This window comes from Corythoichthys intestinalis, chromosome 11 (genome assembly GCF_030265065.1).
Source record: "Corythoichthys intestinalis isolate RoL2023-P3 chromosome 11, ASM3026506v1, whole genome shotgun sequence".
NCBI classification, from domain to species: Eukaryota; Metazoa; Chordata; class Actinopteri; order Syngnathiformes; family Syngnathidae; genus Corythoichthys; species Corythoichthys intestinalis.
In genome coordinates this window covers 43,889,540-43,961,628 of record NC_080405.1, presented here as the reverse complement: position 1 = coordinate 43,961,628, position 72,089 = coordinate 43,889,540, and positions in this window count along the sequence as shown.

Genomic DNA, 72,089 nt, shown 5'->3' with positions numbered 1-72,089 from the left:
GAGTTAAAGAACAGGAAATGACCTGGGAATCACCCAGATGAATAGGCAGTGACTCAAACTCAACAGGAAATGACCTGTAAATGCCCTAAAATGAACAGCAAGTGACCTGTAAATGCCCCGAAAATCGGACCGAATGACTGTGAATGAACAAAAGTTCCCAGTCTAAATGGATTGGGCGCCGAGCACAGTCAATGTCATGTTTTTTTTTTTTTTTGTGTAAAAAAAAAAAAAAAAACAACCCAGACACCTTCTTAAAACAATATCTCGATTCTTGGCAGGAGCATATCGATAACCTTTTGGGATACAAAGTATCACAATATATCACCCTGATGATATTTTGTCACACACCTATTTTCTTCAGTGACATTTTTGCTGATTTTCATTACATTCTTGGGAAAATGAAGTTCTCTGCTTACAACAACCTTAGTCAAGGGTGCCCAAGTCCGGTCCTCGAGAGCCCCTGTCCAGCTTGTTTTCCATGTCTCCCTCCTTGAAAACACCTGAATCAAATGATCAGCTCATCAGCAAGCTCTGCAGGAGCCTGATAATGATCCTGATTAAATGAGTCAGGTGTGTTGGAGGAGGGAGAAATGGAAAACAAGCTGGATTGGGGCTCTCGAGGACTGGACTTGAGCACCCCTGACCTAAGTTCACTTCACTGAATGATCTAGTCAACTGTATCGCACGAATTCAATTCAATTCAATAAACTTTATTAAATCTCTTGGGAGGGTTCCCTCAGGGAAATTAGTCTTCCAGCGCCCATAACACCACAGCAGCAAAAATAAAAAGTATAAAGTGCAAGATAGTCAAAAAAAAAAAAGTGCTAGATTTTGTGATTGTCACACTTGGACGGAATGGAGCGGACTCACGTGCAGAATTCAGTCTTTTATTGAACACAAATAATCAGAGGCAGTAACAAACTGAGGGCGCTCCAGAAGGAGGAAATGACGAGCTACGAAATAAAATGGTACAAATGGGAAACAAGAGAGCCAGGCAAAATGCACTGGAGTAGAATACTATAACAAAGGACTTGGCACTAGGCATAAAAGAACAAAACTGTAGAATACTATGAATTAACTCACAACGTAGAATATCTTGGACTATGAATGCGGGCTGTAGTGACGACGAGGGACGAGGACACTTTGGCACGAGACTAGGGGAGCACATGAGGAATGGGGCACAGGTGGGAACAATCGGTAATCATAATCAGAAACAGGTGAGACTGCAGGAAGGGTGAGGTGGAAACAGGAGGGTGAGGCTTCAAAATAAAAGCAGGAAGAGACAATTTTCCAAGACATGACAACCCTCACCCAGACGTGACAGTGATGAAATAAATCTAGAGAGCACTGAACAAGAATACAAGTATAAATCATGTTCTTCTCATCTGTCGGTACGTTCTGAATACTGTTTATTCCGCAGTTTTTACTTTTCTTTTTAACCAAAAATCTGTACATTCTTATTCTACTAAAAGCTCAATGTTAGGCTGTGTAGCAAGACCAATTTTGTTCTAATAGTTTCATTTTCTGTTTTACAATTGTCATCACACTACCATATCACTGACTGGTACTAAACAAGTTTTTTTTTGTTTTCTTTTTTTACATTCCGATGAACATAAATATTCACATTCACTAGCATCGATGCTTGTTCCATAGATCCAAATGCTTTTGGAAAGTGATGTTTCAAAGTTTTGACATTTATGCTTTGAAATAAAATCTGATACACCACTACAGGTCAGAACATTTTTATTTAGATCACGGTGCTTTTTTATGTTTAATCTCAGTTGCTGTTTATGTGAATTCCTTTTGTTCCTGGGAAGAATGTTCGTTTTGGCATTACTTTTTGGACGCTGGTGTTAAGTGACCTCGATCAACCTTCATTACCTGAGTCTTTCTTGCTCATTCCTATCTTTAAACTGTCTAACTGCTTTTGCTCATCAGGTCAGCAGTGGGCTAATAAGACGCATATGCAAAAGAAATGTGACCTTGTGTACAGAATAAACAGAAGTATGGCCGACAAATAGCAGAGGTTGAAAAAGTGCTCCCAAACTGTACTTCAGAGCAAATACAGATACAAGTGTAAAAAATAACAAACAAACAAAAAAAAATACATTTGATATGGAGTTATGAGCTATTGTTTGGATGATTTTTACCTTTGAAAATTGATACTGTATTACAAACAGTTTATTGTGGCAGTGAACTCTTACTTGTAAAACTTCAAAACTTCGTTTTTGTCCATGCGACTGTAATGTAATGTTACTCGGAGGCCAGATGTCACTCTTCAGGCAACGTGCAAAAAAAAAAAAAAAAATCAGCAAAAATCTATTGAAAGAAAAAAAAATGACAAAATGAAGTAAACTAGGCCTGCAAGCAGGACTGAACGAGCCCTCGCAGTTTGGCGCAACACGGGCGAACATCGCGAAAAGCGTGGAAATACGGTGAATTTTTTTTCGCTGTATTCAGGATACAGCATAAAAAAATTCGCTGTATTCCCCCGCTTTTTGTTGTGTTCGCGGTTTGAAAAACGAGGGAATACAGCATAAAAAAATTCCTTCGTTTTTCACGGAAATGCTGGGGAATACAGTGAATTCTTTTTTTGCTGTATTCCTTCGTTTTTGGCGGAAAAGCAGGGAATACAATGATTTTTTCCCCCCTGCTGTATTCCCTTGTTTTTCGCAGAAAATTGGGGAAGTATAGTAAAAAAAAAATTTTCGCTGTGTTCCTTCGTTTTTTGCATTTTTCGCGGGGAAGCAGGGGAATACAGTGATTTTTTTTTTTTCCGCTGTATTTTCGCGTTTTTCATGGTTTTTGCGGAAAAGTGGGGGAATACAGTGAAATTTTTTTCACTGAATTACTTCATTTTCGCGGAAATAGTGTTTTTTTCCCGCTGTCTTCCCTTGGTTTTCGTGGAAAGCAGGGGAATATAGTGAAGATTTTTTTCGTTGTTTTCCCTCATTTTATGTCAAAACCATGAACGCCGCGAAAAGCGGGGTAATACAATGAAGAACATTTCTCTGTATTATTCTATACCGTATTGGCCTGAATATAAGACTGTGTTTTTTTGCATTGAAATAAGACTGAAAAGCTGGGGTCGTCTTATATTCGAGGTCTAGACATTATACCCATTCACGACACTAGATGGCGCCCGATATCATTGAAGCGATGTTTGGTCATGACAGATCTTAGCTACTCTCAAGTTTAACCAGTTTGCATTTTATTGCAGTGTCAGATTTGTTTGACTTCACTTTGATGGTTAATGCAGTTATTGCAATTTTGTTGTTTTATCACAATAGATTGGTTTATTTACATTTCAAAAACAAGAAGCCATTCATTTACGAATGTGACTGCACTTTAGTTTACATATTTAAATGTTCAGATATTAAGATTTGAATGAGGCAAAATAACCAGTGTTGTTAATAACAGCGTTACAATATAACGGCGTTACTAACGACGTTATTTTTTTCAGGAGTGAGTAATCTAATTAATTACTTTTCTCATCTTGGCAACGCCGTTTCCGTTACTGAGGCGGGAAAGGCGTGCGTTACTATGCGTTACTAAGTTGGTTGAATAAAAAAAGTCAGAGACGGACTCACGGAGACGAGAGAGCACAGCAGGAGTGGGGAAGACGCCGTTGCAAACGCGATGCTAGGTGGCTCCAATAATACCTGACTGTAGCCTACAAACTACGCCCACATGATACGGTAGATATCACATATTATAGAACTAGATGCAAATGATAGACACGGCTGCATTGGCAACATGTTTTGAGGACTACATGCGTTAGTAAACAGTGGCCATCTTAAAGCAGTAGACCTCTCAGGAAGGCTCTGTTGTGAGATCCTTCCTAGCGAACCTACTTTTTTTATTTATTTATTTATTTATTTTATCTAAAATGGTCCTAAATCGGCAAAATCTTGACTTAAATCTATCTTTAAATGATCAATGAGCAATTTTAACAACTTTAACGGTTGATTCACAACTTTAAATGACTTCCACACATAGCAAAGGTTACTATCTAGTTATCGCAATACCCTTGTGTCTAGTTAAGTGGGTGGTAAAGAATTGGGCTAGGGCCAATTGTCCCAAAAACCCTTTAAACTTCACATTGTGTGACCTTTTTTTTTTTTTTTTTTGAGAAAAAAAATAAAACATGAAAATTATCACTACTTACTTTGCCAAGTAACTAATTACTCTTAAATTCAGGTAACTGAGTTACTAACGCAATTACTTTTTGGGAGAAGTAATTTGTAACTGTAATTACTTTTTTAAAGTAAAATTAACAACTCTGAAAATAACATACTTTTTCTATGAAATATATTGTTATAATAATTTGTTCCAGATGTACTACAATTATATTCTGTATAAAAATTAATTTTGTGTTCAAAAATTCTTTTTCAAACTTGAGTCTTGAAAAAGAGGGGGTCGTCTTATAATCAGGGCCGTCTTATATTCGGGCCAATACGGTATTTTTGGGCCAATTTGACCAAGTGTGCCAAATTCCGTGGCTGTATAAGATACCTAAGTCCATGAAAAAAAAATCAGCTTCCTTTTAATGGCAAACAGAGAGTCGTCATGGCAACAGACAGAGACACATGTAGTATTACAAACGGTCTTGTAACTACAGTGATCAAACTGAAAAGAGCTGGACATGTATAAGTTAAAGAGTGACTTTCTGTTGCCACTAGTTGGTGCTCCAGAGTTGACGCAAATGACCCCTACAGGACCCTTCAGTGTACGACTCTCACCAAGCACTGGAAGTCTAGCGCAGATATGTTGAATAGCTGCCAAGTTATGAAGGTTCAAAATTTGTGGCGAGACAAAATGGCAACGGTCATTTTCACTTTCCTGTTTCCTGTACTCAGCTTCAACGAAACCATAATATTTTTTAATCAGGCACTTGAACACATGTCTTAATGCTCCTGTGAGGCAGATTTTAGGTCAAATGATTTATTTCCCTTGGAGGAGGAGCCTGTCTCGTAAAAAAGGCCATTTCCCGTTTCCACTAGGGGGCGCCAGGCCTAAAGGATAAATATTTAAATGCAGTCGTGTTCAGGCTGGGATAGCTTTCATACATGGCAGATTTGAAATAGACTGCACCTTGTATCAGGGAGTTATTAGTCATTTGCTGAATTTTGCGTGTTGCCATAAATATTAGTGGTTTCAATAATAATCGATGCGGCGATGCATCCCGATGCGGGGCATGGACGATTCGATTCGATTCGATGCGGACAACAAACCGAATCGATTCAGCGCATTTTAAAATATATAAGTACGTTCAAAAATCTTCCCTGCGCAATTCCGGTGATGCAACGGATTTGGTTTCCCCATTTGTATTATTATTCTCATGTTTCATTTTTTACACACCGCATAACTCTGGTCAAGTTTCCCACCAACCTCGTAGAAGCCAAAAATGTCTCCAGATGTCTGCTTTGCATCAATAATCTTTCTCGCTCCCTTTTTCTCCGCTTCAGCCATTGTTATGTTATGTCTTATCTCTTAGAGGTTAGATCTTGTGCCCAAACTCGATTAACATTTTGGGCCCGACCCGACCCGAAAGCCCAAAATGTCAAGCATTCACGTTCGGGTCGGGTTGGGCCGCCGCGCCTGACTAATAAATTATTTAAAAAAAAAAAAAAAAAATGGGATAAAACCGAGAGCAGGCTTTCTTTATTGTGCCTTTGCTTGTGCACGCACATGAACGTCATGGCCCGCATGTTTTATTTTAACCTTTCCCAGCGTTACTTCGTTGTGTAAATGTTTTATAATGATCATAAAAATATGTAGATTATTTAAACATTAAGAAAACTTGCATTTTTTTTTTTGCCAACTGAGAATTTGTTACGAAAGACACTTTTATTTATGCACACAAAGGCAACACAAATGTGATCCTTTTGAATCTTCTCTGTGTGTCTGCAAAACCGCATGTTTTTTTTGTTTTTTTTTTAATATTAAACTTTCCCGGCGTTATTTGGTTGTGTAAATTCTTTGATGATGATCATAAGAATATGTAGACTATTTAAACATTAAGAAAACTTGCGTTTTTTTTTTTCTGCCAACTGAGAATTCGTTACGAAGGACACTTATTTATGCACACAAAGGCAACAGAAATGTGATCCTTTTGAATCTTCTCCTCTGTGTGTCTGCAAAACCAAAGGTTTCTTTTTTTTATATTAAACTTTCCCAGCGTTATTCCGTTGTGTAAATGCTTTTATAATGATCATAAAAATATGTAGACAATTTAAACATTAAGGAAACTTGCGTTTTTTCTGCCAACTCGAAGAAATGAAAACAAATTGCTGCTGCTGCGTTTTTTTTTTCCGTGCCACTCCAACAACAACAACAAAAAAGTGGGCCGTGTCGGGTCGGGCTGGATTTTTTAGGCCCGATCTAACCTCTATTGCACATATATAGTGGGGTAGGCCTACATTTTACTTTTGTAATACATTGCAATTTAGTTGATGTTTTGTTTGCAACTGAACTGATCCCTGGATTGATATTGCAATAAAGATGTTGCTGCACTAAAATATTTTCTTTGTTGTTTTCTTTAATATTTACTTGAATATTTTTATTGATGGGTCGTTGTGACTACAGTGACTGTTATTACTGATTTTGCACAGGAGTTCAGATATTGCACTGTGTGAAAGGCTGCTACTGTGTGTAAAAAAAAGAAAGCCCTGGTCTCATTCAAAGCACTAATTAAATGCTGTGATCTGTTTTTTTTTTTAATATATATATCTGAACATATTTTCATTTGACTTCAACCAGGAGTGACACAAGAGCCAATAAAAAGTTGTTTAAGGTCTGACCGCTTGTGTTGCCTCATGATTCACAAAAAATATGCTTTGCTTAAGATTTTTTATGCATCCAAGGCTTTAATGCATCGCGATGCATTGCCGAATCGAACAGAATCGAATTGAATCGAATCGAATCGAATCGTGAGGGCAGTGCCGATGCACACCTCTAATAAATATGGCCGACTTTGGCACCTCGCCCAACAAAAATTATGGCCATAAGCTGCAAAATATAGAAAAATAATTGCTTATAAAGAAATGTTTCGAATCTAAATATAAAAAATAAAATGTAAAGAAGTGTTCATCATGACACCAAATACTGCTAATGTAACGGAGGCAGTCCATTGATATGGCGGGCTGCTGAGGAGGCCGCGGTCCACACATGTTGCTCATTGTGGAGGGAAAAAGGAAAAGGAAAAAAAACTGAAATGGCTGTTTGTTTTGCTGACCCGATGACAAACGGCCAATAGATTGATCACTTCTGAGCGGAATCACCGACATTTGCTTTACATTACGAAAGACAAGAAACCAACAGCGCCTTGACGGCGACCACGTATTCGAGTGAAGAAAATGCTTTATTTGGATGAAAAAAAGGAAAATGCTTGAATGATGTCATCGCCAGAGCCGAATTTGCGTGGCAGACAAGCTCACCGCTAGACCACCGTGCCGGCGTATTTTCTGAGTTGACAAAATGTATTTTCGAATTCCAATGGCTGCCTCCGTATCCAGTTTCCTTTGCTTTTCATGTCGGAACAAGTTCATCAAAAGACAAAAAAAATAATGAACACGCAGCATGAATGATGTCATCGTCATCAGCAAAAAAGTTCCGTCCTAGTGGCTCGGGGGAAAAAGTGGGCCAACACCTCAAGTGGAAACTAAAAACGTCTGTTTTGCAGACTCAGCTGCGAGACCCCTGTTGAGCAACTCTTGTTATCTAATGAGCTCAACTGTCTTATGATCCCCCTTTGCTTTACTTCCTTTGGGTTTAGAAGGAACAACATGGAAGTCATTGAAAGGCAGCTGTAGTGAGCGCCAACTGACGACGCATTGCACATCCGACAACATTTCCCTTTTGTGTCGATTATTTGCGTACAATTCAAAACAGAGACCACCAAACTGTCGTTGGGGCCGTTGCCATGATGAAATGCTTCCTTGGTACACGTCCAACATTACTGAATGTTGGAGCATGGAACATGAATTATGCATCGATACCTTTTCTGGGCTCCCGATACCGATTCCAACCTCTGGTCAATACTGTACAAATACTGCGTTTTCTTAAAAAAAAAAAAAAAAAAAAATCTTATAATACCAAACTATTGCATACTCACTTGACTCGAAAGTAATTGTTATCATGGTTTGATCAGACACTGCTTAACTCATTATCTGCCATTAACTTCTCAAAACCACACCCTCAAATGACAAAAGTTGGATACCTAGCAGCCTTAGAGGCCGTTTACATGATGACTCTCCGAGAATACGAAAAATTTCTCCATTCAAACAATGTTGCAATTCCGCATGAAAACGATGTAGTATTCATGCCAGGCTCTAGGGGGCAGTGCAGATTTACAGAGCGACAGAGAATGATGCACTTTGACCCCACCAAGCCCCCTCAGCACGGAAAAAAATATGCCCACCCACTCGAAGCAATGGCATTTTTCTTTTGTTCAAAAAGGCAAAAAAATTGAAACATTCGACATATTTAATTTAAAAATATTATCAAAACAGTAAATTAACGCCGACATTCCGCCATATTTGTCGTTTTTAAATGTTTAGTAGCACCGCTGTGCACGCCCAATGTGACGTGTATGAGTGCTGACGTTAACGGCGCAGTCTCGAGCCGCGGGAGCCTTTGATATGCATGCCGAGGAAGCCCCCCTCAATCCTCCGCAATCGGACTCTTCCACTTTGGAGGCAGGATTCAGAATTTTTCATCTTCGCCGACACCATATGCACACGAGGCGAGTCCGCTACTCAGTCATTGCGTCTTTATGTCGCAGAGTCGTCATGTAAACTGTCCCTTAGAGTTGCATTGGAATACTGTGTGGTTGTGACCTAAAACATCTTTTTTCCAATTTCAAAAGCCAAAACCCGAGAGTTTAATGCTGTGCGTGGTGTACCTGTAATTCCGACACTATGTACGCTGAAAGATTGTGAACAGGATCAACTCGAAGATTAAGCCTTATGTCAAAAATTGTGAACTTCACTTTTGTAACCAGAGAAGGATCATCTGACCCTAATCAACATATAATTGTGAGCACCATAGTCCTCATTAGTCATTCCCATTCACACTCGCAAAACCAAAGGGTTGGATTGCTCCAATTAGCTTCTTGAGTGTTTGCAGGGCAGGGCTGCCTTGGCTTTGTCGGACAGTGGACCGCTCGGACGGGCAATCGGGCGGACAACCCTTTTACATATTCCAAAATCTGCAGTTTGTCTACACTGCTGGCCAAAAGTATTATCTACACTATTGGCCAAAAGTAAATATAATATATTTAGGGGTGTCAAACGATTAAAATTTTTAATCGAGTTGATTACAGCTTAAAAATTAATTAATCGTAATTAATCGCAATTAATTGCAATTCAAACCATCTATAAAATATCCTATATTTTTCTGTAAATTATTGTTGGAATGGAAAGATAAGACACAAGATGGATATATCATTCAACATACATACTGCATTTCTTTATGATAACAATAATCCAACAAGATGGCATTACCATTATTAACATTCTCTTAAAGCGATCCATGGACAGAAAGACTTGTAGTTCTTAAAAGATAAATGTTAGTACAAGTTATAGAAATTTTATATTAAAACCCCTCTTCATATTTTCGTTTTAATAAAATTTGTAAAAATTTCAATCAAAAAATAAACTAGTAGCTCGCCATTGTTGATGTCAATAATTACTTACACAATGCTCATGGGTGCTCAAGCCTATAAAATCAGTCGCACCCAAGCGCCAGCAGAGGGCGCCAAAACTCCGAAAAAAACAAGTACACATTTCACTGTGCTGTCATTTTAATCTGTTTGAGCGGGGCATTTGTGCATTAATTGCGTCAAATATTTTAAAGTGCTTAATTTAAAAAATGTATTACCGCCCGTTAACGCGATAATTTTGACAGCCCTAATTATATATTATATTATTATTTTTGTTTTATTTACTTTTGTTCCAAGAAGAATCCAGAAAGGGTCTTTTGATTGTGGCTTTCTGAAAAACAATACATTTTTCCATTTCAGCACTGCAATCATCACACTTTTTATGTTACGAACAGACCCGGCCCCTCATCAGAGACTGCAAAAGTTATGTGGCCCTCACAGGAAAAAGTTTGGGGACCCCTGAGTTAGACGTGCCTACGAGAAAAGGTACTATCTCCTTCAGGTGCTAGTGGAAGCATATAACCTGCCAGCTGTGGTAGTACCAATTCAGAAACTTGAACTCACGTCATCATCCATAAATTGTTTTCGTTCACTCAATCAGCTGTCACAGAGAATTTGACAGAGCTTTGCGATTAGTCCATTGGATATGTATGAGTGAAACTAATGGGTGGGAGAGTGCATCATCGGTAAGAGAAATAAAGTTTTATTTGTTAACTTATTGGCTGCCATTGACGGTGCATTTGTAGTGAAGTGTAGAAAATGCACGAAAAAGTATATATCATGTTTTTGCATCGGGAGAAGATATTTTACTTGTAATTTTTAAGCAAGTATTTTTACTTGAGTATTTTTTTTCTTAGATACTTGTACTTAAGTAGTTTCTTTTCCCCAATATACAGTATGTACTTTTACTAAAGTCAAAAAAAAAAAAAAAAAAAAAAACTTCATCCACCTCTGCGTATTAGTACCAATAATCCTATCGTGCTGGTGCAACACTTGTTGTTAATCATATTTTCTTGCTACGGAGACAGTTGTTCTTGTTATCAATGTTGACATCTGAAAGTGAAGCAAAACAAAACTGAGAGAAAAAGCCACATAATCACACTCTAAGCAGTCCAATGGTTTCTGTTTGATTTTATGAAGGGTGGCCTGAAACACTTGTGTTTTCATGTTTTGTTTTGTTTTTGTTCTTGCTGTCGGCGGTTTTGGCATAAAAAAATAATGACGATATCATAACATTGTTCAGCACTTAGAGAAATGTACTCAGGGACAAGACATTTTTCCTCTTTTTTTAATGTGCACATTTCACTCTTTTGGAGGCTTTGCATAATTTGACAGTCTGATGTGATTATGCAGGGACAAACGGACATTCCATCCGAACTTAGTAGAAGAGTTAATTCGCCCTTTTTTCACGTCCCATCTGCAATTGCCAGGTATAAATCCAAATCCGGACTTTTATATTAAAGTGTGTCACTCATATATCTCCTCACTGCAGATGCTCGAAGAGCACTTTGATAGACAGGCGACAGTCTGGGCTGCTTTTCTAAAAGCTCGCCAGGTAAAAGAAGTATATATATTTAAGGCTCAGGAGTTGACGACTTGCTAAGAATCAAGTCAAAAGTTGGACTTTTGTGGAATACTGAGTTATATAAAGCGCCTTTTACAATTCACCTCGCTTTCTCCGCTTAATACATTCCATTTATGAGAGCAAGGAAGGAGAATTGTGTGTGGGGGAGGGGGTGAGTGCGGTTAAAAAAAAAAAAAAATGTTTGGGTTTTCTTAAATATTAGCATTTCAAAATTAACAAACGGTATTTTACATGTAACTTAAAATTTAATTATCTTTTGTTGGATTTTTTTCCCACATGATTTTTAAATTTTTTAACACTTCTGATTTTTTTGTGTTTATCTTAATACTAGATTTTCCTATATTGAATATTTTCGAAAGGAAAATGAATAGTGCCACAATTGAATTCAGAAAATAAGAGAAATGTGAGGTAAAAAAATAATATGTGAACAAAAAAGGGAAAAGTGGAAAAAAGAAATGTGACACAAAAAAATACCACCAAAAATATGATAAAATAAGAATATAAAAATACAGTGTTACCTCTATATATGAATTCTATTCGTTCCAAGACCGGGTTTGTAAGTCGAAATGGTCATATTTCGAGCGAGGTTTTCCATTGAGAATACATTATAATTTGATTAAATCGTTCCACAGCCCAAAAACACAAGCTAAATAACTACTGCAAGTACAATTACTAATAGCAATTACACATACTGTAAATATATATATAAATACAAATCGGAACAACAACAATATGATATAGGTAATAATAATAAATGTAACCAATTGGCTCTAATGTGGCAGTTGTGTTTTGCATGCTGTTCCTGAACGCACCGTGTAACTGACAAGAGAGTAAGAGAGGTGTGAAAGAGTGTGAAGTTTTTACCTTCTCTTTTCATGTTCTGTTGTTGTTGGCATGGGTGGGGGGGACCGGTAAGCCGCGTTGTCGAGCCAGTTCACGCACACCATGCTCATATTTTTCTATCATTTCCTTCATAATTTCAATGGTAACCATCAATGTTTTCCTTTTTTCCACAACCTACATCAACCTTCTTGGGACCCATGTTGATTTCTCTCACAAGAAAATCCGCAGTGTGTCCAGCTTGTGGTAAAACAATGAAATTGCTATGCTGTCATAAATCGTCATATTTCGAGCATGTTGTCATATGGCGAGACAAATGACCAGTGTTGTTAATCTTACTTTCAAAAAGTAATTAATTACAGTTACAAATTACTTCTCCCAAAAAGTTATTGCGTTAGAAACTCAGTTACCTGAACGTAAGATTAATTAGGTACATGGCAAAGTAACTGGTGAAAACTTTCATGTTTTTTTTTTTCTCACAAAAAAAAAAACAAAAACAAAACAAGTCACACAATGTGTGACAAAGTTTAAAGGGTGTTTTTTGGGGACAATTAGCCCTAGCCCAATTCTTTACCCTAAACCTAACTAGACACAGAGGTATTGCGATAACTAGATAGTAACCTTTGCTATGTGTGGAAGTCATTTAATGTTGTGACTCAACCGTTAAAGTTGTTAAAATTGCTCACGTTATTGCATTACTTCCCTTCTGTCTACTTTCAACATGTGTAAGTTTTAAAACATTTTCATCTTTTAAAGATAGATTTAAGTCAAGATTTCGCCGATTTAGGAGCATTTTAGATAAAAAGTTACTCAGGGGGGGCGGCACGGTGGCTGAGTGGTTAGCACGTCTGCCTCACAGTTCTGAGATCAAGGGTTCAATCCCGGGCTTCGGCCTTCCTGTGTGGAGTTTGCATCTTCTCCCCGTGCCTGCGTGGGTTTCCTCCGGGAACTCCGGTTTCCTCCCACATCCCAAAAGCATGCATGGTAGGCTGATTGAACACTCTAAATTGTCCATAGGTGTGAGTGTGTGCGTGAATGGTTGTGTGTCTCCTTGTGCCCTGCGATTGGCTGGCAACCAATTCAGGGTGTCCCCTGCCTACTGCCCGAAGTTAGCTGGGATAGGCTCCAGCACCTCCGCGACCCTCGTGAGGAATAAGCGGCATGGAAAATGAATGAATGAATGAATGAAAGTTACTTAGGTTTGCTAGGAAAGTTCTCTACAACAGAGCCTTCTTGAAGTCTACTGCTTTAAGATGGCGGCTGTATACTAACACATCTACCGTGGGGAGAACAAGTATTTGATACACTGCCAATGGGAAAACTGTAGTTCTTTATACATGTTGCTAATGCTGCCGTGTCTGTCATTTGCACCTAGTTCTATATACATATATATATATACATATATATATACATATACATATATATACATTATATATATACATTATATATATATATATATATATATATATATATATATATATATATATATATATATATATATATATATATATATATATATATAATCTACAGTAACATCATCTGGGTGTAGTTTGTAGGCTATCGGCTACAGTCAGGTATTATTGGAGCCACCTAGCATCGGGTTTGCTACGGCGTCACAACTCCCTTGCCTCCTCCCCACTCCTGTTCTGCTCTCTCGTCTCCATGAGTCCATCTCTCTTAGACTTTTCTCGCGTCATTCAGCCAACATAGTAACACATAGTAACGCACGCCTTTCTCGCCTCAGTAACGGTAATTGCAAATGACGAGATATTTTACATCATACTGTATGTCAATGCGGTTGTATGTCAAGGTACCTCTGGATGTCAAATAGAAGGAAATAAAAGGGAAATCATTTACTCAAACAGAAAATTCACATGTATAGACTTAATTAGTGCTTTTTTTATATGCAGTACGCTTCATGCGGTACATTTTAGAATCAGGCAGGAATTGGCAACCTCCAGAAAAGCTTCTCTCGGTGTTCAGCAGTGCTGCACCGATATTGATACTAGTATCGGTACCGTTACAAGACTAAAATGATGTCATTTGTATCGGTAGGTACCAAGAAATAATATGCCATTGCTGTACAATACACTATGAATTTTTCACGATATATTGCTGGTCACCCTACCCAAGATGGCCGCCAGCCGGTGTTGTCACAGATTACTTGAAAAGGTCATTTCATTTCTGAATACATCTCAAAAAAGTAATTTAATTACTTTATGTATTACTTATTATCAAAGTAACTAAGTTACTTTAAAACCTAAGGGTTTCCTTTTACTATTTTTTCTCCTTTTGCTGCCTCAACATAAGAATGACAAAAGAAAAATCTAATTGCATGTAACTGACTTTCCGAAAATTGAATTTAAAGGGGAAGATCAGAATTTCCCACATAACGCTTAATCTTTGAGGTAGCGGGGGTTTAATTAGTCGATGGGGTTGATTTCAACCACCATTGACTTGCGCTAAATCCCCGCTAACTCTAAGATTAAGCCTAATGTCAAACATTCTGAACTTCGGGTTATGGTATCAACAGCAGATGAGTGCCAATGTAAAACAATACAAATTGACTGCAAAATAATCAAAAACACACAAATGAATTGTACAGTGCAATAAAAACAAAGGTGGGGTCGGGCGTTAATGCGTGCGTAAAACCTGGAAGTACGCCGTACACACACGCGGTCAATTCGGCCACAAAACATGGTGGTAACTAAGCACTCGAACTTCACAATAGGACTTACAACACACCCTTAAGATGCTAAACGAACACGTCACCTCATGGCATGAATGTGCAACATGAATATGGTGACGTAAACAATGCTCGCTGATGACTACCCGCCGCTACAACGGCAAAGCTACGAAATGCCTGTGCATGTAGCGGCTTTAACGTGTGCATTCATGGACACACACAGATCAACATTCCCTCGCACATCTCATCAGGTGGCTGCACTTAGCTCGGATGTGCACCCACGATCCTAACGCGCTCCAAAACGTGTGTCATTCGAGATCAAGACAGGAAGTAACTATGAGCGGTTACCATAGTAACAAACGCATAATGGGGATCTCTCTAACATTGTCTATTCAAAATGCTCTTCGTACATGACTACAATATTCTTCATTCTATATACATCATGAGGCAATAACAAAATAGTAAACCCCAGACACTAAAGAAACTAACTTGGTTACTGATTTGATTACAGATTACTGTTTTGGAAAAACGAACGCGTTAGATTGCTCGTTACTAAAAGACAGTAATAAGCATTAGTGACAACACTGCCGCGAGCTATGCACACCGCTGACAAAAAAAAAAAATGGAGCGCTTCATAATGATTGGGTTTCCAAAAGCTCATCCATTAAGAGTGCCAGCCCATTTAATAAGCCAATATAAGCTGAACCCGATTTGAGGCAGCATTTTGACTAAAGTGCAATGGGAAGATTCAGCAACACAAACCCACTCACGGCTGTTTTTTTACTTCAAGTGCGGACACAGAGATGCACTTCCTCTTCACCGGACACCGCGCCATTCATTTGAAACAGAACCGATGTCGAGTGCAATCGAACAGCCGCAAAGGGTTTTTCTCAAGAGGGGTGATTGTGTTACAACACGGGAAAGCACAATGCGGGGATTTTGGGCTTAAAATGCTGAATAAGCTCATCCAGGGTGATGATGAAACAAACAATGTTTCCGAAAGAGTTGGAAAATCATTTTGAAGGACGGAAACATATTTTTGGGAAGTGCGTTTTCGTCTTGTTCATATAGTTTTGTCGTTTTGGAGGATTTCTTGTTAGGTTTTTTTAGTGCTATGATTGTCATTTATTTTGTTTTCAAGTATTCATTTTCTGCCACCTTTTTAAACAAATTTTCTTTTCGTTTTTTTTTTTTTTTTTTTTTTAATTGTTGTGTCATTAGTAATTTTATATAGTTTTTTGGGATATTTGTTTGTTTGTTTGTCTTTATTTGTAGTTTTTGTTGTCTATTTTAGTTCTTTTTTGGTAATTTTCCCTATTTTGTTTCATATTTCTTTGTCAATTTTTGTTTTTGCCAGAACATTTTTCTATTTTGAATTTTTGTCACTATTTGAGTTGTTTTCGTATTTTTCCTTTTTGTTTCACTTATTTCTCATGTGTTTTTATCGATTTGGAATTGTTTGTTGTGCATTATTTTGTTCTTAACTGTGAATAACCTCTCCCTATTTAAAAATTTTTTTTAGCAATGTTATTTTCTCTCACATTATGGTTTTGCAGTACTTCCTACTTGCAGTACTTTATTTTGATTTTGTCAATGTTGCAATTTTTGTTACCCATTTTTGACACCCTTGCAACATTTTTTTGAAGATTTTTGTTTTTTGTTTTTTGTCAGAAGGGGGGCACACTCGGCTGGACTCAAATGTACGATACACGTGAGATTGTGAAATTGGTTGTTACCAATGAATGGTTTATTCAAAAGCAACACAAAAAAAGATTGCTTCAAAGTTTCAACAAAAAACAAGAGGCAAAAACCATCACAAGGCAAAAACTTTAAGACATTGAAATAGCTTCATACTAATCTTCAACACAGCAAACACACTGGCACAAGACAAGAAACAAGAGGGGTATATAAGGAGTTGGGCTAATGACGAACAGGTGTGGGGAATCAGGTAATTAGGGGAGGAAAGACAAAGCTGACACAAGTGAACAGAAGGTAACTTGAACCCACCAAAATAAAACGGCAGGAATGAACACCAAGTTTTCAGTTTTTTTGTTTGTTTATTTTACTGTTTTTATCAGACTGAACTATGCTTTTGTCACTTTTCACGTTTGTTTCAGAGTTTGTCAAATGTGGGGTTAAATCTTTCGGGTTGTTTTAATGGTCGAAATAAAATCCCCTCCCACCACAACTTTATTGTTAAATCTTTTTTTTCCCTTTCTACTGCATTTTTTGCCCCTTTCTTTACTCTCCATTTATTCTGCAAAAAAAATTAGATGCCAAAATTGGTGAATGTATTATAAACAAAAACATCTGTCTCTTTGTTATCAGTTACGTGAATCCTCACAAGTGTGCCGGGGGTGCTGGAGTTTATCCCAATTGAGTATGGAAAGGAAGTGGGTTACATCCTGATTTGGTTGCTAACCAAACACAGGGCACAGAAACAAACAATGAATAGCCTACTTAAAAAAAAAAAAGCAAAATAATTGTGTAATTGGAATAAGCTCAAAAAAATAATAATTGATTGAATAACTAGAAACTGCAGTTTCTGGAGAAATTACGATAGGGTTTTTCTGGGGTAAATACAGATCTAAGACCCGCCCAGGTTGATTTGGGGACATTTCGGGGACACGTCTTTTTGCATGGCTGTCAAATGCATCAACTTACTTGTGCGCCAGATGAATGTCAGTGGGGTGTAATGGTAAGTTGTTGGTGAAAAATCACAACCACACAGGTTTTTCTGCCATTGAAAATGAATGGGAAATTTGGACATACAGTGCCCTCCATAATTATTGGCACCCCTGAAAAAGAGTGCTTGTTGCCAAAAAGCTCAATCTTGGTCTCATCTGACCAAAGCACACGGTCCCACTTGAAGCCTGAAACCATGTGTATTTTTGTTTGAGACCAAGATTGAGCTTTTTGGCAACAAACACTCTAAGTGGGTCTGGCGTGCCACGAAAGATGCGCATGCTGAAAAGCACCTCATACCCACTGTGAAGTATGGGGGTGGGTCAGTGATGCTGCGGGGCTGTTTCGCTTCCAAAGGCCCTGGGACCCTTATTAGGGTACATGTCATCATGAATGCTTTGAAATACCAGGACATTTTAAATCAAAATCTGTTGCTCTCTGCCTGAAAGCTGAAGATGGGTCGTCACTGGGTCTTTCAGCAAGACAATGACCCTAAACATATGGCCAAATCTACACAGAAATGGTTCACCAGACACAAAATCAAGCTCCTCCCATGGCCATCTCACTCCCCAGACCTTGTTTTGTTGGCAAAAGGGGGTTGTACAAAGTATTAACACCAGGGGTGCTAATAATTGTGACACACATTATTTGATGTCAAATCATTTTTTATTTATGTGGGATTTTTTCCAACTGAATGAATGCACTTGTATTGAAGGTTGGATTTTTCTCTTTTTTTCCATTAAGGTCCCATATTATTTGAATTAAAAAGATATATATATGTTAGAAGCTAAAAAACACATCTTTTTCAGGGGTGCCAATAATTATGGAGGGCACTGTACATGGCCGTCAATGGCATGGACGTGCATGGCTGTCAATGACATTGACTTACTTGGGCGCCACTTTAATGTCAATGGTCTGTCATAGTAAATGGTCAAAAATCACAAGGGCTTTTCCTGCCATTGAAATTTTTGCCTTGCAAAGCCCCATCTAAAAATAAAGAAAAAAGTGGTTTAAAAATCCCCTTTGATTAAACTTGCTCAGGTCACTTGATTACAAACAGCTCTACGCATGACGTGCTGCTTTTGTTTGCAACAAATACAATACTAAACATCTTTTTAAGTGTACATCGCTACTCATAGCAGGAAACACATAGAACAGATCCTCAATTTAATGGCCAAAGAGGTGTCGTACAACCTTGGAGCCGTGACACGTATCCGACGTGTAATCAGGCGAGGATTTTCCAAACGGAAAAGATGTGCTCTTTTAATGTGATTAGTGACCAAAAAAAGGTTGCTCAACAGGTGCTTTTATTTTAAATGCAGTCATACATCAAATCCCCTAAGCTTTGCTGGCTACTGCTGCGTCTCTGAGAAAGTTACAAGAAAAGGAGAGATTTCTCAAAACTATATACATATAAAAAAAAAAAAATGCAGGTGCAAACAGCAAAAAAAGCGTGATTCAGACAAATTGACCTTTGGTACGGACGTTGAGAGCAACATCTTGTTTCTGAATCAGGATGTGTGAGCATGTGTGTGTGAAAACAGTTTATGTTAATCCCATTACGACACATCATTTAAAAGCAGACATGAGGACGTATTAATAACGTGACTGCTGCTTTTCTTTTTACAACTGCCATTTGTTCTGTTTTATAGAAACAGTGCAGATAACAGTAGATTGCCGGGAAGCCAAGAAACAAACATCTATGTGACTCACCGGCAACACTGGAGGCTAAATTTCCATACCAAGTGCATGCGGAAATCCTGATTGGGAATTTGGCAAACCGTTCAGTATGGATGTAAATTTGGTGCAAAAGTTACTTGTGGCCTTAAAAGGAAATATTGTACATTTGTAATAAGAGCAATTGTAGTTGTACACACTAAACGTAGTCGAAGTAAAAATATTTTTTTCCCAGAAAATGTAACTTGTAAGTGTAAAATGACCTGAAGTATTCACAAGTGGTGTGTATTGATTCTTCAAACAAAATTTGTGACTTTCACACCTTTTATGCTTGTAATGTGCAAAAGTGATTCATGTTTCTGAGTTTCCGGGTGACGCAGAGGTACATTTTGAACAGATAGAAGAATCAGTTTGATCTCAAACATCCACACCTTTGGTTCATTTGGATGCTGTTCATCGGGGTCATGTGATTGCGCTGCAATTAAAGCGGAAGTTCAGAATTTTTGACATTAGACTTAATCTTCAAGTTAGCAGGGGTTAAACTAGTCAGCTGAGTTGATTTCAACAAATTCAGTGCAGTTTGTTAGTTAGTTATCAATTTCAGGGCTCCGGAATGGCTAAAGCCTGAGTTATGCTCCCGCGTTGCGGTGACGGCGCAGCGACTACGGCGTCATTCGACATTCGATGGTTCTCCGGCCAAGTGACGCGTTGCTCTGTAATTCACCACCAAGCCACTAGAGGGGTGTGGCGTTATGTTTGTACAGTTTTGGGGCATGCTTGCTGTCTTCCTCTTGTCTGACGGAGAAAAAATAAACAATGCAAGATGGAACGCTTGAATGTGGATCTTCAGCTCATCAACATTGACTAAATGTTGATCATACAAATGTTGAGGCGCAGGCTACGCAGAAGACTGTTTCGAGGTGGTCTATCCAACTTTTGATGCCGAATAGAGAGTTTTAGCCTCGGGTGAAAACCAACTAGCTGTGGCGGCTAGCTTCAAACTGGCGTCGAGCACTGCGTCCAGCGTTTTGTCCGAGGTTTGCAAAGCCCTCCAGCCCGATTTGTTTGCCGTGTTCTACAACCAGTCAGTTGGAAGCCATAGCAGAATTCTGGCTTCTGTGGAACTTCCCAAACTGTGTTGGAAGCCTTTATGTTAACGTTATCATAAAAGCACCAAGGCACTCTAAGTGATGGTGTATCGTGTGTGAACTGTCTGTTGTTGAAAATGAAACATCAAAACAACTCTTTTGACACCAAACCTGTGCTTTATTCTTCATATACTTGAAGTGTGACGCGTAGATAAAAAGCTGGCAGTTTTTGGCCGACTGGGTCACCGCTTCGTGTGGCCACTCGAATCCGAACACACACGTCTAGATGGTTCTTCCATTTTTTTTATTCAATCGCTGACCTTTCCATTTGGTAATCTTAATGATGTCTTGACGAGACTTGCTCTTCGACGATACTCCCGTCGGCTTGGTCCATTTTTGCGTGTACAATTGCGGTGAGCTGAACCGGAAACAACAGTCTGAGCAGACCAATCATAGTCCATTTCCGTCACGTCATATGTGTCGACATGACGCTAGGGTTTGAAAATTCAATAAGACCGCATCAGGCTACGGCACAGGGTCGTAAATCGGGTCTTCCTTGACGGCGCAGGTCTGACGCGGAAGCATAACTCTGCCTTAAGTTAGCCCGAGTCAATGGTCCCTTCCTAGCGTGCCAATAAAAAAACAGAGCTAACATAGTCAAATAAATTAAAAATGCAGATCGTTGTTCAAAACACCCATGCGGCTGAAACAATGTGACACCATATTGCCGTAATTCATTGATTTCTGCAGGGTTTTTTTTTTTTTTTAGATGCGTAATGCAACCACAATAGAGAGGAGTGCTTCGGCCACTCGTGCTCATGCTGCATTCAAGGAATGTGGGAAGTCTGAATTATACCACTCGGATGGTACCAGTTGCGACCTCAAAGCATTCCAAGCGTTTTTTATTTTGGCCATCAAAAAACATGTTGACCTCCAGCAAACATGGCTTCTCATAAGCGATCAAATTGGGGAGGAAAACCGACGGCAAAGGTAAATAGACCACACAGCTTTTCAACAGGCACCAATTTTTGTCTTCGCATCAACTTCGCATCAACATCAACAACAACTTCGCATCTAGGGCCTCCCAGTTTAGGTGGCGTTGCAATGATATTTATCCTCGTCAGAGGTTGGAAAACTCCGAGAATGGCAACATAATGACACGTGCATTTAGAGGCTGTGGAAACTGACAGAAAAATGGGCAAATGAGAGTTTCCACAAATTCCCTATGAAGAACAAGGAACAATCAAACTGTGGATACCTTGTTGCTGGCAACGACACAAACACACCGGTGGAAAAAATATCAATCCGCTCTGCATCCTGTTATCTACAGAGCAGTTATTGCCATGCAATGGTGAGTTTTAATAACTTCATTCTGAAAACATAGCCAACACTATTGATAGCATGGGTCATCTGTGATTTTCATGCATGCATATGACGTTTTTATTGGCATGCTAGGACGGGCTCATTGACTAGCGCTAGCTTAGCCACTCTGGAGCCCTGAAACTAATAAGTAACTAACTAACTGGACGGAATTTGTTGAAATCAACTCCACCGACTAATTAATCCCACGCAAACTCGAAGATTAAGCCTAATGTCAAAAATTCTGAACATCCACTTTGAGGAGAAGAATGACAGGAGCTGCATTGATTAGCATCAAATCATTTCCAAACCCCAACGGAGGAAACGGCGCTTTTTTTAAATACATCATGCAAAATTACCAATACCGATATGCTTTATCGTAAATTTGACGAAAAAAAGCTTTGAACAGGGGCAGAATTTAGGGGGATTCTTAGGGGGGAGCGACGGCACCGGGGCCTCTAAGGGGCCCAGTTTGCAAGCGTGGCCGTTGTTGGGCAAGAGGAGGGTCGAACTCAAAGGTAAAATGATGTGCAGAGCTGTAATATAGTGTTTAAGTGTTGACTGATTGTCTGGAGGGGCCCAAAAAAATTTCCACTTGCGCCCCACACACAAAGGACGATCGTATTGCAGGTCCTGCGAAAGTGTGGAGGGGCCCGTGAATAACTTTCCATTGTCCACATTTGTTCTGCCACTGGCTTTTTGAGTAACTAGTCATACCCTCATAGGACAATAACCCTTTGGCGATTAACAAAATGGAATTTGCAAGTTTTGCTATACGTGTACATGTGAAATACAATGCACTGTAGCAGTCCAGCTAACAAACGTGTCGACGTGGCAGCCATATTGGGAAAGGGCGTCATTCCAACCAAAGGCAAAATAAGTCACTCAGGAAATCATTCATGCCAGAACCGCAAATGACTTCAGTAAAGATCCGAAAGGAATTTATTATAGTAAGTTTGGGTTGAGACTCGAAACCTTGATGTCATCAACCTGTAGTTATTTTAGTCAATGGAGCATAAATGGTAAATGTGCTTTCTAGGTTCGATCATGTGACATTTGCATATGTGACATTAATTTCGTGTGATATTGCTAAATGTTGTGGCCTCCTGAGGTGGAAGAAAACTGATGAATTCATATCTGTCTAATTGTATTTTTTAAACACTGTATTGATCAGAATACACTGTATTCTTGGGAAAAAAGTGGGTTTAATATCACAAAGGTGAAGTCTAAAATCATTGAAGTCTCTCTGATACCAAATTAAAGTCCTCAAATTAGCTGCTTAATTCCGACTCGAGTCAAGTCATGTGATTAAAGTCCCTTACCTCAGTAAGGTAGAGTGGCGATCTCTACAAAATATCGGCATTTGGTCCGGACCCACAGGAAAGCAACATCATCATCAAATGATTGAACATGTGCTTATGTTGTTAACAGGTTGTCATCAACGCAGTGGAAGGCGATCCTTATGAGGCGCAGTGTGCATCCAAATCCGGCGGTGTCGCTTTCAAATTGGATTGTGGTTCTGGCATGGGACAATATGATGTTGTGATGGAAGTAACATGCTGCACGTCTGCAATCGGGGATGGGATCCGAATCATGTACAAACCACAGTGTAACCATTGTTTGTGTGATTAGTGGGACAAGATTTCCTGAATGAACATTTATTCATTAGCATGCAGCTTTGATTGAAATCTTAGCGTTCCATGCTGTTACGTAGATGCTAAAATGCAAAATGTTAAGTTCCAGTACTTAGCAAATTTTGGGTTACATTTTGTGTAAAACATGGATGGACTGACGTCATCAGTATCTTCACCCCCTTCACTGACAAATATATTGGAGCATTATCGCCATCTACTGTTTTGGAGTACGGAAGTCAGTTGTCACCCAAAACTCAGTTTTGCGTTGTCAACTGCTTAGACGGCGACGACAGGGGAGAGAGTTAAGATTTACACTCTGGAAGGTGTTTCCAAGTTTTTGCATTTTCACCCCACCAAAATACCGGTAACATGTAAACCATAGGGCTCACTGGAAAAGTTTTTGCATTGTCACTCCAGTTGCCGTTTAAACTGCCCCTTAGAGCTGCGGTCCCCAACCTTTTTTGCACTATAGACCGGTGTGATGTGGTCCTGTTTTTCACGGTTTACAGTACAATTACAGTATATATAAAATAATACGACAAGGCTACAAACTAACATTAAGTGCAGGGAAAATGTGACTCACCTGAAGCTGTATCAACATTTTTTAACTCATTTGCTCCCAAAAACCTATGTTCTACTTTTAATTGTTTCAGTGTCCCAAAAACGTATTTATACGTCTTTTACCATTTTTTTCACAAGAGACATCTCTAGGTTCTGATGCAACTTTGCTCCAAAGCACAAGGCTTAAAATCCATTTTAAAGTAATAAAACTGGCCACTGGAGGGCAGTAGCGCATTTGGTAAGACCCGCAACCGGATTCAATGGACCGAACGGCCGGGTCGCACGGCCGGCGGAAGACGACTGAATGGACTACCAGGACGCCAGGCACGGGAGGTCCGAGCAGGACGACCGGGAGGACGTCCTGGACATCATTTGACGAACGACCAAGTGCGATGACCACGAGGACATCCAGAATGCCAGGCGGCGGACGACGAGCAGAACGACCGGGACCACCAGTGCAGCGGACGATGTTGTTGAGTCCGTGCTGCTCGCTGAGCAGAGCCCGCGCCGTCCAGTGTCCCGCAACTCAGCCGGAAACGTGCACGGCCAAACCAGTCCCCCCCACCAGGAACACAACATTCCCCACACAAGTTCCCCAGGCGAACTCCGCCACGAGACAATGGTCACCACAAAAGAAAGACTCAAAAAAATCCATTTTGATGAGACACTACAGGCGGTGACGAGGGAAAAGCCCACCCCGTCCGCCGAGACAGCCACAACAGCGCCGTGTCTCAGCCCAACAGTCCAGCCACGTGCAAATAAATTGTTACTTTGCTATCAAAAGCTCTATTTGTCTTGTTGTTTATGTTATTTTGTAGAATAAAAACATTATTCAAATGTTTGGGATGTCACAAAAGCAAAAAGAAGCTGTGTTAAAGTCAAAGTTATGTTTGAAATGTATGATTTTACAAAAAGCTCAATTTGTTTTTTCTCGGAAATTGGAAAATTGCTCAAACTAAGCTATTTTTTAATGCTGATTTCTAAAGAATCGAAATATGAACTAACTTTTCTTCCTGCTAAAAGAAAAGAGTATTCTTTCTTTTGGTGGGTTTCATGTTTATGTAGAAATAGAACAGAATTTTCTGTGAGCCTTGCAAAATCAGTTAAAATCCAGTAAAACGGCCAGGAGCGAAGGGGGTTGCTCCGGCTGGGAGTGAATGAGTTAATAGCCGCCTCTCCTAAAACTTGATGGAAAAGATCCTTGGTCGCAGGCAAAATTAGTTCTTCTCCAATCGTAAAAGGTTTCTTAGGTTTAGCAATATAGTTCGCCACGAGGTATGATGCTCTCAGTGCATTTGCTTTTGTTGCCTCGTTTGCTAGCTTTTAGCCACACATTATGCAGAATGGATATAAGATGCTCTAGTGACTCAGCAGGTGGCCTTTTCTCTGTTAAAAAAATAAGCTGTCCAAAGACGTCGCTGCCTGCAGCACACAACCAACAGTAGCTAACGTTACTGTTTACATTGACTGACGCTTGGCTGCTTGGGTGTGCAAACACCCCAGTAATGGCGGCCAACCACTAGAGAGCGACATACACAAATCTCGACTTCGTCAATAGAGTAGACAGGAATATTGAGGTGTCAAGAGGCACAGGCCAGATTGCGTAAACAAATTATTTATTATTTCTCTGCGACCCGTAGCAAATGCACTACGAACTGGTGGTTGGCTATCACTGCCTTAGAGACATTTCTTAATCTTGTCGTCATTTATTGTTGAAATTATTCAAATAAGATACTTATTTTACTTTATTTACTTTATTTTTTTGACTCTCCGAGGAGTATGTTTTGCTTTTTTTTTTTCTCTCAAATTCCATTGCTTTTCCCATTTGACATTTTTATCATCATTTTAGCATTTGTCTTGTCAAATGTTTTTCCTCCGTTTCATTTTGTCCTTATTTGTCACCTTTTTTGCTTTCCTGGTGAGTTCCATGATCTTGATTCATCATCATTTTTGCTTCATTCATGTTTAACCTTGAGTTTTTATTCAAGCAACAACCTCATTTATAATATGAGAGGTGACTACGTAGTTTTGGATGTCACTTTGGCGCCAGGTTTGTAATTTCATGCTGTATTTGTCGGTAGAGCACAATATTAATCCTCCAAAAGAAAACTCAAGAAGCGACACGTAAGAAGGGATAAAGTAGTCCTGACAGAGTCGATGAGCTCACTGCCTGCCATCTTTCTTGCGTTGGCAATTGAAATGTAAAACAGTTGAATATTTACATAAAAGCCCACACATGTGCTGCAAATTGCGTGGCATCTGTTGTCAATTGAGAGGGAGAGGAAAAAATACACTTTGAAAATGAATTTTGAATGGGTATGGGGGGTTGTGATGTGCCAAGATTTAAAACCAGTTGTGCTGTCTGTTTGAAAAAATAAAAACGGGATTAGTAGTTATTGAATGACTATTTAAGTTGGAAATAACACGAGAATGTGATAAAAGCCTGAAAGCAACATTGTGTTGAGATATTAAAAGGAGAGTATTTGGTAGGTACTGTATAGCTAAAGACTCAATTTGAGTAGCAGAAAGGGGAGGAATTATTTGAATGTTTTTCTTCATACACAGAATTTAAATTGAGATGCAGTTCTTTTTATGGCTATTGTTGAAAGTTTTCTTTATGGAGAATGTTTTGGGGTTGCAATTTTTCTGTCTAACTTATTTTAAGTTTTATTTTGGCAGAGTATTCTATTTTAAAATTTTAATTGCATCTTGTGTTTGTGTTTTCCTGTTAAATTTAATTTTTCATTTTTTTTTTCTTTTTTGGTTGCCATGCTTTGTTTGTTTTTGCCTTTTTTAGTTTAAACTAGGGCTGTCAAACGATTACAATTTTTAATCGAGTTAATTACAGCTTGAAAATTAAATCAATTAAAATTAAATTAATTAAATTAATTAATCGCAATTCAAACCATCTATAAAATATGCCATATTTTTCTCTAAATTATTGTTGGAATGGAAAGTTAAGACACAAGACGGATAAATACATTCAACATATGCTGTATTTCTTTATTAAAACAATAAATCAACAAGATGGCATTAACATTATTAACTTTCTGTTAAAGCGATCCATGGAAAGAAGGACTTGTAGTTCTTAAAAGATAAATGTTAGTACAAGTTATAGAAATTTCATATTAAAACCCCTCTTAATGTTTTCGTTTTGATAAAATTTGTAAAATTTTTAATCAAAAAATAAACTAGTAGCTCGCCATTGTTGATGTCAATAATTACACATGGTGCTGAAATCCATAAAAATCAGTCGCACCCAAGCGCCAGCAGAGGGCGACAAAACACCAAAAAACACAAGTAACAAGTGGACATTACACTGTGCTGTTTAATCTGTTTGAGAGGGGCATGTGCGTTAAATGCATCAAATATTTTAACGTGATTAATTCAAAAAATTAATTACCGCCCGTAATGCGATAATTTTGACAGCCCTAGTTTAAACGTTTAATTTCGCTGCATTTTTGTTGTTGTTGTTGTTGTTGTTTTTGTTGTTGTTGCATGCTTCTTTTTGTCGTATTTATGGACCCATAATTTAGTCTTTTTTACTGTTACTTTTTCCAATTTTTTTGTTCCTCTCTTGCAACTTTTTTTCACATTTTGTTTTTTTTTCACACAGTTTTTTTCCTACCAAGTCGACTAAATATGGCAAGGCTTTGAATTTGGCTGCTTCTGTGCTCTCACAGAGCTCCTCTAGTTTCTTTGCATTTGATGCATTTGATTGCTTTTTAATAATATTGTTTTCCATTATTATGGCCTAAGCACCGAGTGGTGCGAGAGCCCTATTGGAATGCAAACGATTATTATTTTTTCATTGCAAATAAAAATTGCCAATTTGGAGGCCTTAACATGCGTAAAAACTCACCAAAATTTGCGCATACATGCGGATTGACGTAAATTTCGCTAATTTTTCAACCCTGTGAAAAAATGTAACTTTTGAATTTTTCAAAAAGGCCTCTCCTGTTAGGTTTTGTTTAGCATGGAGCCATGAAATTTGGGGAGTCGATACCTTGTACAAAATTGCTCCAAAAAGTCTCTTGCGCCCATATTCCAAACCCAACAGGAAATTGGGTATTTTGGATTCAATGTGAAATTTATATCGAGTTACAAGGTGCAATATCTGAGATACTGACACCTAGGGAGTTAGTTGTATCGTCCCAAAAATTGGTGAGACTGTTCATGAGACATATGTGAGCTAAAGGTATTAAAACGGGGAGTTTTCATTCACGGGCCTGACCTGGGTGTGGTGCCAAAGTCGGCATTTTTTTTGGCAACATACCAAATTCAGTAAATCATTAATAACTCCCTGATACAAGGTGCAGTCTTTTTCATATCTGGTTTGCATGAGAGGTATCCCAGCCTGAACACGACTGCATTGAAATATTACCCATTAGGCTTAGCGTCCCCTGCTGGGAACAGGAAATGCTCTTTTTAACTCGACAGGCTCCTCCCACAAGGGAAAAACATCAATTGACCTAAAACCTGCATCTGGGGAGCCTTAAGACTTTTGTTCAGGTGTCTGAAGAAAAATACTGAGGGTTCGTTGAAGCAGAGGGGTCCAAACAGGAAAGTGAAAATGACAGTCGCCATTTTGTCTTGCCACAAATTTTGAACAGTCAAAACTTGGCAGGTATACAACATATCTGCTCCAAAGTTTCCGTGCTTAGTTAGAGTCGTACCCTGAAAGGTCCTGTAGGAGTCATTTGCATCAAACCTACAGCGCCGACTAGTGGCAACAGAAAGTCACTCATTACACTTATACATGACCAGTTATTTTCAGGTTGGTCATTGTAGTTACAAGACCTTAAGGCCCATGTCCACATGTCTCTGTCAGTTGCTTTGACGACCCTTTGTTCGCCATTAAAAGGAAGGGGAGTTCTTCAGGGACTGAGGCAGCTTATAGAGCCACAAAATTTGGCACAATTGGTCAAATTGGCCCTATTAGAAGATTTATTTTGGTTTTGAACGAGGGCATGGCTGCACAACTCAGTAGCACCTCCTTTTTTTCCTCTCTCTCTCTCTCCTAGGTGTGTGAATGTATTTCTAATCCCAAAAATAAGAGTGGGTTTTGAGCAGTTAGGTTCTCATGACATGATGAGAGGGGGAAGATCTGCCACCACCCTAACCTGCAACCATTCAGTCCTGCTTGCAGGCCTAGTTTTGTTTGTTTGTTTTTTGTTCCCTTTTTTTTCCCCATTTTTATTTGATTATGTGATTATTATATGATTTTGTACTATTATGATTTACATTTTTTTTGTTCGGGAATGCAAACCAAACATTCCCATAAACCTACAGTACCACGATTCTTGTCATTCCCTTTCACCCTGTGTTTACCAAATACGTATGTCAGTTTATGTGATCAGCAAATAAAAGGTTAACAAATGGTGTATTTTTCAATGTACAAAAGAAAGAGCGTGAACATCCATGTTACCACTTCACATGTAGCAAATCCTGGCAGTGTTGCCTTGCGTCAGCTGTTGCACATATTTCACATCGGACACGAAAGCTGGACTTCAGGTGTTGCTCAAACACATGTGCTATACACTCACTCTATGCGGCACGCTTTGGTGTCAGCCTTTGAGAAAGTATCTTTTGAATGATGTGGTGCGGACGGGTTGAAGCCGAGGTGTTTTTTATTTTCAAAGTTGACGCTTGATGGGGTTTAACGCTGTGCCATGTGCACTTGACACCTGCTTAATCCAAGATTTAATCCCCTATGTGTTCCCCTGGCCTGCTCCTTTGGTATACGTCAACAGCTTGAAAAGACGAACAAAAGCAGCGGTAGAATCTTGCTAACAGGCTCTGTACTCTGAAACAACAATATCAAACTGGAGACTGGAAAATTCAGCCACTGAAGTCAGTTTTCCATAGCAGCATGAAATTTGGTTGGTGTATCTGTCAAAAAGAAAAACCAATTGAAAGAAGGGTGTGAGGGGAGGAACAAAACGAGCTTTGCGTCTGCATGCCAGTACAGAGCGTTCATCAAAGTGGCTCTGATAACTGTACTGCCAGACGGCAGCATATACAGTAGTTGAATCCCTATTATGTATAGAAATGTATTCTACATCGCCGCCATTTTGGATGGGTTTCCTCACTGTCACGGAAATGATAAACAAACTGAATTTCCACATTTAAAAAAAGAAAAACACCTTCCAAAACTGCGCAAGCCACAATAGTCAATCACGGCAGTCGTCCACGACAGCCCGACATCATAGCCAGTCGATTGACCACTTCAGATACAACAATGACAAATACAACTTTCTTCAGATACCGAAAAGGCAAAGACAAATTGATCATGATCAGACCCAGTGGCATGGGCGGACATTAGTGGGCCGGGCCCGCTCTGAGAGACTGCTGTGCCCGCCCTAGCTCGATTAGACTCTACTGTGTAATTCTTTTTTATTATTTTTTTTAATCTTCCACAAAAACACACACAGACGGACAGGATGAACCCTCTATTCAGCCTATCTTGATCTGTCGTCATTCAATTCAACCAATCTGAGCAGCGAAATAAGGCAATTTCTAGCCAATCAGACATACCTGTCAAGTTGTACGGTTGTTTGTACAAGTGACCACTGATTTTTAAATGTGTACGCCGTACGTTCAAAATCTGTACGTTTTTCGTGCATTACGTTTTTTTTTTCTCCGTTGGGATATTGTCACAGTTTCGGCAACGAGACAACGTGCGTTACCATGCGGTACTACGTTGGTTGAATGACACAAGAAAAGTCAGAGACACTGAGAGCGAAGTGTTTGTTGTGATGCTGTTGCAAATGTGATACTAAGCTAGGTGGCTGTAATATTTCCTGACTGTAGCCAACAGCCTACAATCTACACCTAGATATCACATGCATATAGAACTACATGCGAAATGACAGACTCGGTGGCGTTAGTAAACAGCCTCCATTTTAGAGCAGTACACTTCTCAGAAAGGCTCTGTTGTAGTGAACCTTCCTAGCGAACCTAAGTAACTTTTTATCTAAAATACTCCTAAATCGGCAAAATCTTGACTTGAATCTATCTTTAAATGATGAAACAGTTTTAAAACTTTCTCGTCGAAATGAAATAATAAATAAATGACTTCCAAACATAGCAAAGGTTACTATGTTGTTTGTTTTTTTAAAAATGAAAAAAAAAAAACATGAAAGGTAACACCAGTTACTTTGCCAAGTAACTAATTACTCTTACATATAGGTAACTGAGTTACTAACTCAATTACTTTTTGGGAGAAGTTATTTGTAACTAATTAATTACTTTTTAAAAGTAAGATTAACAACACTGGTTATAAAGATGAAGTCTGCAGAATGAAAAGTGAAGAAAGCGGAGATTTTATTCTGCCAATTTGTTGCTGATCACTTCTCAGAATTAGCAAAAAAAATGTTACCTGACTCAAAGATTGCATCGGTGAATTAATTTTATCAATTGACCTTTTTAATTTATAATTGGACATACTAACGAACTACCTTCAAGTCAAACTGAATTGCGAGCTGAAGTGTCATGAAGTGCAGCCATCAAGACATGATATAAATTGCCAAAAGTGCTACATACAATTATAACAAAAGTCACTGTTAAATTTTAGTAATCATGATGTAGCTCAAGATATTGTTATTTAATTGCACCAGGTTATATGTTACAAATTTACTAATAAATTCATATTATTTTTTCAAAATTTTTATTTGTGTGTCATATTGCACGCTATATATAGTACAGCGTTGTAAGATTAGTCATCAATTTGGAAGGGCAAAAGTCACTATTTATAAGATTGCCAACGGCCTCGGGTTGACAGGTATATTTTCGTTTGTCTTATAGATTTTACTATGAACTACCACTTGTGACTTCAGTGACAGAAAATATTTTCGTGCACTGATGTAGTAATGTATGGGTAATAACGCCACTGGTCAGGCTAAATTTACGTTGATGAAGTGTGCCCCGCCAAAAAAATGTAATGCCCCCCCTGTAATTTCTTTCTGCAGCCGGGTCTGCCCTACAGTACTTGCGGTCTTGAGCCAGCACATTTGCATCCTTCAAGGTAACTCCATGTTGTTGGAGGTTGCTCGCGATGGTGTCAAGCCATCGAGTGTGGGGCTTTCCTCGTGGTCGTCTCCAGCCTGCAGCCTTTGGGTCAAACTCCAGGATGGCTCTTGTCGGGTGGTCAGGAGGAAGACGGAGAACATGGCCAAGCCAGCAGATGCAGATCTGTGCGACCAGGCTGGAGGTTCTAAGTTGATTTGTCCGGGCTTGCAGGGTTTCGTTGGAGATTTGCTGGGGCCACCATGTTCTCGATGGTCCTGGGAGCCCTGTTGTCAAAGCCATCTATTCTTGCAGCCAGTGTCTTGTTTAAGGGCCATTTTTCAGAGCCATAGAGGAGAATAGAGAGTACGGCGGTGTTTTAAATTTGGAGCTTCGTTTTCCGTGATATGGCTTGGTGACGAAACAGTGGTTTCCTGAGAGACTGCAGGGCAGAGGCCGCCAGGGCTCTCCGGCGGAGAACCTCTGATTTAAGATCCCCATTATTGGTCACCGTGGACCCCAGATAAACAAAGCTCTTCACAGGCTCTACGGTGTCATCACCAAGCAGGATGGGGATGGATCAGGTCCCTCACCGACATAAATTTGGTCTTGGTCCAGCTCACGTGGAGACCAAGGTTTTCTGCCTCTTCATTGTCTATACTCAGAGCGTCCCTCAACTGGTTGTAGGAGGTGCTGAGCAAGATGGTGTCGTCAGCGTACTCCAGGTTGGTCAGTTGGTAGTTGCCAAGGAACACTCCAGGTACTCCACTCACAGACCCTGCACATCAGATGGTCAATTACACAATTACACAAACTAAAGAATATTTGTTCCAAAATAAATAATTTGGATAAAACAGCCAAGGCGCTGTATGGTAATTGCAAACAGGAGCCGCAGAGCCAGAGCATGCCCTGTGAATGGCGTGGCCACGCCCTCTTTTTAATCTTCCCCTTAGCATCCATTCCATATTTTTGTCCTGGTATTTCAATATGGAGCAGCAAGAAGTTAAAAACAAACTAAAGACGGTGGAATTGAAAAGACAAACACACATCGGTGAGAGTGGGTGTGGTAAGGCTTCAAATTGATTATTGAAGATGCTACAGAAAACTATGTTGGCTTCGCTGAATGTAACGAATGTGGTGCTTTGCTCTCATACGAGAGCAGAAAGACTGGCACATCGACACTGAGCAGGCATTTAAAAGACTGTATTGGCTGAAATGATGATCTTCAAACATCTGTATGAAGACAGGCTTTAATTTGTAATCGTTATGCACACGCATCGTCACAAATGTGATTACACAGAACGCAACTAGTCCCATTTCCCAAGCAGTGCTCTGTCCAGGTCTGACTGACGCATCCACTCCCTTTCCTCCTTCTCGTGAGTCCTCACAAATAAAACATAACATTTCGGGTTTGTTTCGGGGTCGGGCCTGCAAATCAAGTAAATTGGGCTGGGTCGCGCTTTAATACCCGCGGACCTGGGTTGGGTCGGGCTGGATTTTTCGGCCCGATCTAACATCTACCCCACGGCCCACGAGGCCCGGGGCAGGAAAGGATCCGACAGCGACCAGCCGGTGATTCGCTCCGGGGCCCAAGGAGGATACCCCGGAGAAAAGACAGGAAGGTGGAAGAAGGAGAACGCAGAGAGGCTGCCACGGGACCGGAACCCATAGGGCACATTCCCATTATGACTTAACATTTATGCAACCCATCACAGTTTGACAAGATCAAGATACGGTACAGTATTTATCTAGTTTGGCCTACAACTACCGAGGGACATAAAGTTGCTAATTAACAAAGCTAACATACTGAAATTTACACCACAATGAGAATAGTGTTCAGTTTTTGCAATAAACGGGTACAGTTACTACACTACTTGTTTCTATCATGTCTGTTAAATTGCTCGTCTTCCCCGATTTTGTAGAGCAGTTAAAATATTGGCTAGTTTTTACTTTTAGCGGTACACATTTACACCATTATTTTACATTTATTTGCGTAAATTTTGGGTACTCATTCTACCCCTGCCCAAAGCCAGTTGCAAATTGAAATGTAGTTATGTAGGCATGAGAAGCAGAATTTTTTTATTAGAGGTAAGCTTTTATTGGTGTTACTTCAGTTAAATTCATCCTAAAGATTTGTCTTATGGTTAGCAAATTTAAGACATGCACGCTAGACAAGTGGGCAATGCTAAATTGCAGTCACTGCATGATCCTGCATTAGTTTATACCTCAATTTTGCTAGATCACGATTCAGTAGATGACAAAATGTGCCTGCCAGTAATTGAGAGAGCAGATGGTGTTTGATTGATAATGAATGCTTCATCAGGGACTATTGGCTCTTTCAATGAAAACTGTTTGATTTGCTGGCTGCCTGACAGTATAAACATATTCCTTTTATCTGCGTGCATGCCAAGAGTCACCGCCGCTTCCACAACACAGGCCCGCGTAGTGCAGAATTTATTTCTGTTTACGGAGTAGCCCGGAGACACTCCATCACGCGGTCGTATCTGCTGGCCGACGTTTGAGGCCAAGTTGGTTTTTCGCAAAGGGGCGCGTCATCCCGCATGTTGTTTTAGTGCATGACGTTCTAAGAAGTCTGGAACACTGACAGGTCTTCCGGATCTCACAGTAGGTCGGAGCCGAACAAACAGGATCGATAGTAGAAGTCTGGAAAGACCATTAATGATCATTATGATCATTCACTTTTTGTTTGCCAGACAAGAAACTTTCAGGTGTATTGGAAAAGTTTGCCGATTTGTTCATTCAATATTCCCAAGATGTTATTCTGGTCCAGACATATACCATGTTGGGGAAAAAAAAAAAAAAACACTAATGGCCAGTTTCCAGTATGCACACAACTGAGCCTTTTCATTTCACATTCGGCAGAAAAAAAAAAAACACTCAGCTAAGCATGTAATTAACAAATGTCAGTACACTTAAACCATAATTGAATAGCATCCATTTTTAATTAATAGGACACAGCAGCGAGGTTCAAAGTTGAAACCGCTCAAAAGGGATAAATTGTCGCGACATGAATTATTTACATCATTGCTCTCTGTATGACACAATAAATAGTCTGCCAGAGTACATCTGTTCATACAATTAGGCATAAATCCACCACTTTTGCCCCAAATATATAAGTGGAAACGTGTGATTCTGTGCTTTTGTAGTATTTCATCGGCATTACCTTGAAATGTTGACTCCTAATTGTACAAGTAAATGCAGGCAATAACAGTTCAAACTTGGATCCAACATTGGCTTTTACGTAATCGTTATAAGTAACTAAGGAACGCAGACAAAAAATGATTTTCTTCAAATAAGGACAACGACGAGGTACAGTGGGGCAAATAAGTATTTAGTCAACCACTAATTGTGCAAGTTCTCCCACTTGAAAATATTAGAGAGGCCTGTAATTGTCAACTCGGGTAAACCTCAACCACGAGAGACAGAATTTGGGAAAAAAAATCCCAGAAAATCACATAGTTTTAATTTTAAAGAATTTATTTGCAAATCATGGTGGAAAATAAGTATTTGGTCAAGACCAAAAGTTCATCTCAATACTTTGTTATGTACCCTTTTTTGGCAATAACTGAGGCCAAACGTTTTCTATAACTCTTCATAAGCTTTTCACACACTGTTGCTGATATTTTGGCCCATTCCTCCATGCAGATCTCCTCTAGAGCAGTGATGTTTTGGGGCTGTCGTTGGGCAACACGGACTTTCAACTCCCTCCTCACCCCGTGGCGTCAAAATGATAACAAGAACGGGGAGCAAAAATCCCAGAACCACACGGGGTGACCTAGTGAATGACCTGCAGAGAGCTGAGACCACAGTAACAAAGGCTACTATCAGTAACACAATGCATTGCCAGGGACTCAAATCCTGCACTGCTAGACGTGTCCCCCTGCTGAAGCCAGTACACGTCAAAGCCCGTCTGCGGTTCGCTAGAGAGCATTTGGATGATCAAGAGGAGGACTAGGAGAATGTGTTATGGTCAGATGAAACCAAAATAGAACTTTTTGGTAGAAACACAGGTTCTTGTGTCTGGAGGAAAAAGAATACTGAATTGCACCATACCCACTGTGAAGCATGGGGGTGGAAACATTATGCTTTGGGGCTGTTTTTCTGCAAAGGGACCAGGACAACTGATCTGTGTAAAGGAAAGAATGAATGGGTCCATGTATCGAAAGATTTTGAGTGAAAATCTCCTTCCATCAACAAGGGCATTGAAGATGAGACGTGGCTGGGTCTTTCAGCATGACAATGATCCTAAACACACAGCCAGGGCAACAAAGGAATGGCTTCATAAGAAGCATTTTAGGGTCCTGGAGTGGCCTAGCCAGTCTCCAGATCTCAACCCCATAGAAAATCTGTGGAGGGAGTTGAAAGTCCGTGTTGCCCAACGACAGCCCCAAAACTTCACTGCTCTAGAGGAGATCTGCATGGAGGAATGGGCCAAAATACCAGCAACAGTGTGTGAAAAGCTTGTGAAGAGTTACAAAAAAACGTTCGGCCTCCGTTATTGCCAACAAAGGGTACGTAACAAAGTATGGAGATGAACTTTTGGTATTGACAAAATACTTATTTTCCAACATGATTTGCAAATAAACTCTTTAAAAATCAAACAATTTGATTTTCTGGGGGGGTTTTCCACATTCTGTCTCTCATGGTTGAGGTTTACCCATGTTGACAATTACAGGCCTCTCTAATATTTTCAAGTGGGAAAACTGGCACAATTAGTGGTTGACTAAATACTTATTTGCCCCACTGTATCTGCAGAGCGTAGTTGAACTCTGTTGCTAACCAACTCAGCCGCACCAACCAATGTCTCGAGTGTTATTACGTGTTGTAATTGTGGACTACACTGACATGGTGTTGAGTACGATATGTATGACTAGTTGTAGTTAACCTACACAGAACAAGCACTCACGCTATAACAGACTGAAGGCTGCTCTCTACTGGCTAACCCGTAATCTACAGAAACAATAAATCCACAGTTAATGAGCAATGATACAAAAAAATCAAAAACTGACTCTGAGGATTTATAGATACTGGCCCATGCTACATAGCTAGCAAATTTCAAGATGATCGATTCACCAATGACGGAGAAGTACGACTTCAAATTTAGTGTCCACAAGAACAACAACTACTACTACTACTACTTGAGTAGCGACTTGACACACCTTCAGCCTGTAAAACTTTGGGACAGGTGAGCTAGTGAATTTGAATTTGAGAGTTCTTGTGTTTATTTTTTCAACATAGGAAACCAATCAACAGTATTTTTTCATGGCAAGTACTCAAACCGTTGAACATTTGCCATACTCTGCCTACATAAACTGACATAAGTCCCCTTTCACTAATACCCAAACACCGTTAAAATCCCGGGATTTAAACGGGTACCCTTGTGTGTGAAAGCAATTTCCTGGGTCGACTGATACGGACATTAGGCGTACAGCAGTAGCGCTGCAATGCATGCTAGGAGGCATGTTGGACAACAACAACGTTGACAGCAGAGGTTGAATGTCTCCCCCAAGGGAGCAGCAATGGCCAAATGAAGCTTCTTGAGGCAATGAAGCTTTACAGCCAATTGGCTCAAAGCTTCATGGTGGTTCATTTGCTCTTTTGACAGTCGTATGATGCCGCTGTCAAATGACGTGTTACCGGTTAATATCTTTTGGTGTAAATACCCCATAATACAATGAGGACAGCTGCGGCTTATAGTCCACCGCGGCTATCTATGAAGAAATGCAGTTTTCGTGCCAAATTTGGTGGGTGGCGGCTTATAGTCAGGTGCGCCTTATAGTGCGAAAATTACAGTAAGTCTGAAAAGGGCTATAATGACACACAATAAAATTAAAATCTATTGTGGCTCTTCCGCCTGCTTTTTCAAAAACTTGCTTTTAGTGTTTTTTGAGGTACCAAAAGTTGAAAGAATAGCAATTGTACCAGGGCCTTCGTTCGTGCACATGCAAACTTTGCAAAAGTTTGAACACAAGAAGTTCACAGAGACTGACGAAACAGATGTGTTACTGAAGATTACCGCCTTTTGAAAAACAAGCCAATTACCAAACCCCTACTGGGTTATCTGGATTCATTTTATATTAAGTGTTAGACTTATGGTATGTTTACTGCATCATCAAAGGGAGCTGACGGGCCTGTGAAAGTGTTTTATAACAATTCTGCTCTTCTTTTGCTTCTTCCAACAGGGGCTGATTAGAAACTTCCTCAGAAACTTAAAAGTTTAATTTAATACAATCAAAATGTTTGTTTCAGTGTGAGTCTATTTTTGTGTTGGTTAAATTGATGTAAAACATCTGCTTGTGTGTGTAATTAAATACAATTAAGTGTTAAATAATTATATGGTAAATTAGCACTTTCATTTACGAATTTTGTCTATTTTTAAACTGTTATAGGGGATTCATTCAACTCATTGGGTGCCATTGACGGTGCTAGACGTCCAATCCATTTTAATTGTGAGGGGCAAAAGAACATTCAGTTACAGATTACAAATCTGTGGGTACAATTTAGTCATTTGGACTCACAGATTACTAAACTGTAAACTGATTCTTTACGATTTTTTTTTTCTACAATGGCACCAGGGAGCTCCATAACTAACAGAAGGCAGAAATTGATCACTTTACACAAAAGACCAACTCAATTTGAGAGTCCAGATACAGGAAGCTACGTAACCCGAATTTCGGAGTAAAGCAAAATTAACCCCTTTAAAATTTAAAAATAACTATCCAAAAGTCCAAAAGTATTGTATTTTGTTTAATGTGGAAGATACACTGCCCTCTTGGTGGCAGCGTTGGGTCTGGGACTGTCGTTCAGTAATGTTTCCATACAGGAGCACTCAGACGTCTCACATGGATAAAGGATAGCTGCGCTCTGGTTTGGCCCACATAAGGCTGTAAGTTGCTTCAGCTAATATATGTTTGTGTATGCATTTGTAATTAAGTTTAGAGCTACAGTTTGTGGAGTTACGTGTGAGGGATTTGCAATGAGAATGGTAAATACGTTAGCATTCGTAACATTTAAGAAAGCGGACTTTTGTGAAGCAAATTAAGCTAATTTAATCTACTAAATTTACATATTTATAAAACTAGATGTAAATTTGAGCACCAATCGTTTAGTGTCAAGTGTTTTATTGTTAAAATGCGTGTTGTTTGGAACAGACGTGTACATATGTGTGTTACAACTTTACAAATTGTCTAAAGTGAAGGACTTAAAAAGCTTCAAAAACCACAATTTTTGCTTTGTTTGCTGTCCATTAAGCTGAACAACTTCACGTTTAGTGAGGGAAGAACAAGTCATGTTATTAAAGTAAAGCAAAAAAAATACGATACTGTGAGGTACAGTGGAGCAAATAAGTATTTAGTCAACCACTAACTGTGCAATTTCTCCCACTTGAAAATATGAAAGAGGCCTGTAATTGTCAACATGGGCAAACCTCAACCATGAGAGACAGAATGTGGGGATAAAAAAACAGAAAATCACATTGTTTGATTTTTAAAGAATTTATTTGCAAATCATGGTGGAAAATAAGTATTTGCTCAATACCAAAATTTCATCTCAATACATTGTTATGTACCCTTTGTTAGCAATAACGGAGGTCAAACGTTTTCAGTAACTCTTCACAAGCTTTCCACACACTGTTGCTGGTATTTTGCCCCATTCTCCATGCGGATCTCCTCTAGAGCAGTGATGTTTTGGGGCTGTCATTGGGAACACGGACTTTCAACTGCCTCCACAGATTTTCTATGGGGTTGGGATCTGGAGACTGGCTAGGCCACTCCAGGACCTTGAAATGCTTCTTACAAAGTCACTCCTTTGTTGCCCTGGCTGTGTGTTTGGGATCATTGTCATGCTGAAAGACCCAGCCACGCCTCATCTTCAATGCCCGTGCTGATGGAAGGAGATTTTCACTCAAAATCTCTTAATACATGGCCCCATTCATTCTTTCCTTTACACAGATCAGTCGTCCTGGTCCCTTTGCAGAAAAACAGCCCCAATGCATGATGTTTCCACCCCTATGCTTCACAGTGGGTATGGTGTTCCTCGGATGCAATTCAGTATTCTTTCTCCTCCAAACACGAGAACCGGTTTCTACCAAAAAGTTCTATTTTGGTTTCATCTGACCATAACACATTATCCCAGTCATCTTCTGGATCATCCAAATGCTCTCTAGCAAACCGCAGACGGGCCTGGACATGTACTGGCTTCAGCAGGGGGACACGTCTGGCAGTGCAGGATTTGAGTCCCTGGCGGCGCATTGTGTTACTGATAGTAGCCTTTGTTACTGTGGTCCCAGCTCTCTGTAGGTCATTCACTAGGTCCCCCCGTGTGGTTCTGGGATTTTTGCTCACCGTTCTTGTTATCATTTTGATGCCACGGGGTGAGATCTTACATGGAGCCCCAGATCGAGGGAGATTATCAGTGGTCTTGTATGTCTTCCATTTTCTAATAATTGCTCCCACAGTTGATTTCTTTACACCAAGCGTTTTACCTATTGTAGATTCAGTCTTCCCAGCCTGGTGCAGGTCTACAATTTTGTCTCTGGTGTCCTTCGACAGCTCTTTTGTCCTGGCCGTAGTGGAGTTTGGAGTGTGACTGACTGAGTTGTGGACAGGTGTCTTTTATATCAATAATGAGTTAAAACAGGTGCCATTAATACAGGAAATGAGTGGAGCCTCGTTAGAAGCAGTGCTGTTAATTTTACTTTAAAAAAGTAATTAATTACAGTTACAAATTACTTGTCCCAAAAAGTAATTCCGTTAGTAACTCAGTTACCTGAATGTAAGAGTAATTAGTTACTTGGCAAAGTAACTAGTGATAATTTTCATGTTTTTTTTTCTCAAAATATTAAAAAAAAGGTCACACAATGTGAAGTTTAAAGGGTTTTGGGAACAATTTGCCCTAGCCCAATTCTTTACCCTCCACTTAACTAGACACATGGGTCTTGCGATAACTCATTTAAAGTTGTGAATCAACCGTTAAAGTTGTTAAAATTGCTCCCGTTATTGCATTAGTTCCCTTCGGTCAACTTTCAACAATCAACATGAGTAAGTTTTAAGTTTTCATCATTTAAAGATAGATTTAAGTCAAGATTTTGCCGATTTAGGAGCATTTTAAAATAAAATAAAATTTTTTTTAAAAGTTACTTAGGTTCGCGAGGAAGGATCTCTACATCAGAGCCTTCCTGCGTGGTTTACTGCTCTAAGATGGCGGCTGTTTACTAACGCATGTAGTCCTTAAAACATGTTACCAATGCAGCCGTGTCTGTCATTTGCATCTAGTTCTATAATATGTGATATCTACCGTATAATGTGGGCGTAGTTTGTAGGCTATGGCTACACTCAGGTAAACGAGGGAGTTTATTTTATATCCAGCGATGAAGTTGGAAGCAGTTATGTGGCGTCGGAGCTACTCCTGTTCTGGTTTGTTTACATCCGTGGTACACTCAAAATGGCGCATGGAGGCGTGTCCGCTAGTTCGGGCACGTGACTGACAAAGACCGATTGGAGCCACCTAGCATCGCGTTTGCAACGGCGTCCTCCCCACTCCTGCTCTGCTCTCTCGTCTCCGTGAGTCCATCTCTCTCAGACTTTTTTTATTCAACCAACTTAGTAACGCATAGTAACGCACGCCTTTCCCGCCTCAGTAACGGTAACGGCGTTGCAAAGATGAGAAAAGTAATTAATTAGATTACTCATTACTGAAAAAAATAACGCCGTTAGTAACGCCGTTATATTGTAATGCCGTTATTAACAACACTGGTTAGAAGTTAGACCTTTTTGACAGCCAGAAATCTTGCTTGTTTGTAGGTGACCAAATAGTTATTTTCCACTCTAATTTGGAAATAAATTCTTTAAAAATCAAACAATATGATTTTCTGTTTTTTTTTTTTCCATATTCTGTCTCTCATGGTTGAGGTTTACCCATGTTGACAGTTACAGGCCTCTTTAATCTTTTCAAGTAGGAGAACTTCCACAATTGGTGGTTGACTAAATACTTATTTGCCGCACTGTAAGCCAGTGGATGCCACCACCTCGTCACCCGATCAACTTGTCTGTTTACCACATTAGTTGCATCTCGCGTTCTTGATTGTTTATCTGATCCCCAGCTCACGACATTTATCTTCTCGCCCCAGTACCTGACTTTGTGCGCCCCTTTCGGATTCCAGGCCGGCCTTCCTTCCGAGCTTCCACGTCCCACGTCGGCACAGCTACCCTGAGCAGAGCGACCTACACCTGCCACTTTATTGCTTGTGCTCGGCAATAAAATATTACTCATCACAACCCGTTTGTCTGCATTCGGATCCCCTCACGTCTCACACCCAAACATGTTTGTTTATGCATTTGTAATTAAGTTTAAAGGTACAGTATGTAGAGTTATGTGAGAGCGATTTGCCTTGAGAATTGTAAGTATGTTAGCATTCGTAACATTTAAGATAAGTTTTGTGATGCAAATTAGGCTAATTAATCTACTAAAATTACACATTGATCAGACTAGATGGACGTTTGAACACCAATCGTTTTGTGTCAAGTGCATTATTGTTAAAATGCATGTTGTTTTGAACAGACATGTACATATGTGTGTTACAGGCCAACAAATTGTCAAAAGTGAAGGAAGTAAAAATCTTCCAAAACAGAATTTCTTTGTTTGCTGCCCGTCAAGATGAACAACTTCACGTTAGTGACGTCTGATTGACGTTTAGTCATGTCAATAAAGTAGGGCTGTCAAAATTAACGCGTTAACGCGCGGTAATTAATTTTTTTCATTAATCACGTTAAAATATTTGACGCAATTAACCCACATGTCCCGCTCAGACAGTATTCTGCCTTTTGGTAAGTTTTACAGCAAGGCTTTTTGTGCTAACAGCGAACTCTTGTGGTCGCTTTGCGACATGGTTTTTTGTTTTCTTGCCAGTTCAATATGGCTGCACGACGTCTCTGTTGTGCTTATATGATCCTTGGACAAGATTTGTCCGTAAGTATGGTTGTTGTAAAGAATGTACATATTATGTTAATAAGCGAAATGTTATATTTTTTGTATGAGACGCTTTTTGTTTATGTTTAGTTAACCTGTATAGCGTGCTAAGCTAACGTTGTTGCTAATGCAATGCTTGTGTACTTTTTTTTGTAGTTTTACGACGGTCTAAAGAGGACAATGGTTTGTGGCCATTTTATTCATAAATCAGATGAAAAAGGAAGAAGTCTGATTATTAAGGCGTCGTTCACTCGCTGTCTAGCTTTGGAAAAAGTAGACGCTTCAGAGTGAGGACAGCATAGACAGATTTAAATGACAGTAGAGTGAAATGCCCACTACTTATGTACCGTTTGTTGAATGTATATATCCATCTTGTGTCTTATCTTTCCATTCCAACAATTTATTTTACAGAATATATATATATAATTCACAGAAAAATATGGCATATTTTATAGATGGTTTGAATTGTGATTAATTGCGATTAATTAATTTTTAAGCTGTAATTAACTCGATTAAAAAATTTTATCGTTTGACAGCCCTATAATTAAGTAAAATAAAATAAAAATAAAAAAGATACTGTGAGGTACAATTAGATAGTGTATGTAACACGCGGACTAGATAAAAACAATCAATGTTTAACTTCCAATGTTTAATAAACAACTAAAAAAAAAAAAAAGAATCAAACATTTTTTCCTGATTAAATAAAAGTCAGTTGCTTCCCTTGGCAAATAAATTTTTCTTTGCGCCTTGAAAAATCAATAAAAGTGCTCTAAAATTGTTCTAACCGTTCTGAAAATTGGGGCCAATGAATAATTTGTTGTAATTTATTCAACTTTACTAGAGTAGTGGTTTATTTGAGGCCTAAATTTGGCCCGTAACACAGAAAAAAAAAACGACCAAGTGCTCTCACATCAGAATACTTAGATTTTTGCACTCCTCAAGTCAAGGTCTCAGTAAAGTTGAAAGCGATTCAACAGCGTCTCCGTGGTTGTGCTCAATTGCTTCAAGACACGATTAATCAACAGTCAATTTCACACGATTGAAGTCCGATTAATGAATTATCAAGGCCATCACTTAGATAAAAGTTGCTTTTATCATTGAAAGTCAGATGTGCCCACAATAAGGCCTTTCCAAAAATGCTTTTATCCCTTTACAAATTTGGCCTGTGTTCACGCTGGCAGCAGCAGCAGCTGGCAGCAGGTGAGGGTATAAACATTCTTTGTTCGCAACATGAGGATGTGTTTATTCTCCTCTGCATCTGGGGAAACAAAATGTCTGCCCCTCTTGTTTCTGACTGCTCTCACGTAATCGGCTTCGTAACATTTGGCAGCACTTTAAAGTAGAGCGAGGGGGATACACCTGTTTGTTTAATGAAATTGCATGCTTTTTAATAGAGTTTAGTTCTTCGTTTTTGTACACTCAGTTCAAAATACACTCACCTACTGGCAGCTGCATTTGACTAATTTGTTACCATTGACGATGCTAGATGTTCAATCCATTTTGACTGAGAGGCTAGCTGCCAATGGCGGTTTCTGGCAGGGTCGGGTTGGGCGGTCGCCTGGGGCGGCAAATTGCTAGGGGTGCATGCACGCGAGTGATTGTGTATTATAATCGGCGCCCCTAGTGTTGCAATGATTCACCCTGCAGACCGCAGTTACAGGGATTGGAACAGTTAACAGTGTCACTCACCGAGGGTTGACAATGATTTTTAATGTACGAAGAATCTTTTTTTGAATATTTGACCTAGTTGTATACAGTGTATCACAAAAGTGAGTACACCCCTCGCATTTCTGCAGATATTTAAGTACATTTTTTCATGGGACAACACTGACAAAATGACACTTTGACACAATGAAAAGTAGTCTGTGTGCAGCTTATATAATAGAGTTAATTTACGTATTTTCCCCTCAAAATAACTCAAAATATAGCTATTATTATCTAAACCCCTGGCAACAAAAGTGAGTACACCCCTTTGAAAAAACGTTCATCCCTAAATGTCCAAATTGAATACTGCTTGTCATTTTTTTCCCTCCAAAATGTCATGTGACTCGTTACAGGAGTGCTGTCAGCATTACTGCAGAGATTGAAGAGGTGGGGGGTCAGCCTGTTAGTGCTTAGACCATACGCCGCACTCTACATCAAATTGCTGTGCATGGCTGTCACCCCAGGAGGAAGCCTCTTCTGAAGAAGGTAAACAAGAAAGCCCGCAAACAGTTTGCTGAAGACATGTCAACAAAGCACACGGATTACTGGAACCATGTCCTATGGTCTGATGTGACGGGCGGGCTTTCTTGTGTACCGTGTACCGTGAAATTTGAAATCGTAGCGTAGGGCTACTGCACCTTAAAACATGTTTTGTTTTATCCTTGAGATAACTATTGTTGTGATTTGGTCTAATCAAATAAAAGTGGATTTGATTTTATTTGACTTAGAACAACATCCATAACTGAACAGTATGGACATTCAGGTGACAATGTTTTTTTTAGGAAACCTATTGTGGTTCCTCGGTTTTATTTCTATTATAGTTAGCTTTTCTTCCGCAGTCGCTTTGAGCTTAATTTGACCCTCTTAGAATGCTGCTAAATGCACCAAAATCGGCAGGCAGGTCAAGAAAGGTGCAATCTTTGATACCGTGTAAAGACAAATTCCAAATACACTATGTAGCGCCCCCTAGCAGTCATTCTTTGTCCTGACGACGCTTTGAGCCCTACTTTGACCCCCTCAGAATGCTTCGAAACTCACCAAACTCAGCCAGGTGAACACTGGTGAAAACTTTAATAAAATGTAAAAAAAAAAATCAAAACATGCATAAATGTGTGTAGCGCCCCCTAAGAACAGAACCAACATTTCATTTCATTTTTTTTTTTTTTTTGGGTGAAAGAGGAGGTAACAACGCAAAGGTTAAAACTAGGGCTGCAGCTATCGAATATTTTAGTAATCGAGTAATCGACTGAAAATTCTATCGATTAATCGAGTAATCGGATAAAACAAATATATTTTTAGGTGAAGAGCAATTATAGATTTACATGAGAAAACAAGACATTTTATCATTTTCAGTCAATCAATGTCTTTATTTTTTATGTATATTGTTGAAAACAGCGAACAATTGCATCTCAGATGTAACTAGAATTTAAAACAAAAAAGACTAATTCACTGCTTTCACTCAAAAAACCTTTAGATCTTATTCATTCATTCATTCATTTTCCATGCCGCTTATTCCTCACGAGGGTCGCGGAGGTGCTGGAGCCTATCCCAGCTTATTTAAAATATATATATATATATATATGTATATATATATACGCACACCTAAAAATGCCTTTACGCTTGATAACACACATCACTTAAAAGTTAGGATTTTCCCCCACGTTTTTCAATTGAATTTCTATTTGTGTCAAGTTCTAGTAAAGGTCCCGATAGGATTTTGAGTTTTTGCACTGTTCAAAATAAATGTATGATACAGGCTGTATTGGAGCACATTAGGGACTAGTGCTACTTGGTGTTTTATCCAGCAATGACTACTGAGCTAAAATTGATAGTTAGCATTATTGAGTTTTTATTTGACACCCTTATCACTCCACAACGCTATGTTATGTTAAAGCCTGTATGTAAGACACGTTAGCCACGCATCGAAAGTGGTTTTAATTGATTGAAACCTAGCCCTCCGCAGGGCTAACGTAAGATGAGCTAGTAGTGACAGTAACGTTAACCTTATATATTAGCGCTTAGCGCTCTTTATTAGCGCTTAGCGCTCTACTGCTTTAAAGGCCGAGTTATACTTCCGCGTCAGACCTACGCCGTCAAGGAAGAATCGAGTTACGACCCTACGCCGTAGCCTGACGCGCACCTCTCAATTTTTCTAACCTTCGCGTCGCGTAGACGCGTTGACGTAGCGAAAACGGACTGTGATTGGTCCGCTCAGACTGTTGTTTCCGGGCGAAAACACCGCCATTGTAGAATAGAATCAAACATTATTTTCTACACGCAAAAATGCACCAAGCCAACGGGAGTATCATCGAAGAGCAAGTCTCATCAAGAAATTATTATTGTGACTGCCAAATGGCAAGGTCGGCGATCGAAAAAATAAATAAATGGAAGAACCACCGAGACGTGGGTGGTCGGAATCGAGTGGCCACACGAAGCGGTGACACAGTCGGCCAAAAACTGCCAACTTTTTATCACTTTATGTCGTATTTTTGGTTGGTGCACTTCATCATTTACTGTGTACATATGTTTCAAGTATATGAAGAATAAAGCACAGATTTGGTGTCAAAAGAGTTGTTTTGATCTTTAATTTTCAATAACAGACAGTTCACACACACAATACATCATCACTGATTGAGAGTGCCTCGGTGCTTTTTATGATAACCTTAAAATCAAGCCTCCCAACGCAGTTTGGGAAGTTCCCTAGACGCCAGAAATCTGCTATGGCTTCCCACTGGCTGGTTGTAGGACACGGCAAACAAATCAGGCTGGAGGGCTTTGCAGACCTTGAACGCAGTGCTCGACGCCAGTTTGAAGCTAGCCGCCACAGCCAGCTCTCTCCACCCGAGTCTAAAACTCTCTGTGCGGCATCAAAAGTCGGCCAGACCGCCTCGAAACCGTCTTCTGCGTCGCCTGCCCGTCAACATTTGTATGTTCAATATTTATTCAGTGTTGATGAGCAGAATATTTACTTTCAAGAGTTCCATCTTGCATTGTTTATTTTTTCTCCGACTAGCGGAAGTAGTCAACAATCATGCCCCAAAACCGTACAAACATAACGCCACATCCCTCTAGTGGCTTGGCGGTGAATTACAGAGCAACGCGTTCCCTCACCGCAGAACTATCGAATGTCGAATGACGCCGTCGTCGCTACGCCGTCACCGCAACGCAGGAGTATAACTCAGGCTTAAGATGGCGGCTGTTTGCTAACGCTGCCCAGACGCGGCCTAGTCTGTCATTGCGCATCTAGTTCAACATACATGTGATCTCTATGAGACTTACCAGACGCTAGCTGCAACTAATGTAGCATGTGCGGGCTAGTATCTAGCAACGTCGGCGTCGTTTGTAGCGGTTGTCGGCTGCAGTAAGTTTTTTTTTTTTGCTTCTTCCTCTACGCACGTGACATCAGCGCGTTGTCCCGCATTAAAAGTAGTCCGAGCAAAACGTGATGCTTAGAGCTGTCAAAATAAACGATTACTCGAGGTGAATAAAACTACTCGGATCAGTTTTTAAACTCGAGTTACTCGAGTTGCTCGAGTATTCGTTTCAGCTCTAGTTAAAACGTTGCGTTGGTTCAAAGCTTCATTGTGGTTCATTTGGTCTTACAACAGTCTTATGATGCCACTGTCAAATAAAGTGTTACCGGTTAATATCTCTTAGTGTAAATATGCCAAAATACAGTGAAGATGGCTGCAGCCTATAGTCCAGTGCGGCTTATCTATGAAAAAATGCCATATTTATGTCAAATTTGGTGGGTGGCAGCTTATAGTCAAGTACACCTTATAGTCCCAAAATTAAGGTATCTTTGGTTTGTGGTCCCTTTCTTGTTGAATGTTCTCATGTGAATGTATTGAGATTCCAGACACCATGTATCATATCAGCTCCAGATAATAAATGACAAAAATCTTTCTGACACTTGGCATTATTTTACTCCAGAATGCCTTGATAGTCTTGAGATTTTGTTATATGCTGCCAGATTCTCAGAAGTCTCTGAGCATCCCAAAAAACATATCTGACAGTATTTTCCATACTGGGCAGCACCTCACCAGACACAATGTTTTTAAAGGCTTAAGATTTCACTATACCCTTTCAAATTCAGCCTTGGCAGAAGTAATAACACTTGTGACAAACGCGACACTGAGTAATTTCAGGTTGAGCTCGTATGAAAGTGCACATGGTTCCAATCAGTCATGTTTGCCGTTAGCCCAGTTAGCGTTGGAGCGTGCTACCATGACTCATCACTAGGAAAAGATGGATAAAACAGTTAATTTACGCAGACATTTACTGACTCCGTAGGATACCTCATAGTGGACACTCGTAAAATTTTAAGAGCCTGACCCGTATCGCATGGACATACCTCAAGAGTGTGCTCAGTGGACTCAATGATCACAGGATGAGTCAGCTTCTTTATAATCCATTAATCACTCACATGTTTAGCAATAAATGAGCAATTGAATGAAATATGACACAAGATATGTGTTAAACAGTAAGGCATGGGAAAGTAAAGTGGAAAAACACTGATACAATGTATCTTATTGGACAAATTGTGGATTTAGCCAGGCATAATGACAAAGTGTTCATCGCAAGTCTTAGCTTCCAATAGCAAACACTGAATTATGAATCTTCAATACAAGTCTGGCATTTAATGTCTGCAGTGGCACCAAATATAACACAAACAGATAAGTTGTCTGAGGATTTCTAAGGCTATGTTAGCATTTGAAACATTCAATGTCTGACCTTGTTACATGTAATTTAATTATACTGCGGCCATTATTATTTAAGATAAGCAAACACCACACATTCTCGCTTCAGCGTCAGCCGTCTGGCACATTCGCCTTCAGACGCCGATTATCGACTTTAAACAAGAGACGGGAGGTCAGCTCTGCCAAAGGCGAAGGCGTGATTAATGGACGAGGCCGTCGTGAGTTCCCTCCAGCGGCCCATGTGGCGCTTGCCGCAAATACTAGTCTTGATCTAGCCAGGGCTGACCTGCCCTGAAAGGTTCATAGGTCAACATCGGCGTGAAATATAGCAAGAGCCTCGGCGAACGGCGGCAGCAGACAAAAAAGCGGGGCCTGCGTTGGCCACACGGCCGTAAATTCCTTCCCTTTTGACACCACAAACATGACTGAGTTGTAAAAAGATCTTAAAGTAGCAGCGCAAGGACTCGCAGACGCCACTCAGGAGTTAAAAACGGGAGTTTTTGTTCATTTGCACTTTACCCGATTCCACAGAGCTAAAGAAACAACTGCAGACTATTTTAGAGACAGAACGGTTGGTGCAGTACAGTGTTGTTTTTCACAGCCATTTTAATTTTCGTCTTAGTCGTTTGGACGAAAATACTTTAGTCTTAATCATATTTTAGTAACTTCAAAATATGTTCGTCTCCGTCTAAATTTAGTCAACGAAAACTCAGACAAGTTTCGTCTAGTTTTAGTTTTAGTCGCCAATTCTCAAAAGGTTTTTGTCTAAATTTCGAATGATCATGGCAGACAAGCATATAACTGTAGAGTCTACAAGGATATCACAATTTTCTTGATGATAACACACAATCAGCAGGAAAACAGCACATGATTTGCAATTAAACTCACTTGGACGCCACAAACTGCATGTAAAATGTTTTCTGAGAGTTTAAGAAGACACCGAGTTACCGCGCTAAATGCTCATGCTAACGCAAATGGTATGCTAACGCTGCAAGTTAGTTTAGTGTGTGTAATGATCACTCAGCACAGACCTTTAAAAGCTGAAGCAACATGGCCTATCTAGCCAAGATAAGACAACAAACTTACCAAGCAGAACCTGATGCATATGTTTAACAAAACGTGCCTGAAATTGGCACAGGCTTACTCACCGAGTGTGTGTGTGGAGCTGGGGGTCGGGGGGAGGTGCACCATGTCACATGAGTGACACGACCAAACACTGCTAAATGCGTGCTAACTACACATAAAATAAGAAAATATCACGCATCGTGAATTTATGACGGAAACTATGGCGAATTTTCATCTCGTTCTTGTGTCGTCAGACGACAACTGGCTTCCATCTTATGTTTTAGTCTCCCAAAACACGTTTTCAGTGCGTCAAAAATTGTTCGTTGCCTAAATATTTTCATTATCGTCATCGTTGACAAAAATAACACTGGTCCAGTATATTCCGGTATTTTTTTGGTGTGTATAGAAAAAGATTCTTGCAGCTGTGGGTCTACAGTAGCCTACTGTACTTTTGTTTGTCTGTGCCAAATGTAATTCAGTGAATAGCAAACAATGGGATGACAGTAGTCTGTCACTTGGAAATGGCAAATCGTTCCCCAGCCAAGCAGAAAAAAAACCTGAGTGGAGAAACTAGCTACAAGGGCAGATTTAGGTAAAATTTAAAAAAAATAATAATAATAGCCCTAACGTTACAAAGCAATCTGTGAAAATTCACATCTTGCTCACACACAAAAATACAACCATGAAAAAAGTAATTCACCGTCAATTTCCAAACGTGTCCCCTTCAAAATATATTTAAAAAAAAAAAAAAAAAAAAACTTGCTTCAGCCTGTTCTCTTTTTTGGCAAGGTCATCATCTGAAAATGAATTTACGACTGCTTTAAAGTGTGCAACTCGTCATATTTTTTCCTCCTCCTTCAGGGTCCTGCTGAATTGTTTGAAAAGCCACATGACCTCAAACCGGACAGGCTTTCTCTTAGATTCAGGGTCTGTGATTAAAGCCAGACAGTAGGTGACCTCCCGCCTTATCTTTCTGCTTATTTGCACTCCAAACATGTAAAAAGACGGACATTAACCATCCTTCTCATCATTTCTTTTCCCCGGGATGTGAGTCAAGTCAGAAGTTGCTGTCCGACAGGTAAATTTTTCTCACACGACGGGCGCCAAGAAACTTTAATTGCTTTACCTTCTCTCTTTATTAGTGTTAGAGCTCGTTTTTCATGCAGCTGTAGGCAGCTTGACTGTTGGTTATAGTGCTTTGTGGGTACTACTGCCACCTGCTGGCAAAGAATTACTGCTGAAGAGATGGAATTCCTTTTCCCTTGAGTACACATCATCTTTATTTCAACAGAAAATCAGTGAGCACAAACGTCGTTGTGTTTAATTTGTTGAGCAAAGCTGACATATTTGATCATATTCATTTAAACACAACAAACCATGTGTAGACGGACTGAAGCAGAAAAATGTGCCTACAAAGTTATGGAAAACCCAGATGATGATGTCATGTTTTGGTTAAGAGACAGAGTTCGAGAAACACTTGGTAGCTTTTCAGTATTTGTCGATTTTAGCGACGCCGGTGGACAAAAAATCGGTAGTGTTTTGCCTTAAGGAAGACTGCGTTTCCCATGAGGATCAGTGGTGCGTTTCCCATGAGGACCAGCGCGTACTCGCAGTGTCGTATAATCATCAATCAATCAAAAATCAATCTCCCGGTCGCCTGGAGATGGATTAAACAACATTTCTGTTTCCAGCGGCTGTGTGAAAGATGAATAGTAATAGGGTAATGAATCCAGTTGTGGCTAAACAATAGCATATGACAGTTAGCAACCGTGTGGTTTAGTGTGGCTAACACCCCCATCCTACCCAAATGTGGTGTGCGATTCCAGTCGGCGCTAACGAGTTCGACAAGTGAAAGCTGGGCCAATGTTTATTCTGTATATCCCGGTAGCCTGCCTATTTTTCATCCTCAGACAAAAATTTTTTGTCTCTTGTTGCTCTGCCGTCTTTGCAGAATTCGCACGAAAGCGTTTGCATCGACTTCCGTCTTTATAATGAATGGGGAAAGCGGGAAATGACGTATGCCGTAAAGCAGTCAGCGCATTTGTAGTTTTTTTGTGTGTCAGGGTTCCTGCCGCCCACCTGAAAGCTAATTAGTGCCAGTGAAAGCGATACAGACCCCCTCAAGATATAAAATAGGTGTCATTCATCTAGTTTTCAATCGACATACTATCACAAAGGTGATGAAAATATCTTATAAAGGTTGAAAAGTCTATATAATATACATATTAGTGTTGCACCGATACCATTATTTGGTCATTGGTATAGGGCTGCTGTTAACGATTGTTTTTATCATCGATTAATTGGACGATTAATCGGATAAACGTCAGGGTTTTTTTTTTTTTTTTTTTTCAATTACCTCAGCAATTTAACTTGAAGTTGTTTTAGGCATTTTGTAAGTAACAATGAAGACAAAATGAATGATTCTTATTTCAAAAAATATTTTTTATTACAGACTTAACTGTGCGGTAGTCTACAACTGTACTTGTACAACTGTACTGTACTGTAGAAGTTCTCAGGACACAAATCAGACAAAATCACTGTTCAAATTTTTTAAAAAAGTGCTACTGACTGACATTTTTTCTTGTTGGCAAAGCGCTGATATAAATTGGGTCGATGACTTATTTTCTTTTCTTTAAACAAACCAAACAACAAAATCGAATAAGGAGGAGGCAGACTGTAATAAATCAGATTTCTTTGTCAAACTCTTGTTCATTAATACTAGTACAATCCAAATCCAATTTCAAAGCACACTCTCTTGTATGACAATTTGCAGATTGTGTTCAAAGAAGACACTAAACTGCAATTTTACTATCAAACAAAATATCAAGTGCTAACATGCTTCTCCAAAACACAATACAAACGGACACTTAAGACACTAATTAGCATAATCACTACTTAGCTTAGCGCTCCGTGCTAAATAGTAATGTCTCATAAACAAAGAAATTTAAAAAATACAATTGGCTTCATTTACTCACCTCTGATGGAGGCACATTGGATCTATAAACACAAAAGACAATCTAACTCTCGACACTATGTAATATTATTGATTCAGCAACTCAACAGCAGCAGTTGCAGCAGTGAACTCTCTCTCTTGATTTTATCACAGGCGTGCATGTGCGCCGCCTCACATTACACACAAACAACAACCCAAATGGGACTGCTCATAGCTGCCGGCAAAAATCAATTATCAAATTAGTTGGCAACTAGTTTATTAATCGATTTAATCGTTAATTAGTTGTTGCTGCTTTACATTGGTAGTTGGCAAAACAACCAAATGGTGCCATTTGAGTGAGCATCAAACGCCATGGAGGACTGAACAGGCCGTACCGGGTAAGCTAAACGGAAGTGCCCGTCGACGCTAAAAGCCCTGCAGCAGGCTAAAGTCGTCAGGCGTCAGCTTCAGTTGTGTGTCTCCGAAAAGTTGCATGACCACAGGTGCTATGCCCCCCTTGATTGGTTTGGCTTTATATCTGAAAACAGCTATCACTTGGCACCAGTGTTGTTAATAACGGCGTTACAATATAACGGCGTTACTAACGGCGTTATTTTTTTCAGTAGTGGGTAATCTAATTAATTACTTTTCTCATCTTGGCAACGCCGTTACCGTTACTGAGGACGAAAAGGCATGCGTTACTATGCGTTACTATACTGGTCGAAAAGTCTGAGGGAGACGGACTCACCGAGACGACAGAGCAGAGCAGGAGTGGGGAGAGGCAAGAAAGTTGTGACGCCGAGCAGACGCGATGCTAGGTAGCTCCAATAATACATGTTGTAGCCGATAGCCTACAAACTACGCCCGCATGTTATGGTAGATATGGTAGACATGGTAGATATCACATGTACTGTATATAGATATAACTAGATGCAAAATGACAGACATGGCACTAAATGCGTTAGTAGACAGCCGCCATCTTGAAGCAGTAGACTTTTTAGGACGGCTCTGTTGTAAAGAACCTTCCTAGCAAACCTAAGTAACTTTTTATATAAAATACTTCTAAATCGGCAAAATCTTGACTTGAATCTATCTTTAAATGATGAAACAGTTTTAAAACTTTCATATGTCGAAAGTAGAGAGAAGGGAACTAATGCAATAATGGGAGCAATTCTAACAACTTTTAACAGTTGATCCAGGGTAAAGAGTAAATTAGGGTAAAGAATTGGGCTCGGGCCAATTGTACCAAAAACCTTCACAAAAAACTTCACATAGTGTGGCCAATGTTTTTTTTCTTTTTTCTTTTTTTTTTTTTTGAGAAAAAAAAAAAAGTAATTATCACCAATTACTTTGCCAAGTAACTAATTACTCTTACATTTAGGTAATTGAGTTACTAACGCAATTACTTTTTGGGAGAAGTAATTTGTAACTATAATTAATTACTTTTTTTCAGTAAGATTAACAACACTGCTTGGCACTAACATTTTCAAATGACGAATATAATGATAACCATTGTGTTTGAAAGTATCTTATCAATATTCAAATATTTCCTGTAGTCATATGTATCAAAACCAGTGTTAAAGTGTACTAATGATTCTGAAAAGATTCTGCTCTTCCAGCATTGCTTTCAATGCAAAGAGAATGACCACAGTGTTGTTTCTGTTTGACTAACTCTTGTTTTCCACCATTGTTTATTTTTCCTGAGGGTTGACGACCATAAGCAAAGCACACCACTGCGCTAACTGACCAACCTCTGAGGCCTCTGCGGTGTCTGGACGGACACTTGTGGTTGAACGCTTGGACCCTGAACGACCAGAGAGAACCAAGTTTGATAGCTTTGGAGGCAGCCGACTGGAATCTCACACCACGTTTATTTGTTTGTGGCCGATGATAAAATGCTTATCATTAGGGTTCACCGATTTTCTGACGTTAGCTCTGGAGTCAAAAAAGGGGGATTTTTGAAGTACAATATGAAACAGATTGAAAAGCTGGCAGATAATGGCGAGAAGCTGTCTGAGTTATTGCTATTAGCTGATGACATTTAGGATTTTTCCCATCAATGTTAAGTTAGGGAGTGAGACCGAGGTGTCAAACTTGTTTTGATTGTGTGGCCTCATTAAAGCTTTGGTTGAAACTCCTATGTCGTGTTATAATTTGTTCCATTGCAATGCTCGTAGTACATCTAGCATCCCAAAATATATGGACGGAAACAGAAACACCCGAAGAAAACCCACAAAGGCACTTGGAGAATTGCAAACTCAACACTGAAAAGCCCTAGCCTGGGATTGAACCCATGACCTGAGAAGCGTGAGGCATCATGCTAACCAGCCAGCCTCCGAACTACAGCGGTAATATTAGTAATAGAAAACCTTCACTGCTGTCATTGTTTGAAAATTACATCCGTCTCCCTGAAGACTGACGACCTCCCTGATGCCCCCTCACAATCTTAAAAAAAGCCCACCCCTACACAGCCCTGACCATTGATCTCACTGTAGTAAATCCAAGCTTGCTTACCTTGGCGCCACACTCCCAGAAAACCCCATCTATGCCTCTAATTAATTATCCTTCTTTAAGCAGCACTAACATCGTATAAGTTTGTGGGCTCGGTGGGGTGAAGAGGGGTACACAATATTTGCGGATGGGGGTCTCTATCGCTCCTTTGTCTTGTGCTGTTTAACCCTGACAGTGGTCACTACAATGTAGAGCTATTCACAAGTTGACACTTCAGACCTTCAACCCTTCAATAAGGCTAGTGACTATTTTTGGTAATTTAAAAAAAAACAAGCATTAGCATTTTTTGTTTTAAATTATCCATCATTGTATTTTTTATATAATTAGAAATAAAGTACAACTTAAAGGGAACCTCGGACTTAGACTCTTAGGCTCTAATAAGCCACAATTGTTCTCTTTTACTAAAATACAGTATCTTATTAGCAGCAAATAAAATATTGCAATTGATTAAAAATCTATAATATTTAGTACATGTTTTGACCAACGGAGGGCGCCATGTTTTATATGTGCAATGGACGCGTGGGGTGATGACTTTGTTTGTTACTGTTTCTAGACGAACACTACGGAGTTACTGCAATTCCTTCTACGAGGACAGACATCCAACACATCGGTTACGAGCGACGAGTACTTACTATTTGTGTTTTTATTGAGTGTTTTATTACCTTTTGATTGCCTCAAAATACTTTGCGTGTGTTTCCCTCTCATACTTTGAAGCATTGTGTTTTCTTGTGGTAGCTTTAAAGCAGATTGTTTATCTGTTGACCACATTTGTCACGAAGCATATTTTAACCACGCTTAATTTATATTACTATGATGAAATATTTTCTTAAGGCATCTTTAGTATGTTCTGTCTGTATGCATCTAAAGAAAACAAGCTGAACGTGCACGGTAGTACTTTATGTGTCAAATTCGCCTCTTGTAGAAGTTTCGCCGGTGTAGGACATTTTGGCAGACCACCGTTTTTTTTCCCCCTACTCTCGTCTTGTCTCATCCCGTCTTTCCTGTTCATTTTGCTTTTGCTGCTCGTTTTGTGAAATATCGACAAAGCTGTCATGCTCATTAATGTTCCTCTTGGGTTCAAATTGAAAGGGTTGAACAGATGACGTTTATGTCGCTAAAGTCATACTCTGGAAGCCCGGCAGTGTAACCATGTGACGTGACCGCCCTGCTACGTCAACAACAATGGAGACCTAACTCGTTAAACTAATTTTACCAATTATATAAAAATGAAAACATCAAAAAGAGTTTCAATATGAAATTGTTTTAACTCATAGTAACATTTATCTTTTAGGAACTACAACTCTTTATATCCATGGATCCCTTCAATGATGATGTTGATAAAAGCAAGGGCGTATGTTTGGTCTCAAAATTGGTAGGGACGCTATAACAGCATAACCTGCATGTACACTTTTTGCTTGCGACGGGACAGTAAACAGGCCAAAGAGATTGGGTACATAGCTCAAAAATGGCTGGTTCCTACATAAAAAAAAAGTTAACATTATTTTCAGAGGGAGAAAGTCATTTTTCATTATTATATTAAGGAAATTTAGAGTGGTTGTGGTTTTGAAGTTTTATTTTTTGGGGAGAGGGGGCAATATGTGCATAGGCTGCAAATATATGTATATTTTATATAAGTGTCTTGTGTCTTTATCTTTCCATTCCAACAATAATTTACAGAAAAATATGGCATATTTTATAGATGGTTTGAATTGCGATTAATTACAATTAATTAATTTTAAAGCTGTGATTAACTCAATTAAAATGTTTAATCGTTTGACAGCCCTAATAATATATTATATTATAATATAATAAATAATAATAAAACTATTAATAATATAATATAATAAATAATAATAACACTATTAATTAAATCGATAATAACCAAATAACCCTCTCTGGGTTCTTCACAGGAAAGAAAGCCAGGAAATAAATAACCCTATTGAGGAAAAGGTTTAAGGGGCCGGACCAAATGTGGAGGCGGGCCGTATCCGGCCCACGGGCCGCTGTTTGGGGACCCCTGTTCTAGAGTATGCTAAATATTAATTTTGCTTTTCCTGCTTAAAATGGCTTTTCAAAAAAAGTGATTAAAATTATTGTTCCATGTATTGTATCCTTACTTGCACACAATATGACAAAATACGAGTTGTTACAAACTTTACTGGTTCGTCAAGCAAAGCAAAGATGTTTTTACGCAGGATAATATGCCTTGCTGACCAAAACAATCGCTAAACAAAGATGGCGGCGACACTTGGCTCCTGAGGGTTACATGCGGCCTCTTCTTGGCCCGTTTCAGAAAAATCCTAAAACTGCCACTGGTAAAGTCCTTCAAAATAAATCTAGCTCTTGCTAACTAAAACAGCGGAACTTATGAGTCAAACAGAGTGACATGTAAATTATGTTCCTCATTGTTTGTCATTACACTTAGAGCTGATGACTGAATCGGAGGTGAATAACAATTCGAGGGAGGTTTTTATTCCACCTATGATTGCTTGCGGGAAGTGTGTGTGTGTGCCTTAAATTGAGGATTTATTTTTGAGGGTGGTGTATATTTGAAGGTAATGATAAATTGAGTAAGGTTCCAGCATTAAATTAATGATTATTTGAGGGAGGTATTTATCCATCTGTTTATCAAATGTTGATTATTTGAGGAAGGTCTTTTTTTATTATGTCGATGGTATTTAAGGGAGGTCTTTTTCATGGATTGATTATTTGAGGAAGATGTCTAAATGTTTGAAGGTGATGGATTACTTGAGGGAGGCATTCAATTTAATTTGACTTTACAGATCTTTTCATATGATAAACATCAGTGTGTTCTCTGCAATATGAACTCAACTGGGAATGGAATCAACATCCCCATGTTGAAAGTGAGCTACCGGGATGTCTTTGTTTGAAGGAGCTTCATCTACTTACCAAAATGGCTGGGCTCCACCAATGGCTACCGTCACGAAGCCAAAGTCGTAATAACATCAGTGCTATCCTACACGATTCTCGCAGGAATTCAAGGTGTTTCCCTTCCCAAATGCTATAAAACAACTTAAAGTTTACAAAGATGAAACATTAAGCTAAAATACTGCTGCGGTGGGAATCACAAACACAAACTTCACGTCAACTATGTCCGGAGAAATTTTAAAAGAGACATTATGCTTATATTTTTCCCATGACTGAAAACGGTTCCCAGGCGTCTTAATAACATGTCCATCAGACTTGAAGATCGTTTTGAGGGGTTGACGCTGTCTCAAGAAAATATCAAATGCTAGAAAATTCAATGCAGCTCTTTTTACTTTTTGGCTTTGACATGATAGTGTTCAGGTTCCTTTGGAGACATGTTCTGTGGAAGTGAACTGTTGGGTCATACAAAAAGTAGGGAAGCTTGAAAGCCTATGAATATTATTTCAACTTTGAAATAGGGCAGTGACAGGATCATGCCATGGGGTTGTTTTGCTTCAGGAGAGACTGGTGCACTCCTGGAGTCACTTGAGTCTGCTCGCAAGCTCTTTCTGGTTTTGCTAACTCAGACTTCACTATCAGTTGACGAAAAACAGGGCAGCTCCGTAGAGGGCCTATTTTCAAAAACTGCAAATTCAAATATTTTCAAAACCAAAGCCGCTAGCGACCTAAATCCAAAACAGGGACCTCCCTTAGGCATATATGAGTCTCCATGAGCAGTAGCATCAAAAAATTCAAAGTCGTTCCCTGATAAAAATCCAGATTGTTTTTTTATACAGGCATTAAAAAATGGCTATAAAATTCTCTGATTTTACGCTAGATGCACAAAAATCACCAAATGCCGAAATAATCACCTATATTATCAGGAACAATAGCAATATTTAACATATCATATAAGTTTTTGCAGGAAATAGCGACTTAATTGTATTTTATTTAGTGCAATTTTGACATGAGTGATCTATTTTCTGTTTAAAATTTAATTTTCACTTAAGAAATGTATTACTTGAGGTAAGCATGCAGAATCATCTTAATCTTACTCAACAAAAGTAAATTTCGCATTTTTCCATATACTGTCCAATCACAACCTATTTAGGTTGAATTCGGTTATCACGATTGCCTAAGCACGTCTTGCAGGCTATCTGGCCATTGTCATTTTTATATTGAAATATTACATAAAATCAAACCAGTAAAAGCCCATTTTTGTGTGGACGCAGAACTTTCTAAATTACTAGTTTTTTGCCCCAAAAAACGGGCAGTTGGCCGGAAATTACCTGATTATTTGACTGTAAAATCCAACATGGCGGGATTCACAAAGCAAAGTGCTTTTGAAGTTAAAATATCTTGTAAATAAATGCGTAAATCCCTGAATTTCTATAGCTATGAACGTAAAACAGTCTAGATTCTTGGTTAAAATCAAAAAACAAACCCAAAAAAAGGAAGTTATCATTCATTTTACGTAAATATTTAAAACTAAAGTTATGTTCCAAAGTGAATGCATTGTCCGATTTTATATAATAATTACCTTGAATCCTCGACCAAATCACTCTTGAGACACTCCTTCCTGCTTGTATTCACCAAAACGTTCGTCCTCTTTCCTCCTAAATCCAGCGTTAGAATGCAGCCTGTGTTTGATTTTATTGCAGTGAAAGCTGCTAGGACGCTATGCTTGGCCCGGCCCCCTACGGGAAACCATGGCGCTATGTTTGTAAGCTACGTCAATTGATAGTGAAGTCTATGGCTCATATAATAGCTGCAGTAGTTCAACATATGACAGTCTCCCAACTTCAGAGGGGCTAACTATTCCCAAATTGGTGTTTGAGTTGGACGCGCTTGGTCTTCTCACAGTTTTTTCTTCTTTTTTTTGTTAATGTTTTTGACTGATGAAGCTAGCAAGTGTTAGAGTGTTCGGTCAGACCTACGTATTGCGCCACTGGAAAATAAGTTGGTGTTGGTTTCTCCCCTGTCAGGATAGAAGAGCAATTAAAAGAAGACTTCCCATGAGAGCAGAGTGAAATGGGTGAATAGTGATGCTGCAAACGCTCAGTGTAAAGCAATACAGGCAAATTTGATCAGATTTGAAACACATATTCCCCCACAGGAAATCATGCAAATAATAATAATCCGTGAAATCAAATTTAGCAAGCTTGCAGTCATTGGAATGTGGATCAACTGAATTCTTCCATGTTGTCACACACTTAGGGAATTATGAGGAAAATACATTGGTTTCATATGCTTATTTTTACTATAGTAATTTGTTTTGAAAATCTGAAATGCTTAGGTTGTTACAATGGCAACCTGGGACTTCCCATTATGGCAAAAAAGGAACTCGAGGGAAGGCAGGAACAGCTCATCAGTTACACATTAAAGATTATCATTTTAGAAGACACACTTTGAATTTAAAACAACTATATTACTTTCTTGATATCAGTTAGCTTAATGCTAACATGTAAAAGGAAACACCATTGGCGGGCTAATGTAGAGTGTCACCATGTGGCACTGTTAAATCATTGGATATTTAACTCATTTGCTCCCAAAAACGTACAAATATTTTCTATTTTTAATTGTTTCAGTGTCCCAAAGGCGTATTTATACTTCTTTTACGTTTTTTTTCACAAGAGACATCTCTAGGTTCTGATGCAACTTAGCTCCAAAGCACAATGCTGAAAATCTATTTTAAAGCAATAAAACTGGCCACTGGAGGGCAGTAGCGCGTTTGGTAAGACCGCAACCCGACTCAACGGAACGAACGGCCGGGCCGCACAGCTGGGGCGCCGGCGGAAGACGACCGAATGGACGTCCAGGATGCCAGGCGGCGAACGATCGAGCAGAACAACCGGGAGGACGCTCGGGTGCCAGGCAGTGGACGACCAAGCAGAACGACCGGGACCACCAGTGCAGCGGATAAAACCGTTGAGTCCGTGCTGCTCGCCGAGCAGAGCCCGCACCGCCGTGCTCGGCCGCTGGCGTCCCCCACACCCTCCAGTGTCCCGCAACGGCCAAACCAGTTCCCTCCCCAGGAACACAAGTTCCCCAGGCAAACCCCGCGACGAGGCAGTGGTCACCACAAAAGAAAGACTCAAAAAAATCCATCTTGATGAGACAGGCGCCGATGAGGGAAAAGTCGCAGCCACAACAGCGTCATCTCTCAGTTCAATAGTTTAGTTATGTGTAAATAAATTGTTACTTTGCTATCAAAAGCTCTATTTGTCTCTTTGTTTATGTTATTTTGTAGAAGGACAACATTATTCAGATGGTTGGAATGTCACAATAGCTGTGTTAAAGTCAAAGTTATGTTTGAAATGTATGCTTTTACAAAAAGCTCAATTTCTGTTTTTTCATCAGAAATTGGAAAATTGCTCAAACTAAGCTATTTTCTAATGCTGATTTCTAAAGAATGAAAAACGATATGAACTAATTTTTCCCGCTGAAAGAAGAGAGTCTAATCTTTCTTTTGGTGGGTTCCATGTTGATAAAGCAATAGAACAGAATTTTCTGTGGGCCTTGCAAAATCAGTCAAAATCCAGTAAAACGACCAGAAGCCTTGCTCCGGTGAAAATGGCTGGGAGTGAATGAGTTAAACATGTCTAGTTAAACACACCAATCCTCACAGGCATCATCATCTTTAACCTTTGTAAAGAACAACATTTGTGGGTAGTCTGGAAGAGAAATCCTTAGTTTATTGTCCAATATATGCGCTCCTAAATTTACGCAGGCTAAATGCTGGTTTTCTTTTGTACTCACATACGCATTATGAACTTGGTCATGGAATGAATTCAATTAGTGCTGCAAAGATTAATAAAAATTGAGTACCTGTCACGCCTGGGTGAGGGTTGTCACGTCTTGGTATATTGTCTCTTCCTGCTTTATTTTGAAGCCTCACCCTCCTGTTTCCACCACTCACCCTTCCTGCTGTCTCACCTGTCTCTGATTGTGATTACCTATTGTTGCCACCTGTTCCCCATTCCTCATGTGCTTAAATTGTTTGTCACTCCCTAGTCTCGTGCCAAAGTGTCTTTGCCCTTCGTTGCCACCAAAGCCAGTCCATAGCCAAAGATATTCTAAGTTGTAAGCTGTTCATAGTATTTTGTCATAGCTCTTTGTTATTTTGTGCCTCATGCATAGCCCTTTGTTGTAGTTGTAAACTCCAGTGCATTTTGCCTGACTCTCTTGTTTCTCGTTTGTTTTATTTTTGTTTTATAGCCTGTTTTTTCCTCCTGCTGGAGCGCCCTCAATTTGTACCTACCTCTGACCATTTATGTTATTAAAAGACTGAATTCTGCATCTGAGTCTGCTACATCTTGTTTAAGTGTGACAGTACCGTATTTTCCGTATTTAAGTCGCACCTGAGTATAAGTCGCACCAGCCATAAAATGCCCAACAAAGAGGAAAAAACATATAAGTCGCACCGGAGTATAAGTCGCAATTTTGGGGGAAATTTACTTGATAAAATACAACACATAGAACAGATATGTCATCTTGAAAGGCAATTTAAAATAAAAATACAATCGAGAACAACATGCTGAATAAGTCAACAGTATGATAATGTTACATCATGCATGAACAACGAAATGCAAATGTGGCCGGTATAGTAACGGTACATAGCTATTGAGAGTTATTCAGATAACTATAACATAAAGAACATGTTAACAAGTTTACCAAACCATCAGCGTCACTCCAAAACACCAAAATAACATGTGAAATGATATAATGATGTGTTAATAATTTCACACGAGTCATTCCAGAGTATAAGTCGCACCCGCAGCCAAACTATGGAGGAAAAAAAAAAAGGAAAAAAACTGCGACTTATAGTCCGAAAAATACGGTAATTTGATTTTTAAAAAGCATTGAATCATATTTTGCTGCTTTGATTACTCGTTTATTTCGAGTGGGATTGTAATCGTTTGTTTTGAAAGTGTTTAGTTTTTTTGATTTAGGAGGATACACTGCCCTCTTCTACATGACTGAATCCAGCTGTTCCCTGCTAAGACCAACATAAGGCTGTGAGATTTTGTTTGCGCTAATATGTTTGTTGATACATTCGTAATTTAGTTTAGAGGTATATTTAGCAGCTTTTTTTGTAGGAAAATGTGTTTGAACGATTTTTTAAAAGCTTTGGTGAAAAAAAAATAGCATTTTATATCGTTTAAGCTAGTGGACTTTTGCTATGCAAGTTAGCCAATTGTTCTTTTGTTGTACTTAGATCATTGTTTTTATACGTTTCAGGCTAGGCTCAGGTATTTTTAATTTAGTTTTAAATACATTTATTGCTCTTGTGAAATAAAAGAGCAATTCTGCATAGTTTAAAGAAAGTAACTTTTGTATTCGCCTTTAATGCTTTCTTGAAAGTGCAATATTGGTAAGTCAAAATAAATGATATTGCAAGCATAAACACTTGTTACTTTGTTTAAAATCTCCTGAAAATTATTCTGCAATGCATCAAATGTTTGTAATCCGATTACTCGATTATTCAAACTAACTACACGATAGATTAATCGATTACTTAAATAATCGATAGCTTCAGGCAGGCCTAAATTCCATTTTTTTCTCACGGTGCTGCTGTGCAGCAAGAAGGTAGAAAAGCACAAAGGACATTACGCATAATTGACAGTTAACTTGATACATTTAAAGTGCGTACGACAGGAGAAAACAGAACAGAGTGATTTTTCAAAGTCTTCGAAGCAGAAAATCACACATAACTAGCCCGGATCATTTCACATGACGACTGGGTAATCGATTATCTTCGCCGATCGCCAGCCCGCCCGGCGGAGAGCAATTTACAGCTCATTCACCTGCTACTACGGACAGGAGAGCTCGTCGGGGAAGCAGCTGGACAATGACCGCTGAACAAACCGGCTGACGTCGGAGGAGCGTGTAGCTGCCAAATGGTCAACACGAATACGGCAAAATAATGCTTTACTACACGACGAAGTCGTAAACAGCAAGAGACTCAGTGGAGGAGGGCGGCTGCAGTTGTTGTGCAGCTAACATGTGCAGCTAATGTGTATGAGGAGAGCTTTTTCCATGATCAAACGTAAGTAGTCCTTTATTTAAAGAAAGTTTGTAGTTTCTACTCTGTAATCGCTGTATACGCAGCTATTATTAAACACAAAGTTGCAATTTCTGATCGGGTGGAAATTTTGACAGAACACCAGGCACATGAAGAGGGCAACAAGCCGAGTATAGTGCTCTCCCGGCAAGGGGATGTGCGACAAGCCGCCGGTGTCATCGGCTGAGTTGACAAGGAGCATGTCAGCCACAAAATGCAAGCCACCTACATATTAAAATGATCCAACTATTTGACATATAATAAAAAACACGATTTTTACTCACTTCCTCGTAAGTCAAATGGTCCCACAGTAGTAGGGCTTGTTTTGGCCAATATCCACCGGTGAATGCATAAAACACCGCGTGTATTATGAACTAAAACATGCTTTTTCGTGTCACTGGCACTTTATATCTCCTCCTGTGAATGAATCATTGTAAAAAGTGAGAAACAGCGCTACCATCTGTGTGTGGTGGCACACATTAATGCAAAATTCCTACTGACTCAGCTCAGAGCATGTCATGCATGTTCCAGCCTCACATTGGTGACAATGTGCTCCACCCAGTTGGGAGCCTCAGTCCAAAGTGCAAACTTTAACACGGCGGGTGGGGACAAAAAAGCGAAATGAGTCCAACCATGTGTTCCGCATCAGATGATAGGATTAAACTGCTAGTGGTTTAATTAACCCTGGTGGTAAGCTAAAAATCATGTTAAATATTTTAAAAACAATTGTACGCCCTCCAAAAGAAATCCAAAGCGGTTCCTTCAAAGGCTCATTTCACGGCTGTTATAACACATCAGCACCTGGACAGAAGACGTGGGAGTGTGCACGCATTTGGATGCCAGTCCAGTTTCCTATCCACATTGACGCCCAAATAAGGAATGTCAATTTATCCGTGATTTTGCTGCCTTTGCTGACTGGCTGACTGTACGGTCGTAAAGGAATTTTGGGAACGAGAGTGGCAAAACCCCAAAGGAAAATAAAGACTTGGTCGTTCAGCTCAGCCTAAACAAGGCCGAGTACATAAATAATGTGAAGTCTGAGCGATGGAGCACATTTTAAATTTGGCCTTGGTAGCCAAAACATAAATGTAAAACCTTCCTGGACCGCAGCTGGGCTTCTACTGTTCTGTACTGTACTGTACTTTCCGCCCCAATAGTTAAAGACACAATAACAAGTAGGCAACAAACTCCGATCATAACCTTAATGGTTAAAAAAAATAATAAATACATACAGACAGTAGTAACATTGAACACATGAAGGACACAACTATCCATGACAGTGTGCATATTTCAAAGAACTACAGTACATGGGTACAATGGTTAAATCACTAAGGAAAATTCAATATTTAGCATTTAATAAAAATTTAGAACATATACAAAGTACATGATATACTGTATTCATAACTGTCTGTGATGTATCTTTTAACAGATCACCTTCTTGCATGACTAAAATGTTTTATTTCATTTCACGAATCATCCCAGCTGTACGTTTCTAAGCACAAACTTGTGAACCTACATAAATTTTAACAATTTTGTTCATGTTTCTCCCTTTAGGTCATATTTTAATATTAAAATATAATATATATTTTAATGAGTGCCTCCGTCAGATTTTATCTGATTTACTAAACTTTTTTTTTTTTTTTAGGAATTTTAGTTGGAAAATAAAGGCGATGATGCTGCAAATAAACAGAAAAGCACATTTTTCACTAGAAATATGGTGGCCCCAAATGGTCCAAAGGATCAGTAATTGGCTTATTTTATGTCAAGAGGGGGTGGGGTGTACAGCTCTGATTGCACTGCATGCATCATTTCAAATGTAAAAGCAGCAAAAGACCATACTTAGCAAACAAAAGCATTCATTTAGTGTTCTTTTGCCATAGAAATATCTGAGCCAACGTGAGGTCTTGCAACCCTTCATTTCCTGTGATTGACCGCAGTTTTGTTGTTTTCATCCTCTGGAACAATTACTTGGCACGAGAACATATGAACGACGGGCACTGGCGTATGCGAGCAAGGAGGCCCGAGTGAGATTAATGCACAAAACATAATGATAAGGCAACTATTGTACTTGGTTGCTGCACTTTGGTGTACGTGCACATACTGGTGGTCCACCCAAATACTGTATGTGTACAATAGCATGTAATGAGGGCCATGTGGCCCCATGTAGTCTATATATAGTTGTACAGGGTGACCCAAAAAAAAGTTTACACTCAGTTGCCATTGCCAGTTGCCTCAGCCATTGAAACATATCTAAATAGGTTGTCATGCTTAAGTGATTCATTAAGGTCACTCAATGCAGCTGGTAATCTCTCGTCTCTACAATTCCTGTGCTTCTGCTGAAAATGAAGAAAACTTTAGCTGTACCTGAATTGCTGCATGCCGGTCTGACACCTACTGAGATTGCAGCAAATCTGAGAATATCCAGATGTGCAGTCTACAAAGTTAAAAAGAAGCTGAAAGATACTGGTACAGCCTCAAGAAAACCTGGGTCTGGAAGTGCCGATCTGTGCGGACCAAAAAATTGATTGACAAGGTGATATGTGGCCACCCCAAAGTCCAGATCTCAATCCCCTGGATTATAGCATATGGGCAACTGTGGAGGACAGGGCCTGTACGAAGCCACAAACTTCTGTGGCAGCCTTGGAGAGGTCCATTGTTAGATCTTGGGAAAAGATGACAGCATCCTACATAAAGAAGACCTGTCAAGCGTTCCGCAGGCACCTGGAGGCTGTTGTGACACTTAAGGGAGGACACATTGAAAAATAGAGTGTACTTTGTTCTTTACAATAATGTATAATTTGTGATTAAATTCTAAGATGAATAAACATGGCATTTAACTTGTATTATGGCAGTGTAAATTTTTTTGGGTCACCCTGTATTGAAAATTATTCAACCCCCACAGTAGATATGTGTTTTTGCAAGTTTATTTTTCATCTTGTTTATAATCATATTGTTATGACATGTCTAATAGACAAATACAACTGAAATACCAAAAATATTTTTGGGGAAATTCCAATTTATGGCCTTTCTGTGATTACTTCATTGACAAAATTATTAAACCCCATAGTAGGGCAAATAAGTATTTAGTTAACCACCAATTGTGCAAGTTCTCCTCCTTGAAAAGATTAGAGAGGCCTGTAATTGTCAACAGGGTGTAAACCTCAACCATGAGAGACAGAATGTCGAGAAAAAAAAAAAAAACTTAAAATCACATTGTTTGATTTTTAAAGAATTTATTTCCAAACTAGAGTGCAAAATAAGTATTTGGTCACCTAGAAACAAGATTCCTGGCTGTCAAAGAGGTCTAACTTCTTCTAACGAGGTCAAGCGAGGCTCCACTCGTTACCTGTATTAATGGCACCTGTTTGAACTCATTATCGGTATAAAAGACACCTGTCCACAACTCAGTCAGTTACACCCTAAACTCTACTATTGCCAAGACCAACGAGCTGTCGAAGGACACCAGAGACAAAATTGTAGACCTGCACCAGGCTGGGAAGACTGAATCTGCAATAGGTAAAACGCTTGATGAAAAGAAATCAACTTTGAGAGCAATTATTAGAAAATAGAAGACATACAAGACCACTGATAATCTCCCTCGATCTGGGGCTCCATGCAAGATCTCACCCCGTGGCGTCAAAATGATAACAAGAACGCTGAGCAAAAATTCCAGAACCACACGGCGGGACCTAGTGAATGACCTACAGAGAGCTGGGACCACAGTAACAAAGGATACTATCAGTAACACAATGTGCCGCCAGGGACTCAAATCTTGCACTGCCAGACGTGTCCCCCTGCTGAAGCCAGTACACATCCAGGCCCGTCTGCGATTTGCTAGAGTGCATTTGGAGGATCCAGAACAGGACTGGGAGAATGTGTTATGGTCAGATGAAACCAAAATAGAACTTTTTGGTAGAAACACAGGTTCTCGTGTTTGGAGGAGAAAGAATACTGAATTGCATCCGAAGTACACCATACCCACTGTGAAACATGGAGGTGGAAACATCATGCTTTGGGGCTGTTTTTCTGCAAAGGGACCAGGACGACTGATCTGTGTAAAGGAAAGAACGAATGGGGCCATGTATTGAGAGATTTTGAGTGAAAATCTCCTTCCTTCAGCAAGGGCATTGAAGATGAGACGTGGCTGGGTCTTTCAGCATGACAATGATCCCAAACACACAGCCAGGGCAACAAAGGAGTGGCTTCGTAAGAAGCATTTCAAGGTCCTGGAGTGGCCTATCCAGTCTCCAGATCTCAACCCCATAGAAAATCTGTGGAGGGAGTTGAAAGTTCATGTTGCCCAACGACAGTCCCAAAACATCACTGCTCTAGAGATCTGCATGGACGAATGGGCCAAAATACCAGCAACAGTGTGTGAAAAGCTTGTGAAGAAAACGTTTGGCCTCAGTATTTTTAACAAAGGGTACATAACAAAGTATTGAGATGAACTTTTGGTATTGACCAAATACTTATTTTCCACCATGATTTGCAAATAAATTCTTTAAAAATCACACAATGTGATTTTCTGCTTGTTTGTTTTTTCCCCCCACATTGTCTCTCATGGTTGAGGTTTACCCATGTTGTCAATTACAGGCCTCTCTAATATTTTCAAGTGGGAGAACTTGCACAAATAGTGGTTGACTAAATACTTATTTGCCCCACTGTATGTATAACTTTAGTACTTACCCCAATAGCAGGCGACTGCGTGCTGGATCCAGCCTCAGCTCACCAGATCCGCATAACAATCAGTCAGTGCGCCAGATGCGGCCCACATCGGCACTATGACAGTTCAAATGACAGGTTACGCACTCTTCCGGCGCGGACCGTGCACACCGGACGTGCTCAAACTCCCTCTTGACGTAAGTGCAGCAGATGCGGCCCGGATCAGCACTATGACTGTTTTGCCTTAATTGTCGCCTTGATTGCACAGATGGGTGAGCCTGGGACCTGGTGCCGCTGATCATCGTCAGTAGCATAGGCGGAGTTTGACTTTTAGGGCAGGGGGGCACAACATGTTGATGACCCCGAAACTCAGTGTCAGCAATAAAATCAACTTACAAGAATATTTATAATAAGTTGACAATGAGCATTTTTTGTTTCCCATCATTCTTGTTGGTAATTCCAAATCAGGCTGTGCTATACTTTTTGCCAAGATCGTCATCCATTGAATATGGTATGCCCGCCAGTGTCGTGCCAATTTAGTTACCCCAGTCAAAAATTGCATCCCTGGGGGGAGCCATACAGAGGTAGATTTGTGTCTTTATTATTCAATCCCCAAAAAAGTTGCTTCAATAAGAAAAAAAAGTTGCTTCAATCAAAATATATATATTTTCAACCAAAAATAATTCGCTTCAATTTAAAAAAAAAAAAAAAAAAGTGTTTGCAAAAATAAATTTGAAACTCAAAAAAATGCATGTAAAACTTTTTTTTGATTGGAGTCGAGTTTTTTTTTTTTTTTTTTTTTTTTTTTTGATTCAAGCATCTTTTTTTAATTGAAGTAATATTGATTTGTGTTTGGGCCACATTTTGGCTAGGACGTTTTTGTCTTTATTATTCAATCAAAAAATAAGTAGCTTCAAAAAATATATTTTCAAAAAGGAAAATCACTTCAATCAAAAAAAAAAAAAATTCAATCGTAGAAAACGTTTATGAATGCGAAAAAAATATTTGAGATTGAAAAATTTGCATTTGAACACTTAATTTTTCATTGAACATGTTTTCTTTGATTGAAGCAATCCTTTTTGTGTTTGGCCCATTTGTGTCTAAATCATTCAATCCCCAAAAAAGTTCAATCAAAAAAAATATTTTCAATCAAAAAAAAAAAAAAAAAAAAAAATCATTTGAAAAATAAAATTGCCCTCCCCTAATTTTTTTTTTTTTTTTTTTTTTTTTTGGGGGGGTGGGGGTCATATGCAAAGCAAATGAGCGTCTAAGGTGCTAGTCACATGATCTGTTCGAAAAATAAATTTGACCCATTATAAAAATATATTTTCATTCATTTTAAATATACAAATATACAATGACACTTTTAGGCCACCGGGGGGGGGGGGGCTGTCCCCGAACATGAAGACGAACGAAGTTGCCCAACGACAGACCCAAAACATCACTGCTCTAGAGGAGATCTGCATGGAGAATAGGCCAAAATACCAGCAACAGTTTGTGAAAAGCTTGTGAAGAGTTACAGAAAACGTTTGGCCTCCATTATTGCCAACAAAGGGTACATAACAAAGTATTGAGATTAACTTTTGGTATTGACCAAATACTTATTTTCCACCATGATTTGCAAATAAATTATTTAAAAATCAAACAATGTGATTTTATGTTCTTTTTTTTCCACATTCCGTCTCGCATGGTTGAGGCTTAACCATGTTGACAATTACAGGCCTCTCTAATATTTTCAAGTGGGAGAACTTGCATAATTAGTGGTTGACTAAATACTTATTTGCCCCACTGTATGTACCTTGGTTACGGTGGTCACTGTTCGATATGGGTTCGGTTCGGCAGAAAAAGCAAAAGCATTTGAAAGTTAAAAGTTTGTTCTATTGACTGAAATTAAAAAACAGCTGTTAGCGAGTGTAAAATGAATAGAAGAAAAAATAGAACACTGAAAATACAAAATCACAAGTTTTAATGTTCTTCTTTTCATAGAATATGTGCAAAAATAGACAACACACCCGTTGTTTGTTTGTTTTTGTTTTTTTTTTTTATAAGGATCAACTGAGATAACAGATTAAGTCAGGTAGCACAGGTAACAACCTTGGTAAGTTTTTTTTTTTTTAATAAAAATAAGATGCTACCATTTTTTCCAATGTTGGGTTACACGCAGTTAACTGGAAACCACTGTATAAATACATTCACTCCAATATAAAATATATATTTTTCACAGAGAAAAAATGTTTGGAAATTACAACAGCTTAAAACTATGAATGGGTTGTGTTCCAGTTGGGAGCGTCCTTCTAAATGGCTGTGGCAAGTTTGCATGGTAGGGGATACAGTTTCTAGCCACAGTTTGTTTTAGTGCACTACCCCACTGCAATAACAAACAATGGCGCAATCTTGGCCTTAATAAAAAATGCATCTCAAAGGATTTCTTGGCTAAACAAAGCACATTAAATTTGCGTATTCATGTCCTCTTTGCTTACAAGAAAGAACGACTCCTGCCAGAAAGAACTCCACAAACCAAAGCGAGCCTCAAAGATGGCTAAACGGGATTGAGGTTTATATTGGATTCATCTAGTGAACAATAGCAAATAAGCTTTTCCAATGTGAATGCGATATTTCCTGAGATATTAAGCAAAAACATCCCAATCCACCTCTGAATAAGGTTCTGCTTTGGCCCACACTCCATATACAAACATTTTGATATAAAAGAAAAAACCTTGACGGAGTTACGATACTGCGTGTTTTTATGCA